This window comes from Phyllostomus discolor, chromosome 1 (assembly GCF_004126475.2).
Source record: "Phyllostomus discolor isolate MPI-MPIP mPhyDis1 chromosome 1, mPhyDis1.pri.v3, whole genome shotgun sequence".
Lineage (NCBI taxonomy): Eukaryota > Metazoa > Chordata > Mammalia > Chiroptera > Phyllostomidae > Phyllostomus > Phyllostomus discolor.
In genome coordinates, this window is record NC_040903.2 from 126584775 (window position 1) to 126656863 (window position 72089).

Here is a 72089-nt window from a genome sequence, read left to right on the forward strand (position 1 = left end):
GGAGTGCTTAGAGTTAAACACACATTGATGTTTAAAAAAGAAAAAAATGAGGTGAAACAATATCATAAGAAATTTTAAAGGGACTTCTTTAAGAAGAAAAAAATACGGATAATAAAATGGCAAGAATTACATACTTATCAATAATTGCTTTAAGATTTTATTTATTTATTTATTTATTTGTAAAGAGAGGGGAAGGGAGGGACAAAGAGAGAGAGAGAAACATCAATGTGTGGTTGCCTCTTGCACACCTCTAATTGTGGACATGAGCACAATCTCGGCATGTGTCTTGACTAAGAATCAAACTGGCCATCCTTTGGTTCAATTCACTGAGCCACACAAGCCAAGGCAATAATTACTTTAAATGTAAATCAATTAAATGCTCCAATCAAAAGTCACAAGATGACTGAATGGATAAGAGAACATGACCAATACAAATGATGCCTTCAACAGACCCACAGAGACTAAAAGTAAAGATATGGAAACAGTTTATTCAAATGCAAACAAAGAACCAAAAAGCTTATATAACAATAGTTATAACAGAAAAAAATAGACCTTAAAACAAAGATTGTAACAAGAGACCAGGGACATGACATAGTGATAAAGGAATTACTCCAAGAAGAGGATATGCACCACTGTAGAAGCAGCTAAATATATAAAGCAAATATTGACAGGCATAGGGGAAAGAGATCAGCAGAAATACAGTACAGTAGTAGGGAATTTTAACATCCTATTGACTTCAAAATATGGATTACCAAAACAGAAAATCAACATGGACATAGCAACTTTAAATGACACATTAGACTGGAGTGATTTAATTAACCATTTTAGAACATTTTACCCAAAGCAGCAGAATTTACATTCTTTTCAAGAACATGGAAATATTTTTTAAAGCTAGACAGCATATTAGGCCATAAAACAAGTCTCACTAAATTTAAGAAGATTGACACATATCGAGCATATTCTTCAATCACATTGACATGCAACTAGAAATTAATTAAAAAAAAAGAAAAGAAAAACAAAAACATGAAAGATAAATAATATGCCCCCAAACAATGACAGGGGTAACCAAAGATCAAGGAAGAAATCAACATACCTTGAGACAAATAATAATAAAAACACAGAAACCCAAAAATCTATGGGACAAAACAAAAAGCAGTTCTAAATGGTAACTTTTTAACAATACAGGCCCACATCAGGAAACAAGAAAAAATTGAATAAACAAATTATACCTAAAAAATTGATATAAAATAAAAACAAAGCCCAAAATCAGTAGAAGGAAGGAAATAATAAAGATCAAAATAGTAATAAACAATATGAAGTCTAAAAAAAAATAATATAGCAAACTAATGAAATCAAAACCTGACTTTTTGAGAGGATAAACAAGATTGATAAACCTTTAACAAAACTCATTGAAAAAAAGACCTCTGGCTGATGTGGCTCAGTGGACTGAGCACTGGCCTGCAAACCAAAGAGTCACTGGTTCGATTCCCAGATCAGGGCATTTGCCTAGGTTGTGGGCCAGGTCTCCAGGAGGGGGCATACAAGATGCAACCACACATTGATGTTTCTCTCCCTCCCTCCTTCTCCCTTCCTCCCCCTCTGTCTAAATATAAATAAAATCTTTTAAAAAAGGAAAAAGATAAAAGAGAGAAACCAGAAATTATATATGAATGAGGAAAAGTGACAGCTGGCACCACAGAAATGCAAAGGATCATGAGAAAATATCACAAACAATTATATGGCTTCAGATTGGACAACTTGGAAGAAACTAATGCATTTATAGAAATGTACAATCTTCCCAAACTGAATGAAAAGAAAAAGAAATTCTAAACAGACCTGTATTGCTAACAAAATCAAATCACTAATAAAAAAACTCCCAAAACACAAAAGTCATGAACCAATGACTTAACAGGAAAATTTTACCAAACATTCAAAGAGCTAACACCAATCCTTCCCAAGCTATTCCAGTAAAGAAAAATTTTACAAGGCAAGTATTATCTTCACTCTAAAACTAGACCACAAGAAAGGAAAATTATAAGCTAATGTCACTGTTGACCATCAATGTAAAAATCCTCCACAAATATTAGAAAATCAAATTTAACAATAGATTTAAAATATCATACACTACAATCAGTGGAATTTATTGCTAGGATGCAGTGTTGTTTGAAATTTGTGAATCAATTTGATACACAAAATAAATACAATCAATGATAAAAAGGATATCATTATATCAAAAATGAAGAAAAAATGCCCTGGCTGATGTGGGTCCATGGATTGAGTGCTGCCCTGTGAACCAAAGGGTCAGTGGTTTGGTTCTCAGTGGGGGCACATCCCCAGATTGCAGAACAGGTCCCCAGTTGGGCATGCAAGAGGCAACCACAGACTGATGTTTCTCTTCCTCTGATTCTCCCTCCCTTCCCTTCTTTCTAAATATAAATAAATAAAATCTATAAAAAATACAAAAATGAAGAAAAAAACATTTGACAAAATCTAGAATACATTTGTGATAAAAATTCTTAGCAAGCTAGGAATATAGGATATATGTCTCAACATAATAAAGGAAATATATAACAATTTCACACATAACATCACATTCATGGTGAAGAGCTAAAAAGTTTTTTTTTCCTTAAGATCAGAAACAAGGCAAGAATGTCCACTTTTACCACTTTTGTTCAACATAGTAGTAAAGTCCTACTTTACTACTACTAGGATTGGAAGTCCTAGCCACACCAATCAAATAAGAAAAAGAAAGGAAATGTATCCAAATGGAAAGAAAGATGTAAACTGTCATTATTTGTAAATGACATAATGTTAGTGAAAACTATAATTAGTCCACCAAAAAACTATTAGAACTGATAGGTGAATTTAGTAAAGTAGCAGTATACAAAACTAACATTCAGAAATAAGTTGCATTTTAATATACCAGTGATGAACTACCACAAACAAATTAAGAAAATGATCTTATTTGCAATTTCATAAAAAATAGAATAACAAGGAATAAACTTAATTCAGGATGTAGAAGAGCTGTACTTGAAAAAATCATAGCACATTAGTGAAAGGAATTAAAGAAGACACAAATAAAGAAAAAGATACACTCTGCTCATGGATAGGAAAACTTAATATTGTTAAAATGCCCATACTACCCAAAGCACTCTATAGATTCCATGCAGTTCCTATAAAAACACAATTGGCCTGTTTCACAGAATTAGAACAAAAAATTGAAAAATTTATATGGAATCACAAAAGACACAGAATAGCCTCAGCAATCCTGAGAAGAAACAAAGATGGAGCTATCATTTTATCTGTTACCAAAATACACTGTAAGCCTAGAGTAATCATAGCAGCATGGTGTTAGTATAAATTTAGACACATAGATCAACAGAACAAAGTAACCAAGAAGTAAACCCACACCTAGGTCACCAATTAATCTGTGACAAAAAAGGCAAGAATACCAAATGGGATAAAGACAGTGTCTTCAATAAGTGGTGTTGAGAAAACTGGACACCTATCAGCAAAAAAAAAAAAAAAAATCTTGACCATATCCCTACAAAATATACAAGAATAAACTCAATACAGTAAAGACTTAAATGTAAGACTTGAAGCTATAAAATTTCTAGGAGAAATCACAGGCAGTAAATTCTCTGACATTGTTTTTAGTAATATTTGTTTTTTATATATTTTCTTGGACAAGGGAAACAAAAGAAAAATAAACAGGACTACAAATAAACAAGACTACATCAAGCTGAAACATTTTTGTTCAGCAATGGAAGCTTTCAATAACATAAAAAGCCTATAAAATGGGAGAAGATATTTGCCAATGATACATTCAAAGCAGTTAATATCCAAAATATACAGATAACTTATACAACTTAATACCAAAAAGACAGATAATCTAGACAAACAATCTGATTTTAAAAATGGGCAGAAGACCTGAATAGAAATTTCTCCAGAGGGGACATACAGATGATCAGTAGACATATGAAAAGATGTTCAATATCACTAACCACCAGAGATTTGCACATAAAATCTCAATAAGATATAACTTCACACCTGTCAGAATGTCCATTATCAATAAATCAACAAACAAGTGTTGACAGGATGTGAAGAAATGGGAACCCTCATGCACTGTTGGTGGGATTTCAAATTTGTGCAGCCACTGTGGAAAGCAGTATGGGGTTTCTACAAAAACTTAAAATTAGAGCTACCATATGACTTAGCTATCCTATTTTCAGGTATTTATCTGAAAAAAACCCAGACACTAATTTGAAAAGATATTTGTAACCCTATATTCATTGCAGCATTATTTACAATGACCAAGATACAAAAAAAAACTAAGTGTTCACTGACAGACAATTGGATAAAATAGAGGTGGCACAGCTCTGGCTGGGTGGCTCAGTTGATTGAGTGTGATCCCATGCCCCAAAGCGTGTAGGTTCAGGTTTGATCCCAGGGTGAGGGGTGGGTACAGCAGTTGTAGGACACACCTGATAAACATTTCTCTCCCTTCCTTCCCTAAAATCAATAAGCATGTCTTTACACATACATATACAAGGTGTTGCAAAAGTAGTGTTACAGTTGTTCAAATGGAAAATTATACAATAATTAATAAATGATAATACAAGAATAAACTTTGTTTCACATATTCATGTTTCTAAACCTACTTTTACCTTGCCCTGTACATAAAGGAATAAAACTCAGCAGTAAAAAAGAATAAAATCTTACAAATGCAACAACATAGAGGGTTCTAGAGGTATTATGCTAAGTAAAATAAATCTAGCAGAAAAAGATAAATACCATATTATTTCACATATATGTGAAATATAAAAAAAACAAAATAAATGAACAAACCAAACAGAAACAAATTCCTAGATGCAGAGGATGAACTAATGGTTGCCAGATGGGAGGGTGTTGAGATTCTGGGGGAAAAGGCGAAGGGCTTAGAAAGCACAAACTGGCAGTTACAAAATGTCCCAAGGGTGTAGAGTAGAGCAGAGGGAATACTGTCAGTAATACTATAACTTTGCGTAGTGCCAGGAGGGTACTAGGCTTAGCAGGGGATCACTTCATAAGTCATATAAATGCCTAACCTTTATGCCATTCACCTGACACTAATAAAACATTTACTGTCAATTATAGTTGAAAAATAAAATAAATTTTAAAACTTACTGTTTTAACTGGTCATCTCTTTGATCACAGAAATGTTTTCCTGAAGGATATTGAATATGTTGTATACATAAAAATCATAATACAATGTATATTCATCAAAATGGAAATTTATATCTATTCTTATATCATTAAAAAATTCTTACAATTTATTATTTGTGAAGACACAACAATATAAATAAATTTGTTTTTACAGGGTCCATGAATGAATTCAGTATATAGAATTCTTTTCAATAATGGCCTTCTTTGCAAGAATGTTAGGGTACCTTTCATTTCAGGGAGGTATGTGATTATATTTGTGCCTTAATTCTTAACATACTTTCTGTCAGTGTCTATATCATTTTGTATCACTTTTTCTCCTTGTAGCACTCACTCTCACACCCTATGTCCAGGCATGGTAAATAGTTTTCTTAAGGCATTTATATTAAAAGCATGCAGTAATAATCCTTAATAGGGGCAAGCTCATTCCTTAAGAATCTATATTGAAGGTAACTCGATAATCAGACCAGGATATCAGGTCATTAGAAATAAAGATAATGCAAAAGGAAATCTGCCTCAATGTACATTAGCTAATGCCATAACTTTTTATGAAGCAAACCTCTTGAACATTTTTTATATTCTGGGTTAAAAATGTCAAGTAGTCCCCACAAATCTCTCCTTCTGCCCCTTAACCACAGGGATAGTTGACTGACTAAAATAAAAGCAAACTTTTGACAAATTCATTCATACAGGAGTGTTACTGGACTGAAATTATCCAAGTAATATATTCTAAAGAGAATGAATCCAGAAAAGTGAACATTAATGATTACAAAATTAATCCCTTCAATTAAAAGGAAATACCCTGCAGGAACAGTTAATAAAATTATTTTACAATTCAATTAAATCTCAACAAGATTTGCTGAGGCTGTGATGGTGTTTATTAAATTGTCCTTGAAATTATTATGCAATAGAGAGTCAGACCTGGATACAACACACTAATTCAGAACTGTTATCCACTTGAAATAATTGCAATACTAATAAAACCAAAAATTGAACTTGTGTAAAATCACTGTTCAGAAGGAACACCACAGTAAATAAGAACGCATTCTAAGGGTTAACTGTTCATTTTTTTGCATAATTAATAAAGTCTCCTTAAGCACAGAAGCATTTATAAGGCTACTCACTGCCATTCATCTCAAATTCTGCTTAAGTAATCCAACAATTTAACATAGAAATACTATGTAAGTTCTGACATAATTCCACTGACATCCTAAATGTAAGTTTCTAATTATTTATTAGCATGTAACCAACACACATATACACACACATATGCACACACACCCTAATCAGGGGTTTAATAATATGATTTAATATTTGAATTTTCCAATGGCTTTAACATTTTATAGTTTTTCCTTACAAAATTTCAAAAGAGAATGACTGAACCATTACCCATTTTATATGGGCTAGAGAACAGGGTGAAAGAGGGTTAGATATTTTCTTGGGTTCTTTAAGTAAGTAATACAAACAGACAACTGTTCTCTCACCTAGACCATTGTGCTGTTTACCTTGTAATTGGCTGTCATGTTAGGAGATGCTCAACTTAAACAACACAGTCAATGATTCAGGTCTAAGAAAATTAAGTTTCAAAGAACTAATTAATTAAATTAATCTAATATATTTATTTGGCTTGAGTAGTTGATCATTGCTTTCTTTAAAAAAAATTTAAAAAACTACAGAAGTAAACCTGACTTAAAATTATTTAACTAACTGATAAAACATGTAGATGTAAATACAGCATACATGACTGTAGCCAGAGACTTAGTCTCAAATTTAAAACAATAGTAAGTGTTGGGTGCTTTCTGTTTTTTTCTTTGTTTGGTTTTTGATCATTCATATCCATCAGACCAGCAATATAAGAATGCTTCAATAAGAGTTTTGGGCTAAAGCAAAGTATTATCTGCTTATACCCCAAATATGCAAGAGGAATAAAAAGAAGGAAAAGGTTGTATAAAAGACCATTTAAAACTGAGATACATTGGACTATTCAGAGCAAAAATACAATATGTTAATAAGATATGTAGAATATAGAACAATAATCTCACAAAGTAGGAAAAATGGTAAAGAAATTACACTATAGTAAGCTTTGTACATTGTTCACATAGTATATTATTTTAATACCAGTCAGGTCAAATTAAATATGAATACCATATTCACAACAATCATGTATGAAAAAATACAAACATTATGTTTCATTTTTTAGAAAAGTGTTAAAATAAAATATTTTTGCACACACATATATATGTAAAAATAATATTGGGTTGGCCAAAAAGTTCTTTTGTTTTTTCCATCCTAAAGATGGCCTTAGTACTGTTTAGTTGTCTTGAACTTATTAGAAACAATTTTGTTAGATTTTATTGTGAGCTGTCATAAAAATGTGCATTAAAAAACATCAAAATTGGTGAATTTTTGTATAGCCATTTTAATATTGAATATAGAAGAAAATATACATTTTCAGCACATCATGCTTTATTATTTCAAGAAAGGTAAATACAACTAAAACACAATAATAGACTTGCACAGTGTATGGAGAAGGTGCTGTGACTGATTGAATGTGTCAAAAGTTGTTTGCAAAGTTTCATACTGGAGATTTCTCACTGGGCAATGCTCCACCTTTGGGTAAACCAGTTGAAGTTGGTAGAGATCAAATTGAGACATTAATCAATATCAAATCAACATGATACCACACAGGAGATAGCCAACATACTCAAAGTATCCAAATCAATAAAATTATTAATGAAAATGAAAAATATCCCTTTTATTTTATGGAAAAAACTAAACGGACTTTTGGGCCAACCCAATATATAAGTGCAGCATATATTTGTATATATAATGAATTCATTTAATGCATATACACATATATACACTGTGTATATATACACACATTTATATATAAATACATATAAATTGAAATGTGTACACACATTTCTTTTTTTAAGATTTATTTATTTTTTTAAGAGAGGGAAGGGAGGGAGAAAGAGAGAGAGAGAAACATCAGTGTGTGGTTGCTGCGGGTCATGGCCTGCAACCCAGGCATGTGCCCTGACTGGGAATCAAACCTGTGACACTTTGGTTCGCAGCCTGCACTCAATCCACTGAGCTACACCAGCCAGGGCCACACAGTTCTACTGAAACACTAGGATGTGGAAATATTTGAAGGCTGTTAATTTTGCCTACCACACAAGCATACTCTTAAATATATAGGACCCAACACAATTAACTCCCCTATTTTATTACAAAATCTTTTATTACAAAATCATAATCATGTAATTCTATAATGTTACAATACCACACTGAGAACATCATGTGACATTTTAAGTGAAATGCTCAAATTAAAACTATAAATTATTACACCCATATTATTACCCTACCATCCACACTAAAGCAGACCTCACGTCTGCTGGACCCTGTATAAGAGGGAACCCCCCAAGATAATGGCATTATCCTATGGAAGGTGGACCCCTTGCAGTATAGGCTTCCAACACTAGGTAAGTGTTCTAGAAACCCACCTGGATCTGTGTACCAGCTGGCATTGTTGTGAGAGACTGCTTTTGGCATCAGTGAATTTTTTTGAAGACTCTTTCAGTGCCTTTGCCCATTTCATGGTGGATGATTTACAAGCACACCTGCCCACACCATGCTGAATGTTCAGCAGTTTTTGAACAAAAGCATCATAACTCCCATGCCCCACACTCCCTATTCACCCAATCTCACCCTGAGTGACATTTTTGTTTATTTTCTCATATGAAAAAAATTCCTCAAAGGGAAACATTTTTCCATTGTGGAAGAGGTGAAACAAAAAACAGCAGAAGCAGTAAAAGGCATCAAAATCAATGAGTTCAAAAATGGTTTTGAGTAGTGGAACAAGTGTCTTAAATTACATTAAATGGAGACTACTCTGAAGGTGACTGAAGTTTAAACATGTAAGAATAGATATACTTTTTTAAGATTTTATTTATTTATTTTTAGAGAGGGAAGGGAGGGAGACAGAGGGAGAAAAACATCAATGTGTGGTTGCTGGGGATCATGTCCTGCAACTCAGGCATGTACCCTGATTGGGAATCGAATCTGCTACACTTTGGTTCGCAGCCCGCGCTCAATCCACTGAGCTACGCCAGCCAGGGCTGATATAAAATTTTTTATAAATAAATTCCAGGGGTTTTGGGTTCCCCCTTGTACTATCATGCCTCACTTCTAAGTAAAGCTTCTCTTAATATAATTTTTCCTAATATGCCCAATGAACACCAAAGTATGAAACTGAGTACACTATATGGAATAAGTTTTCACAAAAATATTTTTAAGAAGATTCCAAGCTACTTTAGTTATCTAGGAGTAAGCTCCAAAATCTACAAGTACTTAAAGTTTTTTTCAGCCTAGCTCTTCATTTATAGGGGCTACTTGTTAAAATTGATGAGGGAACAATTTGAAGACTTTAATGGGATAAATATGTGTTAAATAAGGATACATACTTTTTTAAAAAGTGCAGGAAAATCTGCTTAAACAGCTATAGGGAATATAACTTAAACATTGCTGGTTTTTGCAATTAAAAAATAACATCTTGCCATTTAATAAACTGTTACTATGTGTGGAGCACTACACTAAGATTTTTATGTAATCACTTATATAATCCTCATAATTCTATGGAGTTGTAATTACATAGGAGGAATTTGAACTTTGTATAGGTTAGACAACTTTGCTGAGATCACATTGTTAAGACTTGACAGACTCTGAAGCCTGTTTTCTAACAGAGGCAAAAAGAGTTCTGCCAATCAACTTTAGTGGGCATCTGAACTACTTGGAGGTTTCTAATCAGTAGATCTGGGGATGGTCCCAAGAATTAGCATTTCAACAATTTTGTAGTTGCTGTTTGTCTGAGGATCACACTTGAGAACCATAGTCTTTATTCATTTTTTCTAGGAACCATGAGAAAACATTTGGATGTTGTTCTTTGTGGGGGCTCCGTCCACAGCCCTCCCACCCCCCGTCTGCCACAGATGAGAATAAGTCTACCAAGACACGATCTGCTTGGGGAGGAAAAGTGACCAATCTCTCAAACAAGAAGGGCCAAGAGCCTTTTCCTCAATGGGCTTTTATTAGGTTCATTTTGCACAGGAATGGAGGTAAAGCTCATTAATCATTGTCAGGCAGTAAGGATCAACTAATAGATAACAAAGAACTCTGAGGGCCTATTTTGAGTCAGATAGCTAAAGAGCTATGAAACTTTGAGGAACAAACTCACTTCAGACTTGGACCATTATCATTTAATTGAAAGCATTATAAACAAAGCAGGTTTCACAGGATTTTACATATTCTTTCTTAAGCCTGATCACTCTGGGGAACCCACTCTTTCCAGCATAGGTCTGTACCACCCTCTGTCATTGTTTTAGGCTTAAGCTATTGTCTCAGGCTTAAGTCAGGCAGGGGTAGTAAGGCAGACAAGAGATTAGAAGACTTCTCACAGACAGGATGAGGACTCAGGCTTTGTCAAAGCTGAGGGGTGAGGGTCCATCACCCCCTTTTGCTGTAACCCCCCAAATCCTTCCTTGTGGGCCTCCCACGTGATTGTGCCTGATCTTAGATCATTCCCCCTTTTAGGGAATCTTACCCATCATTGGCTAACCAACCAAGCATTGGGGGCCAGTTATGGATGAAGTAAAAGGAGCAGAAGCCACACTCCTGCCAGGGAAATAAGCTTTGTCTCCTTAGTGTCTTACGGTCCAAGGTTGCCCACTCAGCCCTAGTCATGGGGGGTGGGTTACAGCTTCTGAAACCAGGCAAGGCAGTTCCCAACATTGTTCAACACACTCTATATAAGAAAGCAAGAAACACATGATAATTTTATGAAAAACATTCATCAAAATATATAGTGTTAAAGGTATCAAACTTCTTTCATCTGGAAAGATTTAATAAGTAGAAAACGTCACTCCCTAAATTTGTCTAAAATAATGTGTTTCTCTGTTAAAATTACTTTGTTACAACATTTGTTAATTTGTGTGAAATATGATCACATTAGGACATTCTTGAGCAAGGTCAATAGTGCACCCTCTTTTAACCACCAATATGAGAGCCCTAGAAAAATAGAATTGAGATTTCATTGAGTTGGTTTGCATTTTAAGGTAAATAATAACCCCTGCCCCACAATCTTTCTACACACACACACAGAATCCATGTCATTGATTATTGTCCTGAGCACACTTTTCCTTTTGTCATGATATAAATCATTCCTAACTAAGCAATCGAGAGTAAGTGATGAATCTGTTCATTGGTAGCTGACTGTTGAAAGCACAGGTTTTTTGACTCAAATTCTACAGTCCTATGTAGATGTATTAGTTTTCACTGTTTAAAGAAAACTGGTATCTCACCAATCTTCTTGAAAATCTCCAAAATGAATGTCTTGTGTAGGGTAAAGATGGTGATGGGGATGCTGTAGTGGAATTGGATTTCCTTATCTCAGTCAGGGTGGGATGCTGAAACAGTAGAAGCCAGGTAGATACAGTTTATATCCAGAGACAAGATGGACATAACTAATGCAATAATATTGATCTGAGTGTTGATATGCAAGACTCTGTGATGATATTTAGTCAATTACAGAGCCCCTAAAAATGACATAACTAGATGTTCTAAAGTGTTTATTTGACATTTATAAGCAGCAAAGTTCCAGTTCTGCTGAAAATAACTTACCCCCAGGGAGCCCACTGAACTGGAAATTCATGTTCAACCAAAGACAGTTGGTAGACAATGAGCCCTTCAAATGATGGTGGGGGGAGGTGTCCATGTGCTTGAAATAGAACAGTGCGATAAATCCACACGTATTTATATATGAATCTTTTCACAAGCCTTATTCAATGGCATTAGTAGCCAGCTGTTAGGTTAAATGTGTTTGCTGGAAAGAAAAATTCATAGCCCTTCTATGGGTTATTTGATTTGGGCTCTTAGTTGATGATGGTGGTACTTGGAGACTTTATTCACCATTGTGGTCCAACTTCAAAATGAAGCTTAAAGATATTTAGGCAAGGGATGGTGTCTCAGCTCTAGTCAATCTTATATTGTTCTAGTGAGAATACAGCTGCATTTTTTTGACCAGTGTCAACATGCATATTGTGAATTAAAATACTTAGTGACAGGAAGAATCTCGACCTGAGTCTCTTCATGACCTGTAGAAGGGATTTTATGATAGGAAAGGCAAATGGAAACCACTGGAACTCCCCCACTTTTCCAATATGAAAACCAAAACCAATGCCACGGCTTTAGGTATATTCCTGATATTGAGCACTACCAGCAGAACCTAAAAGATGCAGTACTAATAAATGCTCCCACAGCCCCACAATACCTCACCTATTCACCCAGGGTAGAAATCTAAGTGATCATAGAAAATGACAGTAGGTTATTCTGTGCTAAATGAGGTGCTGATGCTAACAGCAGCTTTGATTCCAGATGTAGATACTCAGTGGGGGATCCACAGTCTCCAACACTAGTTTAAAGCTTTTAGCCTAGAAAATAGTTTTATATGTCTGTCCCCAATCAGTAAAGAAAATAAGAAAAGTAAATCAGAAATTGATCCAACACTGAGCTGATCCATTACAATATGCTAATTGGACCTGAAAATGTGGAAGTTGCAAATACCCTATATATCTTATTAAGATATCTACACCAGAGATTGAGGGGTATGCCTCATAGAAGCTTGGCCAAAACCATCAATGAAGTTTTTAAGGTCTGAGAAACGTTGGTTTATATCTTCTAATGTGAAAGACAAGTTGTTGGACCTCTGAATAGTTTTGCCTACAAATAACATATTTAGGCAAGCTGCTTCAGTCATTTACTGGGCAACTTGTAAGACTAATCAGAAAAGAAGCTGAGATCTGCAGTGCATTTTTTAATGAGATGTGATGGTAGTGGGTGTCTGGGGCAGACGGAGATGATCTAAGGAGCCTCTGGAAACTTCAATAGAGAATTGCTGTGAAGACTTTGGGGTTTTGTAATAAGGCCAAGTTCTGTGTTGCCTACCACTAATTTTATGTTAAAACATCTCCTGCCTTTCTACTTGGCCCTAGTAGACCCGAGTGGCTGTGGGGTACAAAGTAAGTATACAAATCAAACTACCATCAGAAATTGGATTTATATAACTCACCATACTGTAAAGTGATGTGTGTGATGACATTTCATTATAAAATTGAAATGACAGATTGATAGCAGTCTACAATTGTCATGAAAGATACAAGTTAATTACACAAGTAGGTAATTCATTTATATGGTATTGAGTACTACTACTTTGTTGTATCTCTGTCAATCAGACCCATGTCCTCTGACCAGTTAATGAATGAAGAAAATAACAGGCCTGGTTTAAAGATGGATCTAATAGGCCTGGTTTAAAGATGGATCTATACCATATGCATTTTCTAAACCAGAACTAGGTGGATACTTCACTCAGAACCACTCTTAGGTGAGAAGAATTTCAGATGTTTCTCCTGGTTACTTGCTTGTGTGAAAGGTAAATGAAAACAAGAATTAAAAAGATGGGTGAGAAGTCCTTTGGAAAACAGGCATGTAACTGGGATCTCTTGTAATTAGCACATAATGAGAAAGATATTAAGTATATTTTTGAGATGTATCTGTTGCCAAGGGAATAATGGGTTTGTATGGATTCCTTACATTACTGTTTCACATGAATGAAAAACACTATCTAAATGAACTTTTTTCTTGCAATCTAAAAAATCATGTACAAGTGAATATTTCTGGTTCTTTGTCCATAAATCTTAGTGCTTTTAATATTTTTCTGAAATTCCCTGGAGTACTGTCTCAAAGATGTATGTGCAGAGGGCAATATGAAATTATGACTGTTTTGTTGGAAGAATATTTGGGAATATAATTAAAAAGATTTCAACTAATGTATTAAAAGAATTGTCATAATTTAGTACATTTCTTTAGCAAAATTGTCCAGTGACATGATTTCAAGAAATAATATTGTTAATTGTGGAAGGTAGCCCGGCTATTTCAGACATTGCACAGGACCACAGTGAGGAAGCCCCTCAGCCCCAAATCCAGCATCCTGCCCCCCAGAGAAAATTGTGACACTGGCCTCTGGGTGAGCAAAGCAGAAACTGGAGGGGAGCCATGTGTGTTAGCCATACCAGGCATATTTTCCTTCATTTTCCTAAATGGTTTTTCAATACATGAATGTTACTAAAATAAATTTATTGATTAGAAAGAGAGAAAATGCTTTTCAGTACTTTTCCAAATATAAACTATATTTGATATTGAGCAAAAGACATGTCCTATTGAAGAATAAAAACAAGTGTGATGATTCTAATAACTTGAGATTTAGAAACAACAAAAATAGGAGATACTAGAAGAATAAAGGCCAGTAGTTGTATTCCCAATAAGAATTACCACCCATTCTCTTTAAAAGTACCATTTGATTTCATCTTCTGTTCTTTAATGCATATATTTTGCTGTTTCTCTTGCAATGCCATAGGTTGAAAAATTTTAACTCAGTGATAAATGAAGGAGTGTTAGCAAGATCTGCATTTCAATTTATATTATTGACATAACTTTTACTTGAGTGAATTAAGGTAGAAATATATCAAACAGATACTTTGGAGACCATAGATTAGGAAAGGCAAGAGTAAATGTCATTTATTATCCATTTTAATCTTATTTTGCACTTAATTAGGACAGCTTCATTCAGTAGCAGAGCTCTGACATTAATCTTGTTTTCTGAATATAGATGAAATATGAGCTTAATAAAAATTTTGTAACATCATCTTTAATTCAAACAAGATTTCTCACCCCTTACAGCTTTAGCTACTCCCTGCAGTATGCTAATGTCAGTTATCATTTGTCTCTATAAAGAAATTTGAGAACATAAGAATTCTTATTTTCTTGCATAAAACATATTTGAAAAGTTTCATCTATTTTCTGGTAGATAGTTTCACATAAAGTGTTACATATGAGAAGTTTAAATGTGTTATGTGCGCATAAAGAAGGACATTGAAAGATTATTTTAATTTTTGTGGGGAAAGCAGATATACAATATGAAGAATTATGTGATTTGAACTTCAATTTTTGAAGTAATTTTTATTAAATTGATATTCTTAATTATTTATGTATTTCCATAGTTTTTACAGCTATTCAGAATGCCCTGTTTATGGACTATCTGTTTGTGGACAGATATTGGTTATAGACTTCTATTCCATTTATTCAAACGCTGTTTCTCAGAATAAAAATGACTGGCTGGATTAAGGGAGAGATAAAAATGTTCATTTTTCATCTACTCATTATCACAACATATTCATTAAACATACATATTTTATTGAATATTTTACTAAAACCAAATCATGTTTCTGTTTCAAATTAAGGAAGAGAGATTGAGATCACTTTTATGTCATCTCTGTACAGTTTCCTGATGACTCTTCATAGTGTTTTAAATAAGGCTCTGGCTTAACGGTGTTCTTAGATTTCTCTCGACATGTTTATTACTAGGAAAATCACTTTTCTACAGACTTACACACACACAAAAGTTTACTATTATTTTCCCATGTAAGAAACATTATAGAATTAACAGAACTGAGTATTTGTAGGTTCTTCCTCTAAATAGAAAGTTATTTTATTATACTAAATATTGAACAGTTTTGCTCAAATAAGTTCTGTATACATCAGTCCCAGAAATGAGATAGAGATTTTAGAGTAACTGGAGACTGTGGGCATTCTTCATAGTAGGTCACCAAGTTTGTAATCAGAATTTACTTTTAAGTTTAGTTACCTTAAATCTTTCTTTGTGTATTATTAATGACTAACTTCAGGTTTAAAAAACCACTAGAAGTTTTATACATGGTATAAACTGAGCTATGATGTTTTTAAATGCTTCTCCAAAAGTTGTTTCCCCAAAATATTGCTCCTTTTTCCTTTGATGGACTATTTTCTTCTACTTTCCAACATACATTGACTTAGACAACTTAGGTGATAATTTTAAATTTTATCTGGTGTTTCTTGTGTCTGCTTTGCTAATAGACTGGTCCAACTGATTCCAGCCAATGCAAGTGCAACCTGACCCAGTTCTATCTTTCTCAAGTACATTCTGGTCATACAAACTGGTTCCATCCTGTCACGAATGGTTCAAAGAGCTTCTCACTGATTTATAACAACCTATAGTATTTATATCAATAAAAATTGATTTTCATTAAAATAATAAAAATGTCTAATGCATCAGACTTTTATCCAGATTGAAGCTTTCTAATTTTTTCTGATTAAAAATATTTTATGCTTAAAAGATGTAAGCAAAACCAAAAATTATAAAGAACAAGAAAACTGCCTCAGAGAGCTTATCACTCAAAGTTAAATATACCTTTTTAATACTTTGATAAACAACCTTTTAAACATGATGGGTTCATATACATGAGATTTCCAACTTATAGTATAATATCATTCATCTATTACTGATTATTATTTTGAAACATGCTGTTGTTTACCCAATAACACACCAGGGATAATTTTTTTGTATTTTTGATCATAGATATGTATAATCCTTTTGAAGATTTGTATAAAATCTGATGAAATGTAAATGCTGCATTTTATCTTGCCAGTATGTTACTTATGACACTGCAATTTATAGTTTTATTATACAACTTGAATTTCCTGTATCATGATGGGAAACAACTGATGTGCTTAGCACATTTGACCTGTAAATAGCATACGATTCTATTCCATTGTTCTATATGTCTATCCTTGTGTCACTGTGACCCACTGAAGTGTGCTCACCTGCCTGCAGTAAATGCAGAATGCTGTGGATGGCTTATCGAAACACAAGAAGGACATACACAGAGACAAGCAGTTTCTGTGGGGAAGTAAAAACAGAATGTCCACTCTCTCTCTCTAGCGGGGAGAGCACATCGTATCCATTCCCAAGCAGATTTTTATTGAGAAAACAGACTTAGTTTGTGGATTCATAGTCTGGCAGAAAAGATCAAAAGATGTAGGTGACTTACAAAGGTGCAGACAGAACTCCTGCTGTGATTCTGGGCAAAGTTTGGGGTCTTTAACATATGAAAGGACTACAGGTTCCAAAGGTTTCCTGCCTGTGCCTTTAAATTCCAAGTTAATAACATCCTCCAGCAAACAGATCTCACAGGATCTTGCATATTCCATGTCCCAGGCCTGATTACCCTGGTGGTCCACCGTTTCTGGTCTGGGCTGCCCCTGCAGGCCTGAGTTAACAGAGAAGACAAAGGCAGCCAGGAGACTTGGATTTCTCACAAGGACTCAGGCTTTGACAAAGCCAAGGGGGCAGGGGTTGATATCAATAACCCCTTTATTTCCATAGCCCCATGAGTCTCTTCCCTTAGGGCTCCCCCACATGATTGCATCTGTCTTAGATTCATTCTCTTTCTTAGAGAATTTTTACCCATCATTGACTGCTGATCATGCAAAAGGGAAGCCAGGCATTAGAACAGGCAGCATTCATGCCAGGGAAATAAGCTTTGTCTCTTTAGAGACTTCTGGTTCGGAGGTCTTTCACTCAGCCTAAGTCATAGGGGGTTACAGCTTCCTGAGACCAGGCAGTGCAGTCCCCAAAAACCCACTATTGAATATTATAGCCATTGGTAAAATCTTAGACTATAAGTCCTACCACATAGTTATAAGTTTGAGATTATTTTGGTCTTTCTAGATCTACTATTTTCCATGCATGTCTAGAATGAACTCGTTAATTTCTACATTTTTACCTGATGCCTGGAGTTCCTAAGGGGTTTTGGTCCAGAAAAAGTCCACTTACAATTAATGTTATGATGTGTAGCTTTAGACTTTTTTTCATGTAAATAAATGTGTATATATGTGTGTGTGTACATATGTATATCTATATACAAGGGGGATCAAAAAAACCTGAAATTATCTTCTGGGGGCAGGCCCCTTGTAATAGGTTTCTCTTGTTAGGTGAGTATTCTAGGAACCCATCCATATCAGTGCTCCAGCTGGTGCTGTTGTGGGAAGCTATGTTAAGATTCAGTGAATTTTTTGAAGACTCTTTCAATGGGGTTGCCCATTTCTTGATGGGTGATTTATATTGTACCTGCCCACAGCACACTGAGTGTTCAGTAGTTTTGATAAAAAACTGCATGGCCCTCATGCCCTACATGATCTAGCTCCAAACGTTTCAATTTGTTTGTTTGTTTGTTTATTTCCTTGGATTGAGAAAGTCCTCAAAGGAAAACATTTTGCAGATGTGGAAGAGGTAGAACAAAAACCAGCAGAAGCACTAAAAGGCATCAGAATCAATGAGCTCAAAACTGTTTTGAGCAGTGGCAAAAATGTCTTGATAGGTGTATTGCATCAACTGGAGAGTACTTTGAAAATGACTGAAGTTTAAACATGTAAGAATAATACACAATTTTTATAAGTAAATTTGGTTTGGGAGGAGTCCCCCCTTGTATAACTGAAAGTAGGCATTTCAATATGTTACACTACCTTCCCAAATTCTATATTACAGCCTAACAGTTTTATTCAGTCTATTAAATAATATTCTACTTACTTAGATATCACTGTTAGGAGGTATGTTCAACCTTCCAAGTTTTGGCAGAGCCACGTATAGAAATGCAATACCTATACTATAGTATTAATACAGAAATGAAGGTCATATCCACAAAAAAGCTGACCAAAGCCACAGCAAAATTAACTTTTTATTTAATGTTAACCCAGTATAGTTTTATAATGTTTACTGAGAAAAAATACTTGCATTTCTAGTTTATAATTACTTGAACTTATTTTTTCTCTTTATTTTTTACTGAATTTATTGGGGTGACATTGTCTAATATAAGTATATGGGTTTAAGGTGTACAGTTCTATAATACATCATCTGTGTATTATATTTTGTGTTCATCTCCCAAGTCAAATTTCCTTCCATCACCGTTTATACCCCTTATATGCTCTTGTACAAGTTTTTTTTTCTTTTTTGCTAGATCCTTTTACCTTTGTCACCTACCCCCTCTAAATCTCCACCCCTCTGACAGCTGTCAGTCTATTCTTTGTATCTATCAGTCTTTTTATTTTGTTAGTTTATTTCATTTATTAGATTCCACACATAAATGAAATCATATGTTACTTGTTTTTCTCTGTCTGACTCATTTCACTTAGCATAATATTCTCCAGGTTCATTCATGCTGCCACAAAAGGTAAGATTTCCTTCTTTTTTTAATGGCCAAGTAGTATTCTGAATGCTTCAACTAGAACCCAACTTCCATCCCAATGTATACATAGTAGAAAAAAAATACACAGTTGTTGAGAGACTGTTCAAACAGTGAGAGCTTCCATGAAATGAGATATACACTGGTTTAACATATTGTAGACAATTTTTAACTTGTTTATGGAATCATGTACCCTAGTATACAACTTATAAAGTTGCCTGTTTTAACCATCTAGAATATATCATTATATTATCATCTTCATAGAGGTTACAAAAATTAACGGTATATCAAAACTTCCCTTTTTCATATTTATACCAATAGTTTCTAAGCTTTAACCAAGCTACTCACTTATCAAATGTTTCACATATTCTTGAGATCATGCTGACATAGTATTTTGTAATTGTTGCTTTTATTTAATATATTTGAAAGATAGCCTTTATTCAATATCATGCACAAGAAAAATATATCAATTCAGCTGTCTTTCTGAAATGTAGAAGTTTCACCAATTAGGCATTTGCTAGACTATTTTCACTGTAGATTAGAAAGTTGTAGTAAATACACAATAAAATATTCTGAGAGCTCACAGTCACAGAATTTATAAAAAATGAGTGTTAAATGACAACAGTGACAACACAGAATTATTTGCAGTCTCCATTTGATCTTTGAATGAAATCAAGCAGAGGCTTCTTGGAAGAAAAATATTGTCTGATTGTGGTTGTACATCCTAATACTTAATCATTGAGAATTTAGCTACCACACACCTCATGGGGCACTTACTCATGGGATTAAAGTGCTTATGTGACCCCAGAAAGTAGATTGTCTAAAGGTGAATCCATGAAATATAATCAACAATGTTGGAATGTGATTTTGCACAATGAAGCTATGTAATATGTTAGGAACAAATATTTTACATAAGGATTCAAAATTCAGGATTATTACAGGATTACATTTAAAACATTCTAACAAACTTGTTGGGCCATTCATAGAATGATGGAAAAATTGTATTTTAAGAGTCAGTGCAGGTATGTTGCTATTGTTCATTATCATTTTGACATTTACATATACAAAATAAATAACAGAATCATATAATTAGTTTTAAAAAAGGAAAAATATAAACCTGAAATAAAGTATGCCTGGATTCAAATCTCCACATTGGTATAGAAATTGTGACCTTAGGCAAGCTTTGTTGTTTTTTTTTATTAGTCTCTATGTTCTCTTTTTAGTTTTAAAAATATTTTATTTTTTCATTTTTAGAGAGAAGGGAAGAGAGGGAGAGAAATGTTAATGTGTGGTAGCCTCTCACATGCCCCCGCACTGGGGACCTGGCCAGCAACCCAGGCATGTGCCATGACAAGGAATCAAACCAGCAACCCATTGGTTAGCTGACTGGTGCTCAATCCACTGAGCCACATCATCCACATCTACATTCCCTTTTTAAATTAAGTACTAAAGTAACTATCTCACAACACATAGGCAAATGGAATAGGATTGAGAACCCGGCATTAACCCTCTGTGCATGTGGTTAACTAAATGGTAAACTATTTAACAAGGGAGTCAAAAGCAGCCTTTGGGGAAAAGATTGTCTCTTGAAAAGCAGTGTTGGAAAAACTGGACAAACACTTGCAGAAAAATATAATTGGACCCCTATTGTACATCACTTACAAAAGATAAAATGTGTAAAAGATTTAAACATAAGACCTGATACCATAAAACTCTTGGAAGAAAACATAGGGAAGACGCTCTTCCATATTGGTCTTGGCAATGACATTTTTTTTAGGTTTGACACCAAAGCACAAACAACAAAAGAACAAATCAACAAGCAGAACCACATCAACTTAGAAAGCTTCTAAACAGCAAAAGAAATAATCAATAAAATGAAAAGGCAAACAACAGAATAAAAGGAAAGTTTTACAAAACATGTATCAGACAAGGATTAACTATCCAAACCATATGAGGAACTCATACAACTCAATAACAACAAGAACAATTAATTCAAAACTGGGCAGAGGAAATAGATATTTTTCCAAAAATATACACAAATGGAAAACAGGTACATAAAAGATTCTCAACATCTCTAATAATCAGGGAAATGCAAATCAAAACTACAATGAGATGTCATGTCACACTATTAGAATGACCGTCACCAAGAAGACAAGGTAAACAAGTTTTGAAAAGAGAAGAAAGAACCCTTGTATAATGTTGGTGAGAATGCAAATTTATTCATTCAGCCACTATAGAAAGCAGTATGGAGTTTCCTTAAAAAATTAAAAATAGATCTACTATATGATCTAGCAATTCCTCCTGAGTATATACTCAAAGATATAAAAACAGGATATCAAAGATTATATATATTATAATGTATATAATTATATTGTATGTATAACATCCCTTCATATATATATGAAGGGATATTATTTATCCAGAAGAAAGAAAGATGTCCTGCCTTTTGCAACAACATGGATGGATCTTGAGGACATCATGCTAAATAAATTAGAGAATGAAAAATCATTGTATATTACTTGTATGTGTAATCTAAAAAAGCTGAATTCATAATAACAGAGAGGACAATGGTAGTTACTGGGGGTGGGGTGAGGGGATCTGAAAGATGCTTGGTAAGGATAGAAATATGTAACAAGTAGCCAGTAAGTCTAAAGATTTCAGGCAGCACAGTAGTAAATAGAGATAATAATATGATATTATAATCATCAAACTGATTAAGACTAAATTTTAATCATTTCAACCACTAAAAAGAACTGATAACTGTGTGATATGATAAAGCTGCTAATTATAGCTACAACAATCATATTACAATATATAAATATATTAAATAAATGTGTGCACTTTAAATTTCACAGTGTTATATGTCAAATATATTTTGATCAAATAAATAAGTCAGCAAATAACAGCAGATACAAAATCTTGCTCAAACTTGAATTCCCCTCAGGTACACCATAATGGAGGCAAGAAGGATTAAGAGTGCAGATTAAGGAGTCAGCTGAGGTTCTAACCTTGGCCCCACCTCTTACTGCCTATGCAATCCTGAGCAATATGACTGGATTTTCTGCAAATCATTTTCTTCATCTGCAACGTTTTGAGGGTTTAACAAAACACTTTTAAAGCTCACTGTCTAGCACAAAGTAAGGACTCAATAAATGTACATTTTTGTTTTTGTTATTACTATCCAACTTCTTCCCTTTAGTTTTTATCCAAATAATACCACAGTCATTCTTACTGATTCTGATTGAAAAAATCCCTAATATTTTAATTTAGGCATTTAAAAAGAGTCATATCAAAACTATTTTCCTAGAAAAACAAGTACATGAAAAACACGTTTGCACATAGTTTCGAATACCTCACAGATTCCTGAGCTGAAATGCCAACCACAGTTAACTACTTTATTAAAGGCACTTTGATGATTAGGCTTACAAAACAAACAGAGATATCCTGTTGTTTAAATAAAATTATTCTTTCTTCAAAATTAAGTATGACAACTACCATGTAACACCCCTCAGTAATTTGTACACTTAAATTACATAGTCACCAAAATTATAAATCATCCAAATTGGACCTCCTATTGAGAGTAAGGAGGAATGCTATCAATCACATCAGGAAATAGGCATAAAATGACATTATCCCTGGAAAACTAGAACTTATGGTCACCTTGTATAATGCATATATAGGTCACCATTAAAAACACAGAAAACTGTGACATTATCTTTAGCTTTTATTCATAAGAATTGCTAATTCATATGACTTTTCCTATCACTTTTCCCCTTAGGTTTCAGTACCATTATGCCCAATGTAAAAATAAATTTTTGACTATGACAGAGTTAATCCTTGGATAAAGAATGTGTGCAATTAAGCAGCACTTTCTTGTAAAGGTTTTCTCCATCTCTGAGAAGATGAGATTCTTAATTGAAATAGGTATAATATTTTGAAAACTATTATCAAAAATTCAAGGAAAAGCAACAGTGTCTTGGTTGTCCTGGGATCCGTCTCCTGATTCAGCAGGGTTTGGATGAAACAGACCTAGGGATGCCTCTTCTTTCCAACTACCCTCTATCCTCTTTTCTGTCACCACCATGGAAACTATCTCAGCTAGCCTCAGTCTGCAAGCAGGCACCATTTTTTTTACCTTAATTCTTCCTTGCTGAACAACCATGAGCCCCCAAATTCGCCAGAATTATTCCACAGAGGTGGAAGCTGCAGTCAACCCCCTGGCCAACCTGCATCTGTGGGCTTCCTACACCTACCTCTCTCTGGGCTTCTATTTTGACTGGGACTATGTGTCTCTGCAGGGCATGGGCCACTTCTTCCGAAAATTGACTGAAGAGAAGCATGAGGGCTCTGGGCATCACTTAAAGCTGAAAAACCAGAGGGGTGGCTACATTCTTCTCCAGGACATGGTGAAGCCTTCCCAAGATGAGTGGGGTGAAACTCAGGACTCCATGGAAGCCACCCTGGCCTTGGAGGAGACCCTGAACCAGGTCCGTTTTGGATCTGCATGCCTTGGGTTCTACCTGCACAGACCCTCATCTCTGTGACTTTCTGAACAACCATTTCCTGGATGAGGAGGTGAAACTCATCAAGAAGATGGGAAACCACCACACTAACATCCCCAGTCTGGCAGGCCCCCAGGATGGGATGAGCAAGTATCTCTTCAAAATTCTTACCCTTAAGCATAACTAGGAAACCTTTGGACCCCAGAAGGCTTTGAGGAGCCCCTCCACATTGCCCTGGTGTCTTGCTTTTGTCTGAAACCACTAGACACCCTCTTAACAACCCTGGAACCCTATCCCATGCATTGGAACAAATGGTAACAACAAAACTTTTTGCACACCCCCCCCAGAAAATACTTAAAGCATTTTCTTTTTAAAAAGATTTTATTTAGTTATTTTTAGAGAGAGGGAAAGGGAGGGAGAAAGAAAGACAGAGAAACATTAATGTGTGGTTGCCTCTTGCACGCCCCCCACTGGGGACCTGCAACCCAAGCATATGCCCTGACTGGGAATCAATCGTCAACTCTTTGGTTTGTGGGCTGGCACTCAATCCACTGAACCGCACCAGCCAGGGCTAAAGCATTTGTTTTAATATGTCCAGTTCAGGCCAGAACCTGGGAACTCTGTGGGAAAGATCTTAGAAACTGTCGATAAGAAGAGATCAGTTTAGTACTGACATGTCTAACCTGCTGGCGATGAAAAGCTCAAAAGATATCCCTGATACAAAATCATTGTAAGGAACTGCATTGAAGAGCAGTTTGGGATAAGAAGAAGAGTCAAGAGTTCTATGACAACAAATACACCAGTCTAATTAACCACTACCTGACTCAATACAGCATAACTATTTATTCTGTTCCTCAAATGCCCCTACTCTTGGGATGAAGAATGGCTGTGGGATACAGGTAGACGTGTGTCACTAGGGAAATAGAGAAGCCAAGTTCTCATGAGCACAAAGCCAATAGGTACTTTGAATCAACGTTTGCTTCTCTTGTAATCCCATACCATATCTGCTCAAGGGAAGATGGCATTATCTACACAAGGTTTTCCAAGTTCCTTCTCCCTTATTTCAACTTTGCTCAGAACTGCAAAAGTATTTTAATGGATTTTTTTTGGTATGAAATACTATCTTCATTCTAACATACAGCTCAGCAATTCTGAATTGGTGTGCCACAAGAATTTTTAAAACATGCAATATCTGATTATTTAGTCAGGGACACTAACCTCTTTTCCTTTATATTGCCAAATAAAAAAGATGACAACACTCAACACAACAATAGCCATCCTCTGTGAATAAATCAAAACTATACCTGTTTTTTTTTTTGTCAAGCTGGCAAAAAATATATTTTTGGTGTGCCACAGAATTCTAATTAGTATATATGTGCCACAAGAAGAGAAGAGTTGAAAATCACTGATGTAGCTGACTCCCCAAAAGATTCCTGCTCAAATAAAGCCACAATTATACAAAGCCACTGTTCACAAAAACCCAAGGGTTTACTGTCTAGAGATTACAAAAGAAAAACTTTCCATCAAGACACAGGTCCAGAAATCAGCAAAACTTCATTTTCTCCATATTATACTGGGTTTCATAAAACCCTCTTAGATTCAAAGAGAGGAAAAGCCAATCCCCTCACTCCATGGGAGGGACTTCTATATGCTCTGCACAGAGTATAACGTTAGTTCAAACATGCAGATTATGGAGGAAAATTACAATTCAAAGCCAAGATATATGACTTATTAGAAATGAGGTTTTAGGAAATTCATTAGACATATGATTCTTAGATTGCATAATAGTCTTATAAGGGCAAGGAGAAGACTACATAAGATAATGCATTCACAGTGCTTAGCCAATGGCTTGCCAGAGCAGACACTCACTAAAAGTTAGTTATTGTGCCCTGGCTGGCGTAGCTCAGTGGATTGAGCGCAGACTGCGAACGAAAAGTGTCGCAGGTTTGATTCCCAGTCAGGGTACATGCCTGGGTTTCAGGCCATGACCCCCAGCAACTGCACATTGATGTTTCTCTCTTTCTCTCTCTTTCTCCCTCCCTCCCTTCTCTAAAAAATGAATAAATAAAAAAAGTTAGTTATTGCAATCTATCGATACAATTCAGCACAACCATTTATGCTGTATTTTGCACTGTGGCCCAGGGGTTTGTGACTGGGGACAAATTTTTCCCCCAGTGGGCATCTGGCGATTTCTGTAGACATTTATGTGTGACAAAACTGGAGAGATGCTGTCTCTGTTGTAGATGGTGGAGCTGCTAACCATCCTACAATGATGGGATAGTACACAGAAAAGGACCCTGTGACTCAAAATGACAACAGAAACACTTTGTTAGCAAAAATGATCAATGTAATAGTTATAAATACTCTCCAAGCTTCCTGTTTCCTTGTGATTCAAAATAGTCCTCTGTGTAAAAACTCCTCCTGTTTAACACTGCTGGAAATGCCACATGAGAGGCTCCATTCAAATGGAATTTTCTCAATGAAACCTTCAGTTTTCCTTAAACCAAAGAATTTTTTCTATCCTGAGTACTCTCAAAGTACTTAATACAATGATGGCAATCTAACCTCAGTATTCTGTTCATGATCATTTATACTGCCTCTGTAGTTATTTTTCTTTGTTAACATAGAACATTTTTATGCCAAAGAGCATGTCTTAATTATCAGTGAATATGTCCTTTTCCATTCATCATTCATTGTTTATAATATTTTGAGTGAACTAGAAATTCAAGGAACATGGTTTTGGAATGAGGATAATGTTGGCCTTATAGAATGAGCTTGGGAGTTTTCCCTCTTGAATTTTTTGGAATACTTTGAGAAAAATAGGCATTTGAGTGTTTGATAAAATTTCAGCTGTGAAGCCATCCAGTCCAGGGCTTTTTTTTTCTGGGAGTTTTTGATTACTGCTTAAATTTCACTAGTTGTAATCTATGTATTCAGATTCTCTGACTCTTTCAGATTTAGTTTTAAAATATTGTATGTTTCTAGTAATTTATCCATTTCTTCCAGAATGTCCAATTTGTTGGCATATGGTTGTTCATAATATTTTCATACAATCCTTTGTATTTCTTTGAAATCAGTTGTTATTTCTCCTCTTTCATTTCTGATTTTATTTTTTGGGATTCTTTCCCTTTTTCCCTTGATGAGTCTGGTTAAAGATTTGTCAGTCTTGTTTATCTTTTCAGAGAACCAGCTCTTGCTTTCAATTATCTTTTTTATTGCTTTTTTTAGACTCTATTTTGTTTAGGTCTGTTCAGATTATTGTAATTTCCTTCCTTCTATTTATGTTTTGTTTGCTTTTTGACAGTTCTTTTAAGTGTAAAGTTAGATTTTTTTTTTGTTTGAATTTTTTTTTTTGTTTCCTGAGGTAGGCCTGTAATGCTATGAATTTCTGTCTTAAGAATGCTTACTCTGCATCCCATAGATTTTGGGTTGTTTTCTAATTTTTATTTGTTTCAAGGTAACTTTTAATTTCTTCTTGATCTCATTGTTAGCCCACTCATTGTTTAGCAACATGTTATTTAACCTCCATGTCTTTGTGCGTTTTTCAGTTTTTTTACCTGTGGTTGATTTCTAGTTTCATATCATTTGGGTATGAAAAGATGCTTGCTATATCAATCTTCTTAAATTTATTGAGATATTTTGTGTCCTAACATGTGGTATATCCTGGAATATTTTCCATTTACATTGGGAAAAAAATGTATATTCTGCTGCTTTGGGGTAAAATGCTGTGACGATATCAATTAAATCCAACTGATCTGGTGTATCATTTAAAGCTACAGTTTCCTTGTTACTTTTCTGTCTGAAAGATCTATCCATTGATGTAAATGGGTTGTTAAAATCCCCTATTTTGACTGTAATACTGTCAATCTCTCCCTTTATTTCCATCAAGATTAGTTTATTTATGTAAGTGTTCCTGTGTTGGGTATATAAATTTTTCTGAGTGTTATAAGTTTTTGTTGGATTGCCCCTTTTGTCATTATGCATCTCCTTTGTCTCTTAATATTGCATTTGCTTTAAAGTCTATTAAACAAATTAAAGGCATTACAAAAAATAATATTACAGTCCAATGGTCATGATGAACATAGATGCTAAAATTCTCAATAAAATAATAGCAAACTAGATTTGCCAATACATTTAAAAGATCATAAACCATGATCAAGTAGGATTTATTCTGGGGATGCAAATTTGGTACAATATCCACAAATCAGTATACATAATACACCAAATAAACACGAGTAAAAAATGAAAGATAAAAATCACATGATCATATCAATAGATTAAGAAAAGGCATTTAATAAAATCCAGCTCCCATTAATGATAAAAACTTTCATCAGAGTGGAAATGGAACATACCTCAGCATAATAAAAACCATATATGACAAAACCACAGCCAACATCACACTCAATGAGCATACACTAAAAACACTTTTCTTAAGATTGGGGGAAAAGATACGAATGTCTGCTTTCACCTTTATTCAATATAGTACTGGAAGTCCTAGCCACAGCAAGCAACTAAGAAAAAGAAATAAAAGGCATCCAAACTGGAAAGGAGGAAACAAACTGTTGTTATTCAAAGATGACATGATATTGTACACAGAAAACACTAAAGACTCCATGAAAAAGCTAACAAAGCTAATAAATGAATTCAGCAACATTTCAGGATTCAAAATTAATATTCATAAATTGGTGTCATTCCTATACACCAATAATGAATTAACAGAAAAGGAAATTAAGAAAATGATCCCATGTACTCTTACAACAAAAATAAATAAATAAGGTACTTAGGAATAATTTTAAGCAATAGATAAAAGACCTACATTAGAAAACTGTAGGACATAGAAGAAAGGAATTAAGAAAGATACAAATAAGTGGAAGCATATACCATGTTCATGGATTAGAAGAATTAACATTAAAAACGTCCATTCTATCCAAAGCAATCTATAGATGCAACACAATTTCTATTCAAATAGCAATGACGTATTTCACAGATCTTGAATGAATGTTCCAAAAACTTATATGGAACCAAAAAAGATGCCTAATAGCCTCAGCAATCTTGGGAAGGAAGTACGAGATTAGAGAAATCACAATACCAGATATTAAACTATATTATATGACCATTGTAATCAGAACAGCCAGGTACTAGCATAGGAACATACACATATAAATCAATGGAATAGAATAGAGAGCCCAGAAATCAATCCCCAACTATATGGTCAATTAATATTTGACAATGGAGGCAAAGTGTACAGTAGAGTAAAGCCAGTATCTTCAATAAATGGTATTGGAAAAACTGGACAACTACATGCAAAAAAATGAATCTAGACCACTAGCTTATGTGACACACAAGAATAAACTCAAATTGGATTAAAGATTTAGGTGTTAGATGCAAAACTATAAAAATCCTAGCACACGTAGACAGTAAAATCTTAAACATCTCTTGCAGCAATTTTTACTAATATGTCTCCTAAAGCAAGGGAAACAAATGAAAACAAAAAACAAATTGGACTATATGAAACTAAAACTTTCTGCAGAGCAAAAAACAAACCACTAACAAATGAAAAGGGAACACACTTGATGGGAAACATATTCTCCAACAATTCATCTGATAAGGGATTAATATCCAAAATCTATAAAGAACTTATACAACTCAACACCAGGAAGACAAACAATCCAATTAAAAAAAAATGGATAGAGGACTTGAATAGACACTTCTCTAAAGAGAACATACAGACATATGAAAAAATGTTCAACGTTGCTAATTATCAGAGAGATGAAAAATTAAAATCATAATGATATATCACCTCACACCTGCTGGAATAGCTATCATCAATAAATCAACAACAACAACAAAAAACAATTTTGGGTAAGGATGTGGAGAAAGGGGAGCCCTAGTGCACTGTTGGTGAGAAGGTGGATTGGTGCAGCCACTGTGGAAAACAGTATGGAGGCTCCTCAAAAGATTGAATGGAAATGCCTTTTGACCCAGATATCCCACTTCTTGGAGTATATACTAAGAATCTCAGAACATCAATTTGAAAGAATAGGTGTAATCCTATGGTCACAGCAGTGTTATTTACAATAGTCAAGATCTGGAAATAGCCCAAATGCCCACTTGTTAATGAGTGGATTAAAAAAGTTGGGTACATTTACGCGATGAAATACTACATACCCATAATAAAAGAATGAAATCTTATTTTTCATGACAGCATGGATGGACCTGGAGAGTATTATGCTAGTTGAAATAAGCCAATTAGAGAAAGACAAATACTATACGATCTCACATTTGGAATCTAAAGAACAAAATAGAAACAGAGGAACAGACACATGGAACAGACTGACAGCTGTCAGAGAGAAGTGTGGTGGGCAGATTGTATGAAAGAAGATGAAGGGATTAGCTAAAGAACATATATACATAACCCATAGGCACCGACAACAGGGTGGTGATGGCCAGAAGGATCGGGGTTGGGATAGGTAGGGGCAAGTAAAGATGTGGAAAATGGGGACATTTGTAACAATTTCAACAGTAAAAACAAAGGAAAAAGAAGGTCAAAGGTATACTTTAATTCATTCTGGAACGTTAAACTGCATTAAAAGTATGTGATAAGTAAAGAATTTGGAATTTGTGGAAATTATTTGAAAATCTTAAGTACATAAAGAACTTTTATTGGATAATCCACTTCCATTATAATATCATGGTTTATTTTAATTTCAGTTTTGGGATGCTATAGATTTCTCAATACATCTGGGTACAAGTTGAAATTGATGAGATTTTGATACATGAAATAGCTTTCTAGTTACTCAGAAAAGTAAAGAATGCTTTTTCTGATTGAATTTCTAAAATGCCTCATATAGAATAATTTAATTTCCAAATAGTTTACCAGAAGACATATAAATATTAGGACCAAATGAGGAAAGACTAGCATGATGATCATTGAATTTATTTTTACTAAAATGAAACTGTAACATTCATCTAAATATAGCATTTATTCATAAGCACTGAATCAATTCTTACAACCTCTTTAGCAGATTGCCTGTGATGTGCATCAACTTCTCATTCCAAGCTTATCCAATAATAAACCTGTTGCCTTTCTCTTCTATATTGGTAGAAAGGTTGGCAACAAATTTTGTTATTAACTGTATTTCCCCAACAGAACATTATTAAGAAAGTGAAGTAAGAAGCATGTGGAAGGTCTTGAGTGCAAAACAACACTGTTCATTAGAATTTCAATGGTAGCAATATTGGTAATTTTAAATTTTCTAGTAACAACATTAAAAAACTACCAAAATAAGATCAAAATCTGATCTATACTTTACACTCTTGGTGTTTCCTAAATTAAATGTTAAAATGTATTTGAGATTATTTAACTATATTTAGTTTTTTTCCAAATGTACAAGTAAAACCAAGAGCATAACCAAGCTGTTCCACATATAATTAAAAGTTTTCCAATAACTTAATCAATTATTTGTTTAAAATTAATGTTTTGAAAATATAGTGTTTCATTCACAGTGTCCCCACTACAAGTGCTTCAGATCTGCTTGTGTCTGACTAGTGACTACCACATTGGACAGCACAGGTGCAAAACTTGAGTAAATGGTATCAGCAACAGGAGATGGAACAGGCAATCAGCAACACTGCAAGACAGTCTCCAAGCAAGAGCAGCAGTTCTGGAACTGTGGATTAAAAGAGATAGAACCCAGGGAACTGCAGAGGAGGAACACAAAGATGCTATGTAGAAGATCTGGAATGATGTTATGGAACACATATGAGGTGCTCTCCCAGGATCCATAGCACTGATTTGGGAAAAATTAGGAAGGTCTCTGAGAAGAATATTAAAGATGCCTTAGACACAGTGCTTCTATTATATGTTCTTTTTCTGTCACTTTGCATTCAAAGCAGTGTAGTTTAAATGACACAATTGTTAAAGGAACATTTCTTTGAGTAAAAATGAGTAGAAACTGTGGGGGTGTCTAAACCAAGAAAACAATACATGAACATTCATTTGATCTTTCAAATATATGTTAACATTAATAGTCCCGTGATGAGTTTACCATCTGCTTTCCTGAAAACAATTATTATCATGAACATGCTACACTTATAAAAAGTACTACAATAAAGAATTTGGAAGAATGATGTCATTTGATAGTCTAGCAGTTTATAAGTAAAAAGCTGTCTGAAGTACAATGAATGCAAAAATTAAACTGTGAAGAACTAACTTCATAGTGCCTATACCCCTTCCATAGTGCCTATGTGACATAAATTCAGAAAAATCGGCATACACTAAGCTCAAAGGAGTTGTGTTAAAAAAAACTGGCCTTACATTTCCTATTCAGGAAAGAAAGAGGCTTACCTCATCTGTCCTGTCAATGTTCAACTTGAAACCATTTAAACTAAATAAAGCATTGGTCAGATTCTTTCTTAGACCCTGTGACCCCAGCTGATAATTACAAAGGCAGCATGTATAGAACAAAAGTATTCTGAAGTGTTATGTTAAAGTGAGGATACTATTCTAGGGATCTGCAACAGCAGGTGTCCTGCCTAAATCTGCACAGCACAGAAAATCTCCACAAGTAGCTCCCACTTCTGACTTCAGCATCTGGGATGCTGTCTGAAGGCTTAATAAATGTCTGCAAATTGATGCCCTGTGGACAGACTCACAGAGTTCAACAGAGGGACTGAGCTCCAGATACCTGGTGGCTACTTACCTGATAATTCTTTGTTGGCTTCCTTCCCTTCCCTTCTCACTGTCCCAATCCCTTGCCAGCATTCCTCAATAAACAATTTGCATGCAGATTTGTCTAAGAGGCTATTTTGGAAGAAACACAAACTAAGGCAGAGACACATTCAGAGACCTGGAAAACTCACAAATAGACTATGCTTCTCTGGACAATAAATTGTCTTTCATCAAATCCAAAAGCGTAAGGACCAGTAACATGGATAAAACTAAGCACTTGATCAGTTAAAAAAAAAAGTGTTCTTGTTTAAAAATGTCAGACATCGGCTATTGTTCTCATGAAATTACTACATAACTGTTGATTTAAGTAAATCCTTCAATAAAACTTTCTATTCAATATCAGTTAATAAAAGTGATTACTGAGATCCAACATACTATAAATCATATTCAAATATTTAAAATAAATAGAAATTCATACCAATTCCACAAGATTATATAACACAGGGCATTTTGTAAGTAAATAAGTCAAATTATCCTCTGTTCTGTATAATTAAAAATTATTATGACCAGTATGAGACTTAAAAGGAAAAAGTTATTAAAAGTATTAAATTGTATAAATTATTCCTTTTTTCTCCTTCTTTTAAAAAAACATGAAAAAATTACTTTTGGCTGTATTACAGTTATTTGGGTTATTAAAAAAAAAAAACCACAAAACAGCCCTAGCTGATGTAGCTCAGTAGATTGAGTGTGGGCTGTGAATCAGAGGCTCTCTGGTTTGATTCCCAGTCAGGGCATATTCCTGGGTCCCCAGGTCCCCAGTGCAGGCCACAAGAGAGGTAACTACTCATTGATGTTTCTCTCCCTTTCTTTCTCCCTCTCTTCTCTTCTCTGTAAAAATAAATAAATAAAACATTTTTTAAAAAATACAAAACAAAATAAATCACTCCCTTTGAGAAATTCCAACTCAGGTGAAAGGAAACTTCCAAGTAAATAATTATATCTATAATATGCAGTAGGTAGTGTTAAGATTTATCGGAATCCACCAGAGTTTTTAGGTAGAAATCATATCTTTTTGCTCAGTACTGTTAAATAATATATTAATGCATTTTAAATTAAATACAATACATTCTAAAGGGGAAATTATAAAATCAGTGAGGCAAGCTGAGAAACTACTCAGTCATTTAACACATTTATTGAGTGTCCACTATTTTTGTAGCTAAGAGTGAAGTTAGAGGGAACATCAGATATCCCTGTCCCTGTTGAGTGTACTGTCTAGCACCGAGTGACAGACAAAAATTATACAGGTGACTGAAAAGGGATATTAGAAAGTGATGTGTGCTGTGGAAAAACCAGAGGTAAGGAAGATTATGCATACGGATGACAGGATAGATTTAAATGGTCCACTAAGTTTTTAATTAAAAAGGACACACACCATGAGGCACAGAGATCATGAAATTTCAGAACACATTTTAAGGATAAAGGAAATAACATAAAAGCTTCTAGAGAGAAAAATAATTTGCCTTTCTATAATCAAGAATCAATATCAGCCCTGGACAGCATGGGTCAGTGGATTGGGCATCATCCTGCAAAGCAAAAGTCCACTAGTCTGATTCCTGGTTGGGACACATGCTTGGGTTGTGGGGTCAGCAACTGATAGGTGTTCCTCTCTCACATTAAAGGTTCCCCCCTCCCTTTATCCTTTCCTTCTCCTCTCGCTAAAAATAAATAAAAATAAAATCTTTTTAAAAAGAATCAGAATCATTAAACATCATAACTAAACATTTAGAAGAAAGTGATTTAAAATTCTGAGGAAAATATTGAATATAGTATGAAACTACAAATAAAACATTTGTACAGATGTTTTATATTAATTTCTCAAGGAAATAATATTTCCCATTCTCTTGTTCTCATGGACCTCTCAAAGATTAATTTGTTTTGCTCACTCAAAATGAAAGAGGGAAGTTCTAGAAAACAAAGAATTAATTACAGTAAGAGGAAAAGAAAATTCTTAAGGTGATGACAGTTGTGCTGCAGGCCCAGAGAGAAACTGGTTTAAAACTGTGGAAGAAGTGTTCCAGGAAAGATTGCTGCATGGAAAAAATGAGCCAGATCCCCTCATGTGTCAGAAATATAATGTATAGGTAGATATATATTAATGTGTTATATATAAAAATATATAACATCTCTCACATATTCTTTGTCAGCATATATTGGCAATAACTGTCATACATTCTTTCCACATTTACCAACATCATCAACAAAAATAAAAATTTCCTTTGAGAGACAGAAAATATGTATTTTTGGGAACTGCCCTACCTGGTTTCAGAAGCTGTAACCCCCCATGGCCAAGGCTGAGTGAGCAACCTTCGGACCGCAAGCTGCTAAGGAGACAAAGCTTATCTCCCTGGCAGGGGCACCGCTTCTGCTCCTTTTACTTCATCTATAACTGGCCCCTAATGCTTGATCGGTTACCCAGTGATGGGTAAGATTCCCCAAGGGGAAACAATCTAAGACAGGCACGATCACGAAGAGGCCCCATGGAAGGACTTGGGGGATTACAGTAAAAGGGGGTGATGGACCCTCACCCCTCAGCTTTGACAGAGCCTGAGTCCTCATTCAGTCTGTGAGAAGTCTCCTAATCTCTTGGCTACCTTACTGCCACTAACTGACTTAAGCCTGAAACAATGACAGAGAGTGGTGCAGCCCTGTGCTGGAAAGGGTGAGTTCCCTGGGTGATCAGGCCTAAGAAAGAATACATATACTCCTGTGAAACCTGCTTTGCTAAGAATGCTCTTGATTAAATGATAAAGGTCCAAGCAGGAAATGAATTTGTATCCCAAAGTTTTGTAGCCCTTTAGCTAACAGATCCTGACTCAGAATAGGCCCTCAGAGTTCTTTGTATGTTACCTATTGTTTGATCCTTACTGCCTGACAATGATTAATGAGTTTTACCTGTATTCCTGCACAAAATGAACCCAATAAAAGCCCATTGAGGAAAAGGCTCTTGGCCCTTCTCCTTTGAGAGATCAGCCACCTTTCCTCCCCAAGCAGATCATGTCTTGGTAGACTTATTCTCATCTGTGGCAGCCAGGGGGGCCCTGTGGATGGAGCCCCCCACAATGTATAACTTTCTAAAACTTTTAAAAGGAATCATATACAAATATATTATGAGTGGGTGTCTCAAACACTTTAACTCAGAAGAACAAGACTGGTTCAAAGTAGAAATTGAGAGACTGATTTTATCATATAGAGAGAATAAAATCAAACCAGTGTGTGCACTCACACACACACAGACACATTTCACAAAATGCACACTTCTTACCCAGTTACTAAGAAGCAGTTCCTTAAGGAAACTATAGGAGAAAAACTACATTTCTATAAAAAGTAAAAATAATTCAAGGTATTTGTTCCAGAATTTTTAAGGAGTCAGTGAGAACATTTTACCAAGGATATGCTATTGTAGTTTGAATAAGACAAAATTTATTAAATTGAGGTTTACAAATAGGTGAAAAGAGTGAGAAGTTTTCCTATACACAGACAATGGTGTATTTTAAAGTATAACAAAATATTTCAAAGCAAACACCACAACTGGTAATACCTTGTTTATCAGTACCTTTAGTCCTATATAATTAATTCTGCCTACAATCTCACTTTATGAAGTTATCAATTTCTAAAGTAACAAGCATCCTGGAAGCTCTGAGTCTGTACTGTGGTGCAGTCTGAATGTTGTCTAAGCTGTGATACTCTGAACACCAAGGTCCATAACCAAAAGTCTTTTTCTTGAACTATCAGTGGTTAGGGATACCTGATGCAGTCCCTCCAAGCCTGTCTGTCTTTGCTGAAGACAATTTCTAGCCTACAGGCTTTAACAGAACCTTCAGGCAAGCAAGAGATAAAAATTTAAAAAAACTTATTAATGATAAGACAATGACTTTAATTAATTCATCATTATAACCAACAATATCAAGTGAAGAAATGTAAAATAATCCTTTGGGATTTATTTGAGGGTTTGATCAGTATTTATTTTTAGGGCAGGAACATATTAAGACAGCTAGGCTCCTTACACTTCTCCAGAGACTACAAACCTTCCCTGTTACAAATGGAAATTAATGATGTTTTACCTGCATTATTTAAGCAACAGAAAGCTAAGGTTCCTTTTTGATTTTACAACTCTTTCCATTCAGCTATTGCAATAATTTTAAACTTATGTGTGAATATGAAACATACCAAACATATTTATTTAAACACAGGTTAGAAAGATAAATATCAGCAAAAATAAATGATTGTAGCCACTGATAATGGGACTTGAGAGGTGGAAAGCAATGGTCAGAGAGCAAGTTGCTTTCAGTTTAAGATTTATAGTAAAATGTAACTATTTAACCTGTTTATTATTACCTTCATTATTTTTAATATAAAAAGAAAATTAAAAATAAGGTGATCTAAGATAGAGACAGAGTAGGTGGATGTTACATTCACCTCCTCCCAGGACCAAATTGGAATTAAAACTAAAATATAGAACAATCTACCTGAATAACCAACTGAAGACTACCTGAAGAGAAGTCTTATAACCAAGGATTGTCAAAAGAAACCACATCAAGAGTGGTAGGAGAGGCGGAGATGAAAAAAGGAAAATCAAAAACAAAATGAAAACAATGATTATACAGATTTTTGAAAAAACTTAATTATAAAAGAGGATAGAAAAATCTGAAGTTGAAGGAAACATGGCATTAAAAGAAGATATTGTGTGTGTTTTTACTTAATATGAAACCTATTAAAGCATATTTTTTTAAAAATAAAAATAACAATTTACTTCATGCCAAAACCTTAGGATATAAACCCTCTCAAGTATGTCTCTGAAGTTTTTAGCTCAAAAGATCATGTTCAAATAATGCATATTTAAAATTTATAAAATTAAAGGTTAAAGGATGGCCACCGAGAAGGTGGAAGCTGAGTCCACTTGTTCTTGCCAGGAATTCAGATTTTCATTTGACCTTCCAACAACTAAACTAAGCAATCAACAGAATCTTAGGTGATACAAAGTTTTGAAGCCAAGGAGTACAAAAGTTATTTTATACCATCCAGTAAGGATATTTTGTAACTTAAAGAGAAAATACTCTGTGCATGACACCTGCAGCAGTGGAGAGACCAGTCAGAAATTGCAGCATTGTAGTGCCCCTACAGGTGCAGGGGTTCCTAGTGCTGCACAGAGACCCCCAATCTTAACAGGGAGTGTCTTGAGAGGATATATAGAGCCTGGGAGATCCAGGTTACACACACACAGTGTGCAGACCTCCATTGCTGCAGTGCTGAAGAGAGACACTATCCCTAAAATGACCAGAGGAGGCATCTGGGTATGTTGGAAGCACTGTCAGGCTGCAGCCAGCTATGACACTGAAAGACATTGCTTTTGGGGGAGGTGGTGTGCATGAAGAACCTAACAGTGACTCAGTACTGCAGTGTAGGTGCCACACAGAGACTTTTTAAAAGCAGAGCTGAAGTGTGCCTGGGCAGGGACCTACATACAGCTTCTCCACCAGCAAACAGACCAGATTGAAAGCACAGCTTGTTTCCAATGAATCCAGCTGGGCAGGGAGTTCAGAAAGTTGCACAACCAAGGGATTTCTGGGTCCTGCCCAGTGAAGCTAGCAAATCAAGGGCTGCACAAAACAGAGGTTGGGACTGTGTCTCCCACTAGGGCAGAAGGCTGGGAGTAGATTGGCAAGAGCTGAGCTCCTCAGATTCTTTGCATCCAGGCAGACCCACCTCCCCCCAGACCAATCTCCCCCTGCAGAGTAAGAATCTCTGGGAAGGGAAAGGCAGGCCTGGCCCCCACCTCCTGTAGGACTATAAGTACCACATCCAACTGGGAAGCTCTGCAAAACAGTGAGGCCAGGCTCAAGAATTTTCTGCCAGGTGCATATCTACTGAAAAAAAGAAAGAAACTGCAAAAGGGCCCTTTCTGAATATGTCTCAGGGCAACAAGCCACTTTGAAACCTTGGGCCCTATTCCACTGAGGCCAGCAAGGCAGAGAGATCAGAAATTGGTGCAGCACGGAGTATTCAGGGCTACACTCAGTCTTGGCTCTTACACAGAACTGTCATAAGTGCCAAGCAAAAAGAGCTGACCCTCTTACACAGATTGGTCCCTCAACATGAAATGAACAGCTAATTCATAGAAACTGTACGTTATTGAAAATAATCTGGAACCAATACATGTGTCTCAGGTTTAGGAGAACACACTCACAATCTTACCTTAAGATTGAGCATTGCCTCTAGGGGAAATCCAGAGGTTCCATCCTCTGATCACAAAGCCCCCTTTAAAGGCAGGTAGAGGTGGTATCTGCAGTGATACCAATGCCAGATGACTCACTCCTGGGCCTTGAGCTGATAAAAAGACAGCAGGACAGAGTAGCAAGGACCAGCCCAGAAGCAACCAAGCCTGAAGAATATAGCCACAGACTGTGGACTGCTTGTAGCCTTGAACAGGCTGTCTAGAGCTGGATGGGGACACCATCTAACATTACCAAAGACAGATCTAGAAGGAGAAGAGCGCAGGCAAACACCATACTCTGCTGAGACAAATTTTGATATTTTTTAAATATATAATCTGTAATATATTTTTCAATTACCATTTATCCCCTTATACTCCCTCCCCCAGCAATCACCACCCTGTTGTCCAAGTCCATGAGTCTTCTCTTTTTTCTTCAATCCCTCCACCCCTAACCTCCCACCCCCACTAGATGTCATCTGTTCTCCATCTATGAGCCTGTCTATGTTTTGCTTATTCAGTTTGTTCATTAGATTCCACATATGAATGAAATCATATTGTATTTGCCTTTCTCTCACTGGCTTATTTCACTTAGCATAATATTCTCCAGGTCCATACATACTGATACAAAGGGTAAGTTTTTTTTTTACATCCAAGAATGTTTTATTTTTAGTTTTTTTTAATGCATGCTGATATGACAGTTATAACAATATAAACTAACTAAATTGCTTTTAATGAAGTTGAAGACAGCTAAGCACTCCAAGAGCCATCTTACAGAAAAAAAACAAACAAAATTCTTGGCCATACCAATAGCTAACAGATTAATGTACATATTTCTAATAAATTGGCATGGAAAAGTTGAGCAACAAACTAGTAGTTTAAAAAAGAATAGAAATGAGCCCTGGCTGACGTAGCTCAGTGGATTGGGCGCGGGCTGCGAAGCAAAGTGCCGCAGGTTCGATTCCCAGCCAGGGCACATGCCTGGGTTGCAGGCCATGACCCCCAGCAACCGCACATTGATGTTTCTCTCTCTCTCTCTCTATCTCCCTCCCTTCCCTCTCTAAAAAAAAAATAAATAAAATCTTAAAAAAAAAAAAAAAAAGAATAGAAATGAAATTTTTATTGTGAAAAAAATTAATGTGACTAATATAGAGAGCTGGTTATACTTTTTAGAATAATCTATTAGATAAATATTATGAAAGAAAAACTGGCAATATTTTTAAGAGCTTTTAAAGACCCCAAAATACATTTAATATTTTGAGTGTTAATGTATATTTTTCTAATGGATAATTTACATGAACAGTCCAACTTATAGACACATGGGATTATAATGTTCAGTTCACTAACAATACCAAAAAATAAAACAATACATTTCCTTTGTTCCTCATTAAGCAAAACAATATTTTCTTCTAAAGCAAGAAAAGCCCATTCTGCTCTCTTAAATTTTGCCAAGCATACTTTATGGATTCCTCCTTTTTTATGTACATAATTTAAAGCTGGCAATCATTTGATTTTCCTGAGTGGCATCAGATTTTACTTTGGCTGCCTGAAACCCTACACATAAGAGCAAAAATGTCAAGCAGTTTGTTATCAATATTCTGGGCTCTAGGGATAGATGGACACAAACATGTAAATACAGTGGTGAAAAAATCAGTAATTGTCTTGCTAATGCTTTTAAAGAACAACTGTGATGATGCTGACAGCCCATGGTGCAGATGGAGAATTACAGAATCAATCTTCTGGCCCGAGACACCACTCTTCCGCATTCCTTTGCCCACTCGGGAAACTTAGATGCTCAGCAGGAATACCATTATCAGTCTGGAAATGTTTCAGTTTTTATAATTCTTTCTTAGTAAACTCATTCAAGGCTTAGTGAAACCTTTGCTCTTTTTCTCTTTGCTTTTGGAAGACTAATTGCTCTCTCTCACCTCACCAGAGATGACATTCCTCTTCCTAAAGGACAGCTTACAATGTAGCTGGTTGAAGGCAAAGCTCAGCATATTGGTTTTGCTTTTTGTCATGGAGTGCAGATGCCCAGGGTAAGAAAAACCTACAGGAAGTGGTGGATTGTCAGGAACTTTGAATATGCCTGTCCTCACCCTCAAACTGAATTGCTTCAGTTTTTCTCTTCCTCAGTATTTTAAAACTAATCATATATATGCATATCTCTTTCTAAATTACTGTTACAGTATGGGTCCTTTCACCACCACAAGTCAAGATGAATTGAAACATAGTTTCCACCTGAATTTATTAAAAGCAAAGACATTATCATTGGAAATAACTGGAATAAAACATTTCACTTAGTTTAATTATGAAACTTTACATACAAATACTAATCCCAAAACAAGCAAATGTGAGACCTCAAGCAACAGAGAAACATTGTACATCAGGGAACATTAAATTATTTGAAAATTTTAATTTTATAGATTTATATCTGTAAATAATTTCATTTTGAGTTATTTAACTTTTGGGCTGAGTTACCTTGTTGAAGTCACAACTTCTCTTATTTTATTTTTCTTCAAAATGAGTGAAAATATCTGCATGACTCACCTCACTAAAATTGTTATGGCCCCTAAACTGGGACTTGCTGGTGCCTACATGCACACAGTAAAAAGAGAGTAAGAAGGCACTGAGATGTTTTTGTACAATTATGTCATTATTAGAAGCATTGCACAAAACAGGATATTTTACCTGCCTTCTTAAATAGTTGTTAATTATAATTTAAGATTTAAATGATGTAAGATCACCAGTGAGCATGATTTTACCATATTGTGAAATTGTGATGTTCTCAATCTTTTGGGGAAAGTTTGCCTTTTTAGTAAAGGCTGTTTAGTTTTGTTTTTCTATGTTTTTCCTCTTCTGTTCTTGTTATTGCACCATTGGTTTTCATATTTTACTTCTGTAAACTTGCTTTCTGAAACATTTTATTTTGTCCCATTATGCTGCAAATTTTGAAAAAATATCTAACTACACTTGTTAAAAGAATATACAGAAAAGAGGAAATGATTTCAAGTGTTTGCACTAAGCCCTTCATCTCTTAAACAAACATGCATAGACTGAACACTATATGTCATCCAGTTTAGGGTTTCAAGACCAATTTTGTACCCACTCTTCTTACCTGTTTTATGGAAAGCTAATGTTAATTAACACATGGATATATTATTAAAATTGACAAGATGAGAAAACTATAATGGGATATTGATAAAATGAAATTGAGAAAAAAAATTAATAAAGTGAAGTAACTGTAATTACTTAGATAAAAAGTAATGAAATATCAAAGGGTCATGTAACTGTAGCTACTTAAGTTTCCTTTTTAATTACCTTTTGCAACAAAAAGCCTTATTTCTGTTTCTGATGTTGAATTGATTATTTAAAAATGAGAAAATATACTGTTATTTAGAAGTGTAAAGGTTTTCTTCAGCCATTTTTTCAGATTAATAATAATAACCCATTTAACTGTACATGCTCAGATCAACTAGAAAATAGAGTGAAAATTTCATTACTGGTCATTTTTACACTTCTGCTCCCATGACTTGAAAACAATTTATTTTTATATTTTTGGGTCTATCTATCTAAATCATATTTCCCTTATTAAATTTTATTTGCTTTGAAATTTTTGAGATAATTGTAGACTCACATGCTAGTGCAAAATATAATACACAGCTCCTGTATATCCTCATCCAGTTTCCTCCAATAGAAACATCCTACATAATTATCAACAATAAAATACCATAACCTGAAAATTGTCATGGATACAATTTACCAACCTTATTAAGTTTTCACGAGTTTAACATACATTCATTTGTGTGTATATATATATGTGTGTGTGTGTGATCAATGTGACCTGTCACAATTGGTGTGTTACATGACATTGTGTATTTATAAGTATCATTTTAGTAGCTCCTCAGTCTTAGCTTCAAAATTATATAACTTTCAAGTAATGTTGTCACAGACGACATATATATTAATGTTTCTTTGGTAACTAACTGAAAGCCTTGCCAATGAGGTTATACCAGCTGTTATTCTTGATCAGCTGAAAAATATCCTTACCCAAAGTCAGCCACCAGGGGGTCAGCAGAACTCCAGTTATGTTCTTCCAGTTATTCAATCATCTGAGTAAGAAGGCTATCCCCCTATAGAATAGTTAAAAGATAGGTTTGGTAAAATTTAGTTTTATACTAGATCTTTCTATTATTAAAGTTTGAGAGTAATGTTATTTTTGTTAGACTGAGTAAATGACTAATATACAACTAGCTATTGGGCAAATAATAGAGTATTTCCAGATTTTGTCAGATGAAATACAGCAACTATAATTGAAATTAGAGTCCATGAAAATATCTTCAAATAAATATACCTGACACAAACAGAAATATGTGAGATTAACTTGTTAGAAATTAATATAGAGGATATTTAAGTGTACTGTTTTAAACAATTTTACATGTATTTATAGTTATTAACCCACTATAAAACATAATTAATGATATTAATTATAACATATTATTCCTACTATTGATTAGAGAATTATATTTTTGATGTAATAAATGCTTTTAGGTGATATACAATACTTATGTAGAAACTTCTCACAATTTTTTTTTAAATTTTAATTTAAAAACACATTTTTGAAAAATCAACATGAGCATGATACCAAAATCTGACAAGAACTTTTTAAAAACTATGGATCAATGTAACTCATGAACATAGATGCAAAAATTCTAAATGAAATAGACAAACCAATCCAGTACTATGCAAACCAAACTGCACTGTATTAATTTTAATAAGAAAGAGAAAGACCGCTTTAGCCATTCAGGAGCTAGCCTGGCACCACCATCATCTAAGACCTGATGTTGTTAACAGCTATCCTGGCAATCTCGGCTATATTTTTATTTTACCCTATTAAATCCTGGTAATTTCACAGAACACAGACATCACATAAGTCCGCTCTGTGATTATCCTGAAACAAGACAAAAATAATCAGTTGATTATCATGTCTGACACAGATACTTATCTCCAAACTCACCAATTCTGTATATTAAATATAGATAACTCTTCATATGTCAATTATACTTCAATAAAGTTGTTTTTTAAATGATTGTTCATACCACAGAACAGCTAAATGTTCCCTTAGTTTGATTAATATGAGTTGCCTTTTTTCTACCAATGATAGCTTCAGTCTTGTCCCATTCCTTTTACTGTATCAAAAAGCTTCACTAAAACATCTAATCATAAAATCATTCCCATGTTCTGAAAACATTCAATACGAAGTCCAGATTCCTTGAATACTCTTAAAAAATCACCTAACTTATCCAAACTGTATAAGGTCTTTCTAACACCCCCTTATTAAGACACCCACAGTTCTCCTTAGTGTGTGCTCTCCTTTGCTGCAAGAAAAAGTAAATCAAAATTGTTAAAATACAGGTGTCTTCATGGTGGTCTTTGGCAAGAGGTCATTGATATCAGAAATGCAAAGATGATTCCATAACCCCAAATCAACCAGCGTATTTTAACATATAGATATAATTAAGAAAAAGTCTATGAACATATAGATATAATTAAGAAAAAGTCTATGATTAGCTGAATATGTTAAAAAAAGAATCTGATAAAATTCAACATCAGTGAGTTTTTTAAAATCTTAGTAAATTGTATTTAGTCAGCTTTCTTTATTACATATATTTATTCAAGCAGAAAGTGTGGACCATGAGAAGAAGATACCTTCCAAGTAGGGCTTCTGGGTTGCTAACTGAGCTCAAATTTAAAAGAAGAGCTTAACAGCCATTTCTAAACAGGGAACATTCACACAAACTACACTTCAGGCAGAAGCCAGCATTAAACTGCCTGATTCCTGCACTGTTTTCCTGCCATCTAAGCCAGCCCCTATAGAGTTCCTGGAATCCAATTCATCAAGACTCTCCCCATCCAATAGGAGCTGTGCAGCTATCTTTCCATCAGCATCTTCATTAACCAATGAGAGTTGTCTCATTCTGAACAATCAGTGCAGTGCCTTTTGAACCAATCAATCTGGGAAGACTTAGAGTCTTTATTTGCATGAGACCAGACCAACCAGGGACCAGGAGCAGCCAGCTCCCCCCTGGCTCAGAGAACACACTTTTACTTTCCATCAAAGACCAAAGACTCTGTTTCCCTGGATGGAACTGAACTCAAACATTAAACACCAAAGGTGTTTCACTGGGGTTTCACTGGGGTGGAGAGTGGCAGACTGCTGCAGGTCAGAGTGGAGCACACCAGAGCGAGGGCAGCAAAGGTGTCTAAACTAAGAGAGACCTCATTCCTCATACACCCTACCCCACGGCCATCTCTCATCTGTGCTGCTTTATAAGTGAGTACATTGTAAGACTATTTAGCTATTCCAAACTCATGTTGTTCTCACAGCCATGCTGTGTCACAGTTGAGTATTTTGCACTGAATAAAGTTCCCTTCTTCACTTTCACCCCAAACTGCAGATTTCTGTTGACATTGAATTAGCACCAATTACAAAGGTTAACAGAAAGAAAGGAAACTTACCTAATCTTATAAAGTTAACATAAAGAAAACAAAAACAATAAAATATAGAGTTACTATACATTATAAATGAAAAGCTAAAAGCTTTGTCTCTGAATCAAGGGACAAATAAGGGATGCCTACAATGCCCACTTTTAGAACATATTTGTATTGAAGATCCTATCCAACAAGATAAGCAAAAAAATAGTGATAGGATTGTAAAGAAATTCTGTGACAGATGGCATGATATCTTATAAGTGCTACAGACAAAATCAGTTATATTTCATACACATGTAACAAATAAAAACATTTTATGAAAAGATACCACTTAAAGGCTGTTACCGCAGCATAAAAGGACACACAAAAACTAATGAAAGATGTAAAAGATTTCTGTGCATTGTATCTTTAAACATTCTAAAACACTATTGTAAGAATTTAAAGAAGATTAAAAAAGGAATGATACACCTTGCTCTTTGGATTGGTTATATTTAATGTGAATTCTATCCAAATTCAGATTGTTTTGAACATTTGATGCTATGTTTTTTTGTTTTGTTTTGGTTTTGCCAGATATTTTACTACAGTTCTAAGATTTATATGGAAATGCAAAGGTTTAAGAATAGCCAAGATACTGTTAAAGAAAATTTTTAAAAAGAACAAGATATTACTGGTTTTATTATAGGTTTTAGTAATTAGGACAGTGTACTAAGGGCCCGAGGATAAGCAGAGAGATACATGACAGAGAATAGAGAGGCTATAAGAAGACCAATTTATGTTCGAACATTTGAGTTATGAAGAATTTAACACTGAAAAACATTCTAAAACCATTTCATGTCCATATAGAAAAACTATATTAATACCTATTTCATACCATGTACAAAAGTCAGTTCCAGGTCTACTGTTGATATAATTCCAAAAGAAAAAAAATAAATATTCTATTAAAATGTAGGGGAATAACATCATTAACTTGAGTTAGGTTAAACATATTTGAACAAAAGATTTTGGTAAATATAAAAGAAAGACCAGTAAATTGGACTATATAAAAAGCAAGGACTTTTATTCTCATTTGTCTTCAGTACACAGTGAAAAGAAAGTGCCAAGTGGAAGTCAGCTGACATTCTTTAGGCAATAACTATCCACATCTAAAATAGATAAAGAACGACAAATCAGTAATGTGAAGACAGGTATCTCTAAAGGAAACTAAGCAATAGACTTGAACTTCACGAAGAGGTTATCTATAGAACTAAAACTATGTGAAAAGGTGACAAACATATTTTGATTTGAGAAAATTGAAATGAAAACCACAATAAGGTACCATTACACATTTTACAAATACTTAGTGCAGAATGTCTACAATTAAGATGAATGAGAGTACCAAATGTTAGTGAAGATGTAGAGAGTGTGTACAGAGGTACTCATACACTATAGGCATTTGAAAATGTCTTACTTTTTATAGCACTTACTTTTTGAGATCATTTGTTTAACTTCTAAAACTGAATTTGTGTGTATCATGCAAGAATTCCACTTCTAGGTATATTTTCAACAGAAAGGTATGTATGTATGGCCAATAAACAAGTATGATTAAGTTCATTATAGAATTTTCCACTATAGCACAATCTCTCAGCAATCTGAATGCCCATAAACAGTAGAATAGACAAATAAATTACTAGAAATTTATACAACAGAAAATTCCCCCACAATGAAAATGTATCAACAACAGCTAGGTACAAGAACATGGATGATACAAATATAATATTGATTGAAAAAGTCTATTCACAAAACACTGTGCCATTCTATTAAAATAGACCAATAATACATTTATAACTTACCTATAATCTTATGAGATAAAGATAAAGATAATTTATGCATTCACAACCTTTTCAGAATCAAACAAAACTTAGCTGGATAATTTGATATAATTTAATGCAATTTATTTATTTATTTTTATGATTTAAAACTTCTAGTTTTTTTTCATTGTTGTTTAAGTACAGTTGTCTCCATTCCCCCCCCACCCATTCCCTACTTCCCACCTGCAGCCCTACACCCCTTTGGCTTTGTCCTTGGGTCCTTTATGCATGTTCCTTGATGACCCTTCCCCTGTTATCCCCCTTCCCCTTCCCTTAGCAAAATATAACCAGAAACAGTGAAATAAAGAACAAATTGATTTAATGCAATTTAAATGCAACAAATAAAGTTATCAAAACAATAAAACCTCTTTCAGTACTATCATCTCGTCTAGGTAGTCTACAATGAAGATTGTTGAAGTTGCTTTCAATGGGTGGGAAAGAATTTCACATGGCTGTGCTTTATCAAATGTGTGATATGTTGCTGAAATTGCAGCCACAGTCAATATGTACACATTAACACATCATTATTGTCATTTGCTTCATTTCATCAAATATAGTATTATAGATTATCTCTTTTGCCTGGTTAGAAATTAGTCTAAATCATGAGCATAAAATTAAACTTGATTTTTTTAAAGCAGAGCATTCACAGTCACAATTGCAAAGGCTTGCCATTTATTTCACAACATCCAGAAAACTAGGTCACTTTTGGAATTGTCAGTTACAAAAAATAGTACCCAGAGAAATAAAGCAGGAAGTTAGATTTGAAGTGTTTTTTTACACTTCTTCAAGATGAAAATTATATGTGCTTTTAACAACAAACTATTTCTGAGTTCACCCACTATAACTGAAAAATTTCAGATGGCATTTTTTCTTTCTTTCATGCAATCAAAGGTACATTTATAAAGAGATAATGCATATGTTATTGAATCAAAATTTACTTTTTATTCATTTGTTTTTTTTTTAATCCTTACCCAAGGATATGTTTAAATTTTTAAAAGGAAGAGAGAGAGAGAGACAGGAGAACATCAGTGTGTGAGAAACATCAATTGGTTGCCTCTTGTGCTCACCCCAACTTGGAACTGAACCTACAACTTAAGTATGTGTCCTGACCGGGATATAAAACCATAAACCTTTTGGTGTGGGGGACAATGTTCCAAACAACTGAGCCACATGGCCAGGGCTGAACCAACATTTACTTGTGTTAATTATGGCTACTAATATTAAGTGAAGAGGAAGAAAATTTATTTCCCTACTCCAACACTAATTTCTTAATAGCTTTTTAATAATTAAGAATACTTAATAATGCAATGAAATCACATTTATTATTTCTAAACAGGAGACTCATGACCAAAAGTGCTTGTGTACAAAGTCTATCCAGAAAAAAAGTCCAGCCATTGTTAATATAACAACAACAGTTTGTGTGACATTGATGTAACCTGGCAGCCAAGGAGAGTGGACCAGACTGTGCATGAGTGAACAATGACAACTTCACTGTATTAGTCAGGGTATTGTGTGGCTGTCACATTCAAAATAACTGAGCAAGTAGAGCAACAAAGCTGCATCAAATTTTGTTTTAGGTTTGAACATTCTTCCATGGAAACTATTCAGATGATTCAGAAGACTGCAGCTATGGGCACTGGGGATTGGCAGCTTCATCATGACAGTGTGCCTGCTCATGCATCAGGTCTCATGCAGAGTTTTTTTGGGAAACATCAAAACACCCTGGTGACTCAGTTCTCCTACAGCCCAGATCTGGTGCCTATGACTTCCAGCTTTTCCCAAAACTAAAATCACCTTTGAAAGAGAAGAGATTTCAGAACATCAGTGAGATTCGGGAAAATATGATGGGGCAGTTGATGGCATTGGGAGAATTATGTGAAGTCCCACAGTGCCCACTTTGAAGGGGACTGAGGAGTCATTGTCCTGTGTACAATGTTTTTGTATATTGTATCATCTTCAGTAAATGTCTCTTTCATATTACATGGCTGGATATCTTCTGGACAGACCTCTATGTAATTGCTAATAATGTTAACCTGTAAAACTAAACGTTTTAAATAAAGATGTATTATATGATGGAAATGGGAGGAAGGAATCCAAGATGCCAGAGGAGTAGGTGGAAGCTACACTTACCTCCTCACCTCCACCCAGAACAAAATTGGAATCACAACTAAATTGTGGAGCAATCTTCCTGAACAACCAATTGAAGACTAGCTGAAAAGAAGTCTTCTAACCAGGAATTTGTAGAGCATCCCACATCGAGATTGGTAGGATACATGAAAAGAGTTGGCCCATACCCACAACTGCAACTGAGGTTTCAGAAGAATATCTCAGCCGTAGGGATTCTCCATGAGGAGCATGGGATATAGACCCCAAAATGGGTTCCTCTACCCAGAGGAGCCAAGAAGAGACCCCCAAATTTGCTTCTGTGTGATACCAGCCTGGGGGAAAGCAATGACCCCATCCTCTGGATTCCCTCTCACCCCAGCCTGCAGAGATTACAACCTATGAAGGACAACCAAGCTGCCTTGGCCAGAGTGTAGAGTTCTGTGTAGAGTCAGGGCATATCAGTGATTGAGTTGTGTGACTTCAGGGCGAGGGGCTATAACTTCCACTTTCCCAAGAACCTAACTGGTACTTCCGCCTCATGGGAGATCCAACAGAATCACCCTTCAGGACTTGTAGGGCCCACAGCCCAGCTCCTAGTGGCATGGCCCTGAACAGGTCTGGCAAAATCTGGAACAGGGTGAATGATGTGCATCTGGGGTGGGGACCACATACACTGCCATCTCTCAAGCCTGACCAGCACCTTCCCCCTCACAGGATATGCCATCTCCCTATCCTTCCACATCCTGGTAGCCTCACCCTACCAAGTTCCATCTCCTCCCAGCAAAAACTAGGACAGACTGAGTTGTTTGGTTCTAGAATGGGGGCCATTTTTACCTCTCACAAAAGACCAGAAGACAGTCCTCCCTGCATGTGGCCAAATCTTTATCTGTTTGGGCCTGATAAACTGTGACCCTCATGTTGATGACCCTCAGAGAGCTCCTGCCATCACAAAGGTGTGGGAGGACCCAGTGGTAGCCAACTAGACTTGGTATACCCGGAAACATTTGCTGAGTGTCCAAAGACCAAACACTGGAACCAAGTTTGAATTTGTATCAGTCTGGTGAACACCACTTGCCCCTACCTGGTGACTCACTGAAAACCTACCTTATGAAACTTGAGTACAGCAAGAGGTGCTTTCAGTGATTAAGGCTGATAGGCAACCAGCAGCTGGAGGCAGGGGGAAGTAGAACTTAGGATGCACTGGAACTTTGGCTGATATACCACCAGCGCCGATGCTGGTAAAACCTGGCCCTGGAGCTCAGCTCAATCCTTTCTGCACACATGGAGGGCCAGCAGAGGCCACCACACACTGTGGATCATTTTGTAGCTACAAACATGTTTCCAAGGACAGTCAAAGTCTGCATCTACTATTTTTATCATTCTTAATATTTTTATTGTAAAAGCCATCAGATTTTCAAGTGAATTTAAAAACTTTTTCAATGTTATTTAATGAAAAAGTCTCACATTGTCACATATAGGATATATCAACATTTACTACTCATCTGTCATGTCCAATGACAAACACCATTGTTGTATGCTTGGAAAATCCTCAAGCCCACTCATTGGTCTGTACCTGAGTCTCTCCCAGGTAACCCCACTACCAACAGTACCCAGTGGCCAGAGCAGGATTAAGTAAGCCTCAAAAGTAGCAACTCCAAAACTGAAATCACCTTTGAAAGAGAAGAGACTTCAGACCATAGATGAGATTCAAGAAAATACAATGGGGGAGTTGATGGAAATTGGGAGGACTGTGTGAGGTCTCAAGGTGCTTACTTTGCAGGGGACTGAGGCATCATTGTCTTATATACAATGTTTCTTGTATCTTGTATCTTCTTCCATAAATGTCTCTATTTTTCATATTACATGGTAGATACCTTCTCAACAGACTTCATATTACCTTGTATAAGAGGATAATTCAAGCTTCCACTAATTCTCCTTTCTCAGGAGAACATGAGACTTAAGTTCTATGAAGTTGTTATGGATTATTATATGTGACAAAAATTCTGTTAAGATCTTTCAAAAGTTAGCTTTTGAGAAAAGTGAGTTCTTGAAATAATATTGGAGGGACTTCAGTTTTAAGTTACTGATAATTTTAGTTAGATATCTCTTTTTTCTAACTTCTTCTCTACCTGATTGATCTATGCCTCTGTTTATAAGTCCATACATCTTCTGTAACTTCTGCTCATTAAAAGCTGTCACTATGCAATTTTATATTTGAAATTCATACATATATTATAACAATTTTAAATTGAAGTGTGCAATATTGTAAAATGCCTTTTTTTTTCTCATTTGAGATAGTGACCCTTGCTTTCTTTTTCTGAAATTAAACATCATTTGACGCCAGAACAAGGGCTTCAGCAGTTTTAATCCCAGAGGCTCAATACCATGAGCACTTCCTTTTTCAGCTGTGAGGGGCCAGAATCCTGCTCTTTGCTGTTCTTTCAAACACAGTCCAATGATCCAACAGCATTTTCTTCTGCAGAGTCACATTTTTCAGCCAGGCTTGTCAAATATTTTCTTTAGGAGAAATGTTCGGTTTCCTGAGAGTAATTGAAAACTTCAAGGCACATGTTGTCAGATATTGAAGGAGTTATCCTCTGCATCTACAGGGGCAGAAGTTATAATTCATCACACTGGGTGCTTGCAGGCCAGTTTTCCACAGCTGACCTTTTTGAGTTACTTACTTTTCTTTGAGGCATAGCTGATATATAATAAACACAGTTATTTCAAAGTGTTTGTTTTTACAGAAAGCCTTAAAAAATGATGGGCAAATATAACTCAATGAAATGCTTTCAACCCCAGCTTTATCCACGGTAGAAAAGACTTTACATTACAAATGCCATCAAAAAAATTAAAGCAATTGATTTTTTTGTTAATAACTCAGTTTGGTACCTAAGGCACAGATTTCAAGAATTTTCTGAAGAATCCAAGGTTTACAAATAGATTCAAGAAAAATTCAAGTCTTTCCATGTATCTTTGACAAGTCCTGTCAGTCGTTAAGAAACCTAAGTACTTAAACCCAAGCATAAGCCTTTCTGTTTCCTCTCATTCGTCTTATTTAAATTTTTATTAACTTTATTGGGGTAACACTGGTTAATAAAATTCTATAGGTTTCAAATGTAAAATTATTGATATACAATACATCATCTGTCTATTGTACTGTGTGAATTTCCTGACATTTTTTTCCATTTTTCTCTTATATGATGCCTTTCTCAGACATCACGTAAAATAAATAAGGCAGAGGTTAATTTTATGAAACTGTAAAGTGGCATTGAATTGTACTTTAATAGCTATATAATATCTCTATTATCATCTCCAAATATCTTCCTCTCTTCTTCCTCCACTTTTTATCTCTCCATATATATATGTATATATGAGGATATATATATATACACATATCCTCATATGTGTGCAAGGATATTTATGTATATACACATATATGTATACACACATATATGTATGTGCACATATATATGTATGCATATAGAATTATACACATATATGAAGATATATATGAGGATATATATATGTGAGGATATATACATACATACAGAGTGAGCAAAGTAGCTATAGAGTTGTATGTGAAACAGTTTATTCTTATATTATTACTTATTAATTATGGTATTATTTATTGTTATTACAACTGTAAACCTACTTTTGCCCACTCTGTGTGTGTATCCACACATATATTTGCATATACATAACACATGTAATTTAATGTGGAATTCATACTCGTTTATGCTAATTTTCTTGGGAACAGATGTGACTATTTTCATTTTTATGCATGTTCACAACTTTCTAAGCAAAAGTTGTTTATACCTAAGTTAAAGGAGGTTAAGAATAACCCTCAGATAAAAACCTCAGGAGAGATATTGAGAGGACTTTCTTTTTCTCTCCTAGAGCAATTCTTTTACATTCTAAAGGGTTGCAAAAATATTTCCTTCCTCACCTCAGACACATGTTTAGACTAGAAAAAAAAAAGGTTTCCTTCTCTTTCTCCTAAGAGGAGGAAGGACAGCCATATAAACTTCCCTATAGAAGCTTCAGTATTCATTTTTCCAGGATCCCCTACTATGGTTCAAATACTTCTTTTGCACTTGCAAATGACATGTGGCTTCAATGATAGGCCACATGGAGTAATAGGTTATGTGGAACTGGCACTCGCATTGCTAAGAATAAATAATTGTTTGATCCAGCAATCATGCATTTCATGTCAGGGTACAATAGGCATTAAACATCACCAAATTCTAAGAAAAATCATTATATATATAAAATCATATTTTTCTGTATTATACTAAAATAATCTTATTTTAAAGGACTTATAGTTAAGTAAGCAATGTGTTTATTGCTCTAGTTTTCCATTCTAAATTTCATAATTAGAAGAATAGCTATTACAACTAATTCTAACATACAATTAGTTATTTTGGTCAATCATTTATTCAATCACATTTTTTCTATAGAACATATTTCTACATAATTTTAAATGTAAAATCATAGAACTAATTAGAAAAGTGATATTTTAAACAATTTTTGAAATCTAGAAAATACTATAATCTTTTTTTTTAGATTTTTCTTTATTTTATTTTATTTTTAAAGAGGGAAGGGAGGGAGGAAGAGAGAGAGAGAGAAACATCAATGTGCGGTTGCTGGGGGCTGTGGCCTACAACCCAGGCATGTGCCCTGACTGGGAATCGAACCTGCAATGCTTTGGTTCATAGCCCATGCTCAATCTACTGAGCTACGCCAGCCAGGGAAAATACTATAATTTTGCTTCAATAAACAAAGAGAGCACAATTGTCTTCCACAAAGGCAAGCATTGTTGGAATAATCAGATAGAAAAAAATGAGGAAAAGGAAAAAAATCAGTGAATCTGTTTTTTAACACAAGGCTACAGAAGACACAGTGGAATTCGATGAAGTATAAATTGCTAATTTCCCTAGGAAGTCTCTGAAGGAGTTCTTCAGTAGAGAACTTTTTGGAAGGGCTGTTAAGAGTTTAAAACATTTCTGTTTGTTCTTTCTTTCTTCTATTATTCTACTGACATGTATGTTGCCCCCTTTGAAATTGTCCCACAGTGCCCAAATGGGGTGTTCTAAATATTTGTTGTTCTTTTTCTTTTTAATCTCTTGGCACTCAGTGTAAGTTTCTATTGAACTTTTGCCAAAATTGAGCATTCTTTTCTTGGCTGTGTCCAGTCCACTGACAAGCTCACCAAAGGCATTCTTTATTTCTATACCAGTATTTATTATTTTAGTCAGTTCCTATAATAGTTTGTTAGTGCTTCTAATACTCTGCCTACATCATCCATCTGTTTTTGCATGTGATCTACTTTTTAATTACAGCCCTAACATTATTCAGAATTATAGTAAATTTCCTTTCTAATAATTCAGATTCATGAGTCTGTTTCTGATCTATTTAAACTGTTTTTCCTTGTTTTTGAAATACCTTGTAACTTTTAATATTTTATTGTTTTACCTTGTCTTTTTTTAGGGAAAGGAGAAGGAAGGGAGAGAGAGAGAGAAACATCAATGCAAGAAACATTGATTGGTTGCCTCTCTTCTTTGCCCTGAGGACTGAACTTGAAATCTAGGTTGTGTCCTGACTGGAATCAAACCAGTGACCTTTCACTTTGTGTGATAACACCCAACCAACTGAGCCACACTGGTTAGGGCATGCCTTGCACATTTTTTGCTGAAAGTTAAAAATATTGTGTTAAGTAATAAGAACTGAGGTTAACAGATCTTTACTTTGAAGATTTATGGTAATCTGGCTAGGAATTGGGTTGTGTTTAAAGTCTATTATAGCTATAGGTGCCACAGGCTTGATTCCTCTAGTATCCATGTTTCTCTGCCTCTTAACTTAGGGCTTCCATAACTATTTCTTCTCAAAGAGAGTCTGTCTTGTGGCTCTTTCTTCTTAAACCACTGTTTCTACTGTTATTATACTGAAGGTCTATTAGTATGGTGGAACGATATACAGGAAAGAAAAATGTTCTGTAATTTTTTTCAGTTAAATTTCAGGTGGCCTCAATCCATGTATCTTGGGTATGTCACATTTTGACATAATTTCTTCAGTGGTATGGCTGTTTTTCTCCCAGTGTCCTACAATCCTCCCAGGCTGCATGCATTATCTTTAATCTATTTCCTTAAAGTCCCGCCCTGCATTTTTTTTCTTCTGAAATGAGACGAGAACACTGTAGGGGAGGTTGTAGTGGAAGGAATTCCGTTCTCCCAGCTGGAACATGATTCCAACACTGGAGAGTTAATTTATGTTAAAGAGAAGAGTCAGTGTATTTCACAAGAATTACACTTTTCTTTCTCCTGCCAGAACTTGGAGGGGATATTTCTCAGAATTTCACTCTTAGAACCTGGTGGGATTCCTGGAGGTAAAAGCCATGAATATGAGGAGGCTTCCTCAAACTGAGCATTCTAGGAGTGTCTGACTCAAGCTCTTCCACACTAAATGTCCAGTAATTTATTAAAATTACCATTTAAACATCCCCACTAGTTTATGGTTCTAGAGTTTTCTGTTCTAGGTAAGAAGGCCTCAGCTGTGACTCTTTAGATGAACTTGTCTTTCTAGATTTGGAGAGGCAATTATCTTGTGGCCCCAGTTCTCTAACAAGTCTAAGTCTCTGATTTTCAGTGTTTCTAGCTTTTTTGCTTGGAAGGTTGGATGTGAGATCTTTTAAGATCTTTATGTGTTAGAGCTGAAATCAGATGTCCTCATGGAGGAGCTCTAAGCACCAAAGTTGAGCATAGAGGGATCAGCAAGGACAGTGTTATTAGCATTTCCTAAAGATTTTGAAGCACAAATTCCAAAATCTGAAATACTAGTTAATATTGGCTAAAATGGGAAATCAGACCAATTGAAAAGAAGCAAAATTCTGTGGATCAACAGAACAGAAGATTTGCCGTAATCACTATACACAGGCAATGGGTAAGAGAGAAGTGGAGCTCTAATGAGGATAATGAGGACAGCAAGACCATGCAATTTGTGCAACCAAGAATATCCAGTGGAGGCATGCCCCTTCGAGGTCTCATCCCATATTTGATGAATGCAGATAACCCCCAAAATAACAAACATTAATACAGGATCATAGAGTTCAAAGGTCTTGCCCTGGACAGATTTTCCATTCTGGAACTACTCTACAACTTCTCACCAACATGCCCCTGTAATATCTTCCTTGATTCATTCTAGCACACTAGCCTAGCTGCAACATTTATGTTCACCTATGTTTTGGCTTTTAAAAATTGTCTGATTTGTCTATTTGTTCATGCTATCATCTTCATGATTCAATAAATATTCTCTATTCTATATGTTGACCTTAGTCCATATTTTGTTTCTAATATTAGACCCATTGGGTGACAGGCAAATAACATCTTAAGAAACCACAGAATAACTGAAGGCATGATTATTGAAAGGCTATCATCAATAACCAATACTTCTCAATTTTTCCATGCTAGGTAACATTAGGTGGAAAAAAAGCCTGGGATGAATCAGTTACTATTTATATGAAAAAATAGGAATAAATATTTTTTTTAATATTCAGGTCCCATGAGAGGGAAAGTAAAATATTTGAACCCTTTAGTCTAGGTCTCAAGTTCACAGTGGCTGCAAGTTTTGACTGCTTAATTTTATTGAAAAAATCAATTAGCCTGTTTGATTTTGATCCCTAGGATCTCTGGGTGCAAACTAGAATCAGATTTAGAGATTCTGCACAGTACTATGTCTCTCAAATACCTGGTATAAGGTGTAGCTAAAGTTTATCATTTAAACGTTGGGTATTTAACTATTATAATTTCACTACCATTGCCAAATACTGATGTTATTAAATACTTTCCATAAATGACCTTAAATATTCACATAAGATTATTGGAAATTTTATGTTATTTTATAATTTGTGTTTCTCCTCTCATATTTTCATGTTATAAGCTCTTACTTTTCACATTCCCAAGTCTGATATCTAGAGAATAATACATCCCCTCTAATTCCTGACTACAAATTAATTGCAGGCATAAAACTAAATCTCATTAGAAAAATAATATAAAGATAAAGTTAATCATTTACATGAGAATCTGAAACTTTTTCTTTGAAGAACTTGAATATTTATAATAGTATGTAATGTAGGTCTTCATTAATGTAAGTGATCATAAAAGTATCTAATTTGTGTTCCTTGAAACAATTGCACATCCCACGTACTTATTACTTGGCTAAATATAGAAAGCATAGGAGAAAGACTAAAGTGCTTCTGACTCATAAGCTGGCCACTGTTCAGCACAGGTTAGTTATATTCTCAAACAACACAGAAAAAAAAAACAAAAAACAAATATGCAGTCGATCCAGGAGGTGTCCAGCCATGTAATGTGAAAAATAGAGACATTTATTGAAGAATATACAAGATACAAGAAACATTGTACATAGGATAATGATGCCTCAATCCCCTTCAAAGTAGGCAGTTTGGGACCTCACAAAATTCTCCCAATCGACATCAATTGCTCTGTCATATTTTCCTAAATCTCATCAACAGTCTGAAATTTGTTCTCTTTTAAAGGTGATTTTAATTTTGGAAAAAAACAGAAGTCACAGGATGATAAATCCAAACTATAGGGGGGCTGAGTCACCAGGGTGATTTGATGTTTCACAAAAAAATTCTGCATAAGATGTGATGTATGAGCAGGTTCATTGTTGTGATGAAGTTGCCAATCACCAGTTGCCCATAGCTGTGGCCTTCTGAATCATCCAAATAATTTCTGTGGAATAATGTTCAACCTTAACACAAAATTTGAGGCAGATTTGTTGCTCTACTTGCTCAGTCATTTTGAATGTGATGACTACACAGTACACTTGCTCATTCAACAGCATCTTCCACCCCCACTGACTAGTATGCTGAAGCCATCATTGTTCACACATGTGCATTCCAGTCCACTCTGCTTGGCTGCCACCTTACATTGATGTCACACCTTACATCGATGTATATTAACAATGGCTGCACTTTTTCTGGCCATTGTATAAGCAAATTCATACACATACATGTGTATAAAACTATAGGCTCATTAACATTCTGTATATGTATATGCATTTGTATAGATTCAATACAAACATTAATGTGCATGAGAGAAGATATTTACAGTCATGTATATATATATTTACAGTAATATACAGTGAATGTATATTAAATTTCATAGATTTAAAAGATTTTTAAAACAGTGATCATAGTATTAGGTAGACCTAATATGATAATGAATACATTATGCCTATATGAATTTTTATTTGGATATCCATACCTATTTCTTAGCACCTACCACAATCCTACCCCCCCCCACCACACACACACACAGCTTTTATTCCATTTGAGCATTTTGAAATCCTGGTGAAAATTCTGATATTTCACAGACATATTCCAGGCTACGAAAGGTGCACACAACTCTTAGTGCATCCAGGTATTACAAAGTAAAACTAATGGGATATTCAGCATGTTTTACAGGCAGTAGTCCATTTAGGCCACAGGGTACAATAAAGTGTTGGATGAAGCTGAACACACCAAGATATTCTCCAGACTGTTGAATACTCCTGTTCCTTGTCCATTATTTTTATAGACTTTTAATCAATTTGGTCATAGGAAATAACAAAAATTTCTTTCTCTAATTGTCAGAAAGTGACAAATTAGGACAGAGAGAATTCACAAATACATCTGGGATGATATATTTTCTAATAGATACATGATAAAAGTTGAATTATTTGGGGGAAACACATTGCTTGTTTACCAAAGAGATCTTTAAAGATTAAAAAAAAGATTTTTTTAAGTCAAACTAAAGAAACTGCTTAATTTTCTAGAAATGAGTAGACACATGGTTTATAATACCATTTAAAACATATTTGTGATAAAGAAAAAACTTTATAAAGAATTTAGAACCAAAGAAAACCCATTTTAGAATTATTGTATTTACTAAGTAATTGCTCCCAATGGTATTATACTCTTGACACATTTTATCTGCATTAATATAATTTTGTCATTTTTTTCTTTTTTAAAATTTTTATTTATTGATTTTTTCCCACCAAGGATGTGCCTATTGATTTCAGAGAATGAGGAAAGGAGGGAGAGAGAAGAAGGAAGAGAAATATTGATGCAAGAGAGAAACATCAATCTGTTGCCTACTGTATACACCCCAACTGAGACTGAACTGGCAACCTAGGCATGTGTCCTGACTAGGAATCAAACCTGCAACCTCTCGGCCCACTAGACAATGCTCTGACCTACTGAGCCACACCAGCCAGGGCTATTAATTGATGTTTATAAAGAGAGAAGGAAGGGGAGAGAAAGAGAGAAACAGACAGACATCTATTTTTATGTATTCTACTTTTTTATGTATTTATTAGTTGCCTCTAATATGTGCTCTGCCTGGGAATCAAACCAACAACCTAGGTGGCATTAGGATGATGCTCCAACCAGCTGAGCTACCTGGCCAGAGCTGTAGTTTTGCTTCTTTTAGTTTAATTCAGTGCCATACACCACCCAGATAAAACACAAATTACATTCTAAATCTGAATCATTTGTATGAATTCTAGAAAAATTATGCATGTTTATCCATTGGAACTAGACAATATTAGAGTGATTGAATACCATTCAATCTCAGAATGCTAATTCTAATCACTGTTAGCATTTTGAATTAGGAAATTTGATATTGCTGCCCTGGCTGGTGTGGCTCAGTGGATTGAGCATGGGCCTGAGAACCAAAGAGTCGCTAGTTTGATTCCCAGTCAGGGTACATGCCTGGCTTGCAGGCCAGTTCCCGTGTAGGGGGCACACAAGAGGCAACCACAGATTGATGTTTCTCTCCCTCTCTTTCTCTTTCCCTTCCCCTCACTTTTAAAATAAATAAATAAAATATTTTTAAAAGAAATTCAATATTACAATAAAACCTGAAATATGTATCTATATAATGCCTACTTCAAAAACTTTCAATAAAATTAGCTATGACTTTCATATATGTTAAAGTCCTTAATCTTAAAAGCATTTTCTAACTAACCCTAATACTCCTTTTCAAGCAATTATGTAATTATTTAGATTTCAGAGACAATGAAATTGAAGCTAAGACATTTAAGCAGTATTTCAAGGCCACACAACCAGGAAATGACAACTGAAACTGAACCAAAGGTATGTAAAGCTGAAATGTAAGGAGTAACCATAATCCCTCACTGCCTTTCCATTGCTGTTTACTTCACCCCAGGTCCCTCACATTGCCTGCAAGGCCCATGGTCCTCCACTTACATCATCAGCTTTAACTTCCGCCGCTCCAGTTGGCCATGGTCACCGTTTTGGTTTGGTTGTTTTATGACTATTCCAGTTTTCCCCTACATGGCTCTTTTTATATGTTTGTTCCTCTGCTTAGAACTTTCTTACCCTGATTAAATCCAATTTCTCAGATACAGTCCTCAATGCAACTTTATAAGAGAAATCTTCCCTTTTTTCTTCCATCTCAGACTATGGTAAGTCTTGATCCTATTATTTCCTGTTATTTGTTAGACTAGCTTCTAGTGGTTTCTCATGGTACATAATGAATTATATTTAAATAAGTCCATATATAGTTGTTTAATATCTATTTTCTACTCTTAAATTAACATAAGCCTCATGAAAGCAGTGTTTCTCATTGTTATATCCCTGGCAATGCCTGAAGTACTCCTTGGTGCAAGCTAAGTACAGAATTATTATTTTTTGCTAAAGAAGAAATTAATAAATTAATTAGCATGATATAAGATTATTTTTATATTTAAACTAAAAATATTATATTAGAGATGTGCAAAGTAATTTTAGAGAAATAAGACTGTTTCCAGTCTTATGAGATGTGTCTGAAAGCAATAATAAATCCAGAGAATATTCCATTCAGTCATAATTGGAGCACATGTTTCTCAGAAGTAAAAGTGAAATGGCAATTATCCAAGTTTCTGAAACTCCATACTATGGAAACACAAATGTGATCACATCTCCCTTGGAGTTTGGGGCTAACACACAGTGATAGCTCCCAAATACATTTATAATAAGTAACAACTTCCACCTAGGACCCTATCTGATCATTTTCTCAATGATAGCACCCCCTGCTGTGGACTGTATATATCAAACTCAATTTGATTGCATTAACATTTGAAATACTTACCTATTGTTCTTTTGAACTGATACTCTCCAAGAAACCGAACTGGAGCTAGATAATTTTTCTCATTCTTGCTTCACCATGCTTTCCATAGTTAAAGTGTGCAAATATATCAAAATCTGAATTTTGCTAGCACCCAGTCAACATTCATAACATAGCAGGCTCCTTTCACACTGTGCTTTGTGCACCCTAGTAGCACAGCCTCCTTTAGTTCTCTAACTGCCTCCTGACACAGACCTGTGCACCTAACTTCCTTTCATCTAAATAATTTCTTTACCCACCCTCTCCTCTCCAGCTAACTAGATTTTCTTTGAGTTTTAACTAATTCTTCACCTTCTCCTGAATGCCTTCTTTGGTTTCCCCAGTTAACTTTAGTACCTCTGATTTTAAAACTTTGTACATTCCCTACATTTACTATAGAGGTAATTTTGTTTATGTGTGTTTAAAATTAATATTTCTCCTTCACTTGAATACAAGCATCATGTAGATGGAGACTGTCTTTGTTTTCTTGGCTCTTTAATGTGCCTCTAGCACAGTGCCTGGTGCATGGCACTAATACTAATATATATTTGCTGGGAAAATAAATGAAAAAGCTGGCATGCTGATCCTTGTGCTCCCTTGCAGTTCCACCATAGAGAGACAAAGTGCTTGTACAGTTTCTAAGATTATCTGGTCTACTTAAGGATTGTCTTGAAAATCTTAGCTATACTTCCAGTGAGAGCTAAATTGGCTCTCTAACTGTGACTCTCCTACATAGGAAAACTGCCAGCAAAGCACAAATCTGTTTGGGATTGCCCAGGAGTTAAGGGCAATGCTTAACAGGAAATCTGGTTAGTATTCCAGGAAGCAACCAATCACACAGGACGATGTGTATTAGAGATGTTGGGTGGTGCCCTTTCAGCAAAAGAGCCAGGTTCTCTGCCTTCTGTATTTAAAACGAAAAAAAAAAAAAAAAAACCAGAAAGGAGGAGGAAGTTGAATGCTTAAAATTAATAGGTTAGACACTCCAGAACAAAAGAGGCTCAATGGCAACAGCAGTGTGTGATACATGATGAAGGCATATTACTACTAACAATTACAAAATAACAATAACTAGAAAGTATTGAGTATTCTTGAAGTTCCCAGCATTGTGCCAAAGTAGCCAATTTCCAGACTGTAATGGAATTCTAGCAGATCTCCAGCTCCAAGTCCAATTCATTTATTCTGTTTAAGCAAACTAGAATCTATAAACCAACCATGCAAATGTATGGATTTATACAGAGTGTGAGAAATGAGAAGACAATTATTACTTTTTTTTCTAAAGGAAGAATGACTCATTTAGCATTTAGCAATAAACTCTATTTTATGTAAGGGGACTGAATGGGTATCTTTTCTTTACAAATAAAGGGTATTATTCTTATATAAATTTAAAAATGAACTCTGTGTGTGTGGGAGGGGGGGAACAAATCCACTTTCTTATGAAGCAGGCTTCACAGGCAGTAGTCTACCTTCATAATTCAACAGATATTCATTGAGTATCTCACACTTTGTGTTGAAGTGCTTATAATAATCACTCATGAATTTCACACTTCCACACTTCAAGGCATTGGAACTTTAATACTATCATAATTTTACTCACATTTTCATATTAATTTTATCTTTTCAAATACAAATGGTTTAATTTTTAAAAGTGAGAAGACCTGTGCAACCACCACATGTATAAAGAATTGGAACTTTACCAGTACTGTGACCCATCTGTTTCTTCATGGATACTTTCTTCTAAATATATCCCAGTAAGTTTCTTGCTGTACTTAATTATTGTTACTTTCTTAAAATTCTGAATCACCATTTGATACTAGTTTGTAATTTCTAATTCTCTGCAAAATCTTTATTCTCATCTTTAATCTGTGAATATATATCTTTTAAAGTTCATGTCAGATAATGCCATTACTGAATGCAACTATTTCTATCTAGTGCCTTTTTCTCCTTTGGTTTAGTTTATGTGTTCTTATATACACATACTTGTATACTTGGCTGTTTATAATTGAGTGCCATATTGGATTTACTTTTGCTTGTGTCGGCCAGTCAGACTGTAAGCAAAAGCAATAATACAGAACCATACTTGTACAAGGGGGTAGGTGAAGGTGGCATTAATGTTTTATCAATCTGGCAAAGTTGTGTTTAATTAAAGTACTTAATTTGTATTTACTATAAATAGATACATATAGGAATTATTTAAGCTTACCATTTTATTATTTGTTAACAATGTATTCATTCTTTTGTATTGCTTTAATTTTCCAGTTTTGCCTTCCCTTTAATTAAAAAAGTGTTTTCTACTATTATATATTTTCTCCCTTCTATTAACATGTAAGGTATATACATAATCTTAGTAATTGTACCAGAAATTATGGCTCATATTCTTTATTTATTATATTAAATTAATACATTTCCAAAATAATAAAGGACCTCAAAATGTCCTAATTCCATTTATTTCTCTTTTTTTAATGTGTTTTGGATAATTCTATTTCTTCATATTTTTTAAAGTTATTTTTATTTGATTTTAGAGAGCAAAATGGGGCAGGGGAGAGAGAGAGAAAGAGAGGGAGAGAAATATCAATTTCTTGTTCCACTTATTTTGCATTCATTGGTTGATTCTTGTATGTGCCCTGACCAGAACTTAACCAGTGACTTTGGTGTGTATGGAGAACACTCTTACCAACTGAGCTGTCCAACTGGGGCCTCTTTATTTATTTTAAACCCCATGAAACATTATCATAACTATACTGTAGGGTTAATATTCGTTTTAATTTACTTAAAAATGAATATTTCTTTACTGTGCATTTAAAAAAATCCTTCTCTTTATGTGATCATAATTCACCTGTATGAAAAACTGCTTTTAAAATTATTTTAGTAGGAGTCTGATAGCATTGAATTACCTCAGTTTTTTGTTCTGGAAGCCTCTTACATTTCATTTCAATTTTGAAAGATCATTCTTTCTGGGTATAAAGTTACATGTTCATGTTGATTTTCCTTTTGCACTTTAAAATGGCATTCAATTGTTTTCAAGTGTTCATAGTTTCCAATAATGAAAATAGCTTTAAATCTTCAGGTTATATGATTGAAAGTTATTCCTCTTTGTCCTGAAGTATCCTAGAGTTAAGGTATTGTCCTTTGTTTTTGACAGTTTTTGACAGTTTCCTTTGTTGTGCCTAGAGGAGCTTTTGTGGTTGTCATGTATGGGTAGTTGTACAAGTTGTTTTTAGTCCTGCTTGAATTTAACTGTGTGTTCTGAGCCTGTGGCTTCATGGCTCCTCAGCTTTTGAAACTTCCTGGGCATTATATCTTCACATATTATTTCTGGACATTCCTTCCTATGATTGGACCCTACATTACATTTATAATAGAACTGTTCACTTTTACTCATTTTAGTCCATATAACTAATTAAACATCCTTGGTTTTGTCAAACACAGTCAAACCTTTACGGTGAGCATATACTTTCAGTATTTTTAATTAGTTATGAAATTTTTCTTATGTGTGTTTATTTCTGTTTTATTATATTTCTGCATTATTATAAATTGGACTTCATTTTTTTTCTTAGTTATAGTATCTGATAAAATCTAATATGTTGGTCTGTTTCTATTTAATTCTTTTCCCACATAGTCTTATTTATTCATTCATTTAATTGACAGATTATCTCATTACTCCAAACACTTCCCCCCTCTCAGCATCAAGACCCTTTTCTGTGACTTTAAAGGTTTTTTTTCCACTAGAAATTGAGTATATTTCCTCATTCTATTGATTTAAGGGTTTCCATAGAATGTCAATAGAATGTCAGCAGGAGTGACAATGTACTTTCTGAGCTTAGGTCTTGAGATATTACATATATCCACTAGCTTCTCTGGGAATTTTCTTTTTTATTTCATTGTTGACACTATTACAGAATTCTATTATGGAAAAAACAAACCCTTATTCTAAGAGAATGAAGGGGACATAAGACCGTGACCCAAGTTCCAGCTTAAAACCAAGCAGAGATCAATCTAATAAAGATTATCTGAAACAGAGTTGATGAATGAGGGAAATAAGTAACTGTTGTTTTAAACCTTTGAAATATTTTTTTTAAAGATTTTATGTATTTGTTTTTAGAGAGGGAAGGGAGGGAGAAAGAGAGAGAGAGAGACATCAATGTGTGGTTGCTGGGGGTCATGGCCTGCAACCCAGGCATGTACCCTGACTGGGAATCGAACCTGCGACACTTTGGTTCGCAGCCTGTGCTCAATCCACTGAGCTACGCCAGCCAGGGCTAAACCTTTGAAATCTTAAGTTATTACTGTAGCAACAGTTGACTGAGAATGAAATTAATACCTATAAGTATGGTGTAGCTGAAAGAATAAAAAAATACTAAAATATATGGCAGTGACTTTGGGACCAAAAGGCAGCCATAAGGCAACTATCCTTAGAATTTGGAAAAGTGTATAAGGAAATGGTTGTAGATGGTTGGAATACATGATTATCTCTATTATGTACTGTCAAATATTTGGTGCAATTGCCCCCTGTGATAACCAGGAAGGCAGAAAATATGCCTAATTAACTTTTCATATAAGGTGATATAATTTTGAGGTAGAATGTTGAATGTATGAGTTAACTGTGGCTAGCTGCATTTTACAATAAACATCTGAGGTAAGGGGAAAAACTATCCAGTTTGCAAATAAAATTTAGAAGAAATAAACACTGCCCAGAGGATGCACTGGAAAATTAATCTGCTTCTCACCAGATCAATGTACTAACAGCTCCATGTGCGTGGGTTTGTGGTGGGAAGGGGTATGTTAGGGCTCCATCAGTAAAAAATGTTCTCCATTTAAACAGGTGAGTACTAAATGAAGTGTGTGACTATAAGCCTCTTTATTAATACTTTTGAGAAATCAAAAATGGTGCCTAGAGCATTTTAACTAAGTAAACTTTCTAGGAAGATAAAGATATGATCACATTCATTAAAGAGAAAGATATGATCACATTCAATTATTGTTTGCCCAAAATATCCACAAACAAATCTAGAGAGAAAAGCAGCTTGATGAAAATTTTGCATGTGACTTTGATGCATCAGTATAACTAGAAAATCAGGAACTCAAAAAAATTTATATTAGTACTACATAAACTTTAATACAGGAATATGACTGAGATATAAAGGGACCTCCAGGAAACCCCTTTCTCCAGGCAGACAGCAGACTGACAAAAGGCTGCCCAGCAACCAAGCAAGGCATGTTCGCCCATGACATCTTCAGAGGTAGACAAGGACAGTGGTGGAAAGGAAGAGTGTGCAGAGATAAGTGCTGTGAGAAAACAATGAACTGGAGAGACACTCACAGGGAATAAAAGATATTTTTGTGTGTGTGCATTTATATTAGTTTATTTTTATTGTATTTTTCCATTACCATTTAGTCCACTTATACTGCCCCTTTGCAATCACCACACTGTTACCTGTGTCCAGGAGTCCCTTTTCCATTTTGTTCAATCCCTCCACCCCCTCTCCGCCAGACTTAGCTGTCATCTGCTCTGCATCTATGAGTCTGTCTGCATTTTGCTTGTTACTTTGGTCTGTATATTAGACTCCACATATGAGTGAAATCATATGGTATTTGTCTTTCTATAACTGGCAAAAGAAGATCTATTTTTTAACTTCAGATTAGGGTACCAGAAAATATATCCCAGAAACATTATAGAATTTTTATTGACCAATGACTGCTACATGCTTCTTTTTTTATCTCATTCAAATCAGAGTGTTTGTTATAGTTATTCTCTCCCAGTTCCAGAATTTATGTGGGGGTGTGTGCAAAGCATATAAAGCTTTCCTGTTTAGTTACTAGTTCTCCAGGTTGAGAAACCCCAACCAGATGTGAAATAAACCACAATATTCTGGAATTGAAGCATGATACAATGATTGAATAAGATTTGTGAAGATTTGGGGACAGGTTTGAATTAATTGTGTAAGTATGGGAACAATGGAAAATGACTAGAATGATAGACTGTGGTAGATGATATTGTTTTCTCAATTATTTACCTTCCCTGAGCCCATGTCCTTAGTCACTGGATGTCACACTTCCCCACCCACTGATAGCAGGCTTGGTCTGTGGCTCTTTTTAGCTAGCATATTTTGAGTAGAAGTGGCAATTTGTACTATTTTAGCCTCGACTTTAATAGGCCTCCTGGGTACCTATCTGCTCCATCCTTTGGTAACTTTCAACCTACACCAGGAGAAAGACTTCCTTTTTATAAAAACACATGATGTAGAGATGGTCTATAAACTTCAGACTGAAGCACTTCACTCCTGTTGAGCCACAGATCAATCACTATGCAGAGGGCAAATTTTTATTGTGTAATGCTACAGAGTTTGGGGAGGTTTGTAATCTAGTATTTTATGGGTTTGTTACCGAGAACTGGAAACTGTATATAACAAATTGTAAGGCCTCTGACTGATATTACCATTTCCAAAAGTCGGTTCACCAGTCCTCGGGTAGGCTATAAATCTAATCCTCTATCTAATTAGTAATAAGCAGCCTGATGATGATTTTTAGTGTTTGTAAGGTTCCATGTGTTTTTAGTTTGCTCCCACTCCTCCAGGAAAACATACCTAGAGCCCAGAGTGTATCACACGACCTTTCTAAATTTCTGATTTCTCTTATTATTTTCCTGAATTCACTTTTTGTCTCTGTAATAAAAGAATATTGTACAAAATTTTACTCCACTTTTCAGCCCTTTTTTTGTTTGGCTTCTTACACTGACATCATCTGCTGCCTATGAATTCAGAAAATGCTTGAGAGAAAACTGAGTTTCATGCTCCTTTCTTAGTAACAGCCTTTTCTATGGGATCAAAGACCCTCAAGCCCTGGCAGCAATGTTAGTTGTGAACTCCAATCTTTGTCTCCCTATCCTCATAAAGTTATTAAAATCTGTTTCTCTCTTCCTTAGCAGTGGTCCTTTTGCCCAGTTCCAAGCACCAGCATATTGTTTTCCATGCAATGACACAAAGAGGAAAGTGGCACTTCAGAATATTGGCTCACTTTCCACAAGTTCCCTTCTCTCCATGATGTCTGCCCATGAAGCTCTACCTAAGAGGCAGGTCTTTGGCACCCTGAGGCACACATCTCTGGCATTTCATCTAGCTTTCTAGCCATCCTCAGAGCACTGGTCTAATACAGGCTATTCCATCAAAGCCAGCGATGATGTCCCCAAAATCTTTTCTTTTTATAAGTTTATTAGTTATAATTTTCTCAAAGATTTCATATGGAAATTTTCCTTTAATTAGACATATGTAAAATAATCACTTGTTCTCACATCTTATTTAGGAGAACTATTGTTTTTATTAGAGTTAATACTTCAAGAAATTTGGTTACACCATATTTGAATATTCAGGAGTAGTTACAATGTTTGTTTAGCTTTCCTTAGCTCTTATTTCTAAGAGCTGGCTTGTCATTAAACATTAATGAAGTATGTAATATAAACTGAATTCTAGTCTTACTAGTTAGAAAGTGTTCCAACTCATTTTAAAACATATCTACACATGTGTGTTTTGTTCAAATGAGCATAATATTGAAGACTTACTATAATAGAGCCCATTAATTTGGTACAAGCTAAATTCTGTTTTTTGTATAATGTTAAAAAATTAGAAATGTTTCCATATTAACTTATTATTTAAAAGCAGTGAATTTTTTCAAGAGAGTATAATATAGCAATGGAGGTCCTGTGCCTTTCTTTTCCTCCTTCTGTAACAAGGAAATTGGCACAACAGACAATTTATATTTTTGTCTCAGAACAATATGAACTGCTCATCCTATACAGAATGCTGGTGGGTATATTTATTAAATGTGGTTCTACATGCTGCTGTTTATCAGGAAGAAGGTTTTTGTACTGTCATCATTATGAATATAATAAGATTTCATTACAGAAATTTCTGTACCCATATTGCAAAGTATTATACTATTATAATGTTCAGTTTCACCTCATTTTTAAATCTAATTTAGTTTCTTTCTCAAATAAGATAAATTTATAATCTGTTTTATGAGAAATGGTGACATGATTTTTTGTTACTCATCATTTTATTTCTTTTTCAATTTCTGTTTTAAAAAACACAGAATAAAAATTTTGTAACCTCAGCTTGAGATATCACCCAGTTATCTAATTTTACATTTTACTAACAAACCACTGTCAAAAATATGTTTTGAGTCCAATACATATTAGGTAAAACTGAAAGTTTAAGCAGTACTCATGTAATGACTAAAATGTCATAATGGTTATTTCTTCATTTTTCAAATGATAAGCATAAAGTGGATATTGACAGCTGATTTTATATGTAATTCTGTCTTTTTCATTAAAATAAACACTGAGCCCTGGCTGGTGTGGCTCAGTGGATTGAGTGCTGGGCCTGCGAAACAGAGGGTCACCAGTTTGCATCACAGTGAGGGACCCCGCCTGGGTTGCAGGCCAGGTCCCCAGCTGGGGACTTGTAGGAGGCAACTGATTGATGTTCCTCACACACATCAATATTTCTCTCTTTGTCCCTCCCTCCCCCTCTCTACAAAGTAAATAAATGAAGTCTTAAAAAAATGTTGAGCACTCATCAGGAGTAAGAATGCATGTAGATCTGAGAATATTGGACATGCAAAGAAATCATGTTTTCATTGAGTTTATAAGCTGTCATTTTAACTGAGCATTTGAAATAATTTTACCAGTATTAAGCTTATCAATACTCTTTATACATTAATATTTACCATTCACATTATTCTATTTAGCTGATGTTTACTTCTAATGTAAGTCTGGAGAAAATATGGTAAGATTTCTGAGCTTCCAAAACCAGTCAGTCTAAAATGTTTCCGTTCTATTCATCCAAGCCCACAAGGAATAACCCCAAGGTGCTATTCTCATGCAGTTCTATTACCACCTTTCTTTGCTCTGCTGTAAGCAAAGAGATAAGAATATGATTTTAATGTCATTAAAGTCTTAACTGTGAGAGATTATAAAAATAAAAGAACTGCTCCTAAATCTTCAGAAGGTATTAGTAATTTGATAGTTAAGCATATCTGCTTTAAATTTGCAGTTTTAGGAGAATCATATCAGTAAGATGTCAAAATAGGAAGCCGTAGACTCTCTCCACAAGGACACATCTATTCAACAATACATGGACAAATTCCTTTAATTCCCTTTGTGAGAAATCCAGTCTGTATCCTGGGCAACCATGAAACCAGCCACATTAAAACTAGCAGAAAAATTCAACACACTTATCTCCATAACCCCTACCCCACCCAGCACAGTGTCATAAAAATTGGAAAAATATTCTTAGCTTCCAGGTTTTCCCTTGAAATGGAAAGAGTTGGACTGTAATACCAATATTCCAACTTTTCCAGGGCTATTCAAGGGAATTGCTTCTATGTTCCCTGTCTTGCTCTGCTGAAGGATCTACGGATCACTGAGAACAAAGGTGTTTGAACCAGCATATAGGCAGTCACTATAGCTTTCATCCATCTAGTGTACAGTCAGTGGGTAAAAAAAAACACAGATTACAGCCTTGCCCTGAGAAAGGAAAGAGTTGAACCACATATTTAACTCTGCAGAAGTCATGATAAAAAATTATCGCATACATCATGTGTATCCGAGAGATACATTTATTACTAGTATGTGCTGAAATGCAAAAAAAAAAAAAATTAAAACACTGGAAGTTTGCATTTAATATATTTACATAACAGAATATATGATTTTAAATTTATTTTCTGTTACAATCTAGAAATTACAAAACAAAGAAATGTAAAAACATAAAGAGTAAATTGTTTTCTTTTCAAATAATGGAAAGATGGATACTGTTAAAAATACAGCTAAAAATCTTTTTAACATTAATTAACCAGAATCTTCTATAGTTGATTTTGTACAAACATTTGTGACAGTCTTGGCCAATATTGCTATACACAAGGCATGAATACTTTTCACAACACTTGCAAAAATATTTTAATAAGCGACCATTTTGGATGCATAGTGCCTAACACATCATTTTTTTTTCCTGCTTGTCGAGGGAGCTGTATCTATGTTGTTAGAATTTCCATCAATTTGTGTTGTAAATTGATGAAGTTTCAGGTGTAAAGGCTTATGCACACCTGCACAGATTTCTGAATATCTTTTTATTTGTTCTGACACTAACTGCATTACAAATTTTCTAATAAATATTCTGTGCCTTTCATCACATTGCTGTTCAGCATATGAACAGTGTGAGCAGTAACACTGCAAGAGTCAAAACTGTGTGGAATATAACCACGGACCATCTTCTGGTGTTCCTGGCCACATTACATGTGCCTATCATTCAGTCCACAGTGTCCACTCCTTGCTTTGTTTGCTTATAACAGTTTATTATGTCATGCATTTTCAAGTATAAATTTACAGCATCATTGAAATGTATACTTGAAACTAAAATTATATTTTTCCCTTTTTAGGCATATGAGATACAAGTGTGTACTCTGCACCAAAAAAATGTATCTGCTGTAATATTACTTTCTGATGAGTAAGTGAGTTCAGCAAGTCTCTTAATTACATCTACTGGTTTATTACTAATCAGCTAAGGACCTTTGGGCTGCTTACCAGCATATATTTCATGATTTCCTATATAAAAAAACTTTTAAAATGACCATAGTAAGAATTTTCATACCATATTTACTGAGTTTGGGTGTA

At 34.9% G+C, this 72089-nt stretch overlaps 1 protein-coding gene and 1 long non-coding RNA gene across 2 annotated transcripts; one reads left to right on the forward strand and one right to left on the reverse strand.

The window, feature by feature from the left end:
- Positions 1-23503: 23503 nt before the first annotated feature.
- On the forward strand, positions 23504-24059 carry LOC114493109 (ferritin light chain-like). The gene is given in 2 exon segments (XM_036025309.1): positions 23504-23857; positions 23859-24059. Coding segments are annotated over 2 exon segments (528 nt in total). The 5' UTR covers positions 23504-23530.
- A 16348-nt stretch (positions 24060-40407) lies between these two features.
- On the reverse strand, positions 40408-42939 carry LOC118500517. The gene is made up of 2 exons (XR_004903080.1): positions 42862-42939; positions 40408-40861 (listed from the first exon to the last, which is right to left on the reverse strand). It is a non-coding gene; the product is annotated as an uncharacterized LOC118500517 (long non-coding RNA).
- Between the last annotated feature and the right edge of the window lie 29150 nt (positions 42940-72089).